The 72,089-nt window shown below is 38.9% G+C and overlaps 1 protein-coding gene and 1 long non-coding RNA gene across 2 annotated transcripts; one reads left to right on the top strand and one right to left on the bottom strand.

The window, feature by feature from the left end:
• The first annotated feature begins 22,835 nt into the window (after positions 1–22,835).
• On the top strand, positions 22,836–66,789 carry LOC111602830 (ras-related protein Rap-2b). Its single transcript, XM_023320140.2, has 6 exons — positions 22,836–23,153; positions 42,028–42,202; positions 45,256–45,487; positions 56,380–56,577; positions 65,991–66,083; positions 66,165–66,789. The coding sequence occupies exons 2-6, from the start codon at positions 42,114–42,116 to the stop codon at positions 66,489–66,491; spliced, it is 939 nt and encodes a 312-aa protein (XP_023175908.1). The 5' UTR covers positions 22,836–23,153; positions 42,028–42,113; the 3' UTR covers positions 66,492–66,789.
• LOC111602831 lies at positions 60,700–61,523 on the bottom strand. Its single transcript, XR_002751642.2, has 2 exons — positions 61,207–61,523; positions 60,700–61,081 (listed from the first exon to the last, which is right to left on the bottom strand). It is a non-coding gene; the product is annotated as an uncharacterized LOC111602831 (long non-coding RNA).
• Positions 66,790–72,089: the final 5,300 nt, after the last annotated feature.

Genomic DNA, 72,089 nt, shown 5'->3' with positions numbered 1-72,089 from the left:
AAATTTAAATTTGGCAATTTATTGAGTAGAGCTCATCTCCAATAAGTCTCAGGCACAGCTGACCCCATCCGCCAAGCAGGCTAAGACAGGGTATAACAACAGGAAAATGATTGGAAAGTTGGCATCGCTTTACGATTTCTTTGCGTGCAATTTACCAGTACGCAGTACCATCTACACGGCAGCCTGTCTCTGTCTGTGTGTTTTTGTTTGTGGTGTTATTTTAGGCGCAAATCCGCTGATGCGTAGAAATGCGCATAAGAAATATGCAAACATTTAGCTCACACACTCAAATAAACAAACATGGAGCCAAGCAAACCGAATGCGAACAGCGAGCCCCAAAACGCGAACAAACATGACGAAAGGGGCGCCAAGGCCAAGGCTGACGAGCGTAAACATATCAATGGTAATGCCGCTAAGGGACCCATATCACTAGCCCATCAGAATACCTAAGCAGGCGAGTTACTAGTCATCCCAGCGTCTCTCTAGCCCCGCCCCTATTCCAATACAGGTGTTGATGATAAAGCGATTTGCGAATTCGCCAAACTGCGTGTCTCAGCGCAAAGGCAAACGCTTCGCAATGACCCGAAATCCTCACGTGCAGTGCGTTAGCATCTTTTTTCTCTCCTTCCCCTTCTTTTTTTATTTCCTTTGCTGGCCAGAGCTGGCAGTGCTCACGGGTCGAGTGGGCGGCCAAAACAGAGCCAAAATAGTGCGGCCCGGCTGAACTGGGCAAAAAAATATATACAGAGGTAAGCAAAAATTGTTTGTACACGGCCCGGTGGCTATTCCAGCAGGTGGTGCAAAAAAGATAGCGGCGGGCGGTGCAGACGATGGCATAACTGAAGCCGGAGGCGGTAAGCGCACTGAATGACATGAGCGAAGCGCTCCTCAAACTGTGCGTGTGTGCGTGTGCTCCGGCCTGTGTGTGTGTGTACAAAGGAGACACGCCCACTTCTGGCTGCACGCCTGGCCTAGCAATAACTTTCCTCTTTGCAAAAAGCGAAACCAAAACCGAAACAGAAGAAGCAAACAGCGCCAAAAGGCGCACCATGGCACGCACAGTGGTGCAAGGTTGATGAAATCGAGTTGGGTATGCATTAAATATAAATATATTATATTAATAATAAAGTTAAGTCGAAGCAACAGAGCACAGTTGCGCCAAAGGGCTTGCCTAAAGCGCACAGTGCTGCAAAGTTGTTGTTTACTTAATATATTCATGGCCAACTGTTAATAGAGCTGAAATAACAGCGAACCTTTCGCGCACAGTGGTGCGAAATTTAGTTGAAATAGAACAGAGCTTAGCAATACTCGCTTAAAGTCTTCAGGCCGAAATCAATATGTGGCGCTAGGGCGCACACTGTACAAAACAAAAGCCCTAAAGCGCACTGTGGTACAATGCTTATGAAATGGGCTTAAAAACTCCAGTATTAACACGCAAATGCTATGTCATTTGTAAAGCAATACCGTGCAAATAGGTAAGTATACAAATTCGGGTCAGTTGCAGACGATTTGGCACCACTGTGCCACCTGGATTTGGCCCATTTCAAACGATGTGACATTGGCAACAGCTTCAATGTCATTTAGCATGGCAAACGTTTACTGCTAATGTGTAATTAGGCAGCCAGGCCAACAACCACTTGAGCCGGCTGTAATGATATCCTGTGCTGCTTCCTGATTCGTAACAATGCCAAGCTTCCGCCCACAGACGTCCCACCTCTGGCCACCCGCGCATCTCTACTAAACAGGTATGTCCCGAAATTTTGGCATTGTAACGCCCGCATAGCTGCCAACACTTAGCAGGCGGCCCAATTATTTATAACATGGTATTATTATCACGCATACGCCGGGTGGCCCACATACAGCTACAGCTACAGCTACAGCAATCGCGCCTGCTCCTGGCCGTGCGATCTGATTGATGCAGACCATTTGACAATGTCGCCACCCTTGGCTTCGCATTTTGCTGACACACTCACACACACACACAGAGAGAGAGAGAAAGGGAGACATAGAAAACTGGCTGACGCTTGGCTGCCGTGCCGTTGCACATTAATCATACGCCGCGTATGTCGCCAGACAGCTGATAAATGGAATGCAACTTAGCTAGCGCAAAATGCAACGTCTGCTAACGCAAGCGCCATTTCCGGTGATGGCAACACACTTTCCAAGCAATAAACTACAGCGCATTCTTAGAAAACAATTTGCCAAATGGCAAAGCAGAACGGAAACTGAAACCCTAAGCATCCCTGGCTATCCAGAAGCAATTCCTCAGCTACACGTTTATTACTATTATAAAACATACCTATGTGTATGTGTATGTACTTTTGTGGAATTCCATTGCCTTGTCCTGCTCGAATCTGTTTCTTTACTCAATGCTGTTTTTCATCTGCTTCGCATAGACTGAAAAATTGTCGTGATTCTAATATTTATTTGGGTTATATTTGTTTGGCAGTCAAGTCAAGTTGGTTGACTAGCAAATACCCTAAATGCTGAAGTGAATTTTAAGCTGTTTTTAAATCCTCTTCAGTGAGTATAGAATTTATATGGAAATGGGACTGAAGTACATAGAGGAGGAGACTGGCAGAGAGCTTATCTTAGCTCTGCTGCCAATTGGCTTCCAGCTACCTTTTAGCCAGGTTCAATTGACAACTGGGTACGACTGCAGGCTGCAGGCTCAATTTGTTAGTCTGTCTGAGCAGACATGAATATTATTTGACAAGCTTTATAAATTTTATGGGTAACTAAATGAAATTTCCGTTTTCTTCCACATTGAAAAATGTGGAGTCATAAATTGAATTCTAGAGTCAACCTTTGACGCATACCAGCACAAAAGTACTCACTTTGATAACATATGCTTTGCCATTGCATTCGTGATTTGCTATAACAATCGACAAACAGAAATGGAAAGATTTGTGCGTTGCCTTTGACAGCTGGCGGTCAGCCGGGTCAGGCGGTAGCACTGTGATTCAATTGCAATTGCAGCTGAGTGTGGCACGGCGACCTCGCTACTGTTCATCAGGTTACCAAATAGCTAAGCTGACAACTGGCAGCATTGGAAATGACACTGCCATTGCCAGGGCCATTGCCATTACCAATGTCAATGCCACGACAACTAATTAGAGCCGTGTGTGCTGCAGTGACTTTGGCAGCGTTGCACAAAGTCAAAGTAACTGGAAGCTCAACACTCGAGACTGCCAGGCAAGAGAATCTTATGAGAGTCACACACGTGTGTGTGTGGGTGTGTGTGTGTGTGCGGGGGTGTGACCGCGCGTGCAGTTGACAGAACAAGACCGCATATATGCATATCACATACCAGTCCAGAACTCACTCACCCACCCACCCACTCACTCACCCGCCCACTGGCTTTTCGCCACGCCCAATTGTACACGTGCCCACGTGTCTAACTACATGATGTTATTAGCATTAATTGCGCCTAAGTGGATTAGGTAGATTTTATGAGTTGAAGCCGCGCTCTCGCTTGCCAAGCCATCAAACCCAAGCCTCTACCAAGGACTCGCGCCAAGCAGCAGATGAACAGCAACAGCAACAGCAACAGCAATAACAACAACAGCAATAGGCAATGGGCAACATTGTTGCTTGACTGCCTGGCACGCTGTCTGCTGGTTATGACAAGCCCCAGCAACGACGACAGCCGTTTTCTGATGTCGTTGACAGCGCTCGCAGCGTTCATAGCCCGCAGGTGTTGCCTGTACAGGTGATGATGAATGCTGGGACACCAACAACGCGTCATTAATGTTGTTGTTGGTGTTGTTGTTGCTGTTGCTCGTGTTGCCTGTGGTACTTCCTCTGTGTTGTTAGCGCTGTTTAGCTTGTGACATTGACGACATGTCTACGATTTCCATGACGCTTCCGTTTCCGTAGGCTTCACACACACACTCACACACAGAAGCACACGCGTGAATCTAGGACACGTGCCCATTTAACTGCCTTCACAGAACGCGCGTTCACACTTACTTAGCAGGCGCGTCTCGGTCTGCTGCACGACATGTTTAATGAAATGATTCGAATGCATTACAAATAGCTTTTGATATTTTACGTTTAATTTGGCAATAATTAATTGAATGCCAGGCCAACAGTCACGAAATGTTGGCCAAAGCCTGTTACGTTTATTTCTATTTTGGGCCAAATTGTAGTCGGCCTTAAGCGGCGCAATAACTCTGCCAAATTCTCTGCTCGCGCGACACACAGCTGTCTGGCATTCCTTCGAATGTCTGCGCATACATACATATGTCTGTGCGTATGTGTGTGTGTGCGTGTGCGTGTGTGTGTGCTTGTAAGCTGCTGCGTGCTGCCATTAAATGCCGCTGTGATTTCCCATTTTTTCAAGCTGCGCCCGGAACACATCTCGAGCGCAATTGCTTTCAATTTGGATTTGAAATTTTGATTTCGCTGTCGCATTTAGCCCTAATACCCTGTAAACAGATGAGTGTTCAAGGTGTATGTGATGGTAGAGCTTAAGAAAATTCATCTGCCATGTGCTACATAAGTAGGCTTATTTTCTATATATGTATGTGCGCTCGACTAGGAGATACCCCTCAGCACTTTTGGGAGTACCCTCTAAGGGTTAAGCTTAGTGTATACGAAGCGTATCTTTGTTGATTATTATTTAAATGTAAGTCGGACTTAGCCGACTGGCCAATGCTCTACAGTAGCTTGACTAGCCGGGAGTTGGTCTTAGCCAGAATATTTATGATTTTGTCAGACAGCTCGGTAAGGCCTTAAATTGTTTAGTGAATATTGCTGTATCTTGAATCCGCAACAACTGCTGCTAGTATCTGAGTACCAAAAGCCATTTACGTGAGGCTCGCTGCAGCGCTGCCTCTCACTGGGCTTCGTCATGGAATCTCTCTATTACTGCGCTCTATCGAATCTCAGCAAAACACAACTAAGTAGCAGCTCTACGCGAAATACAAGTCGCGACTGCTCCCTACCCGAGGGAGCATTAGAAATACTCAGATTCACTGAGGCTATAATTCATACAGAAGTACGAAATATGTATGAATTGACAGCAATTCGACAGTTTTATTAAAGCGATTAGAGCTTACCCCATGCACACCTCACAGCTCTGATTGCCATTCATAAAAGTGTATAAGAGCTTCAAGATCTTGTCTCTCAATGTATAAAAATGGTTTAGCTTATGTAAATAGTCCTTCTTCAATATGATATTGGATACAGCCAAACTCAGCTTCTACAACACTTCAATTATATTTCGCAACATAAAACGACTTCTACCCAAGCTTAAAGTGCAACTACGCATATAGGGATACTATGACAGCTATGTAACACAAATTGCGAGATGAATTTACGCTTCCGGCAGGTAAAATGAGCTCAGCATTGCCGTGGCCCAGCTTGAAATTGGGCTAGGCGAGAGGCTTGTGTTACAAGCCATTGTATGTGTATATAAGGCCACGCAAATATCTTATTATTTTCGTTGCCGGATTGGCATTTATTGATCTCATATGATTTGCCCTTGTGCTGGAAATGTTGACCACAGTTTTCGGTAGTGCTGAGCCGCGATGGCTGCCAATAACTTGGAGCGGAGCCAAAAATATATGCGATATGGTGTACAGTGCCAAACTAGTGGCCCAGATCGATTGGCAACAAAATCAGTTGAGTAACAGCGCCCTGGCGCCGTTTCCTGTCGCTGCAAGCCGCACATTACGTATACGCAGCGTGGGCCGCACCCTTTATAAATAGCGCATGCAGCACGGGCCATGCACTCTCGTTCGATTGCGAGTTGGTCGCTGATGATTTTTCATACGCTCCCCACTGCTCAGCCCGTCCAGCCAAACGTCTGTGCGTCGTCGCCCATTGTTTGTGCGCTTATTATTAGCCATTAGCTTTTGTTGCCTGCAACATTGATAAACAACTCTTGATTGAAAACTAACAAAACGCATGGCTCACTGCAGATCCCGCACAGTCCAGAGACCCAGCCATCAGCCTTTGCAATCCCAACACACAGACGTCGTCCGTTTTAAAGCAGATTACGGAAAACAATGTAGGCGTCTAAATATTTTACAGCGTGGCCCAAGCGCCGAGCCAAACAGCCCGCATTCACTTGTTGTTGGCGGGGGAGAGACTGGCACAGCCAATTTGTGGCCCAGACCAACACTTGGAGATCGCCAGCCGTGCTCCTACAGGCCAATTCCCTAGGCAACTAATCGGCTTTGCTGCCTAACCATGCAGCGCACCATTTATGCAAGTATTTATATGTGTGTGTGTGTGTGTGTGAAAGAGGTTATGCATTCCATTGACAAATGCGAAAACAGCTGCATTTCTCCCCTAAGTAGCCGCAAATAAAATATGAACATGCTCTAGCAGCCTTCCCATGCTGCGAATGCCTCAACACATGTCCGCGTTTTTGATTTGCCTTTATGTGCGCTCACAGCTAATGCGACAGGGCATGCCAAAGGCGATAGCTGTATTCCTTAAAAAGCTATCTAGACCTGCGACTCCAGGTCAAGTGCAACGCTTTAAGATATGTATTTGAGCACACGACGCCTTACCTTACCTTTACCTTTAGTTTAGATCCCATTGAGTATAGTAAATCACTTCAATTCTCATATTCAAACTCGCTTTGAAGACACAGCTCCAAAATTTGATAGTTAACTTAACATTTCCTAATATTTTGTATAATAGATGATAGATAAATCAATCATATGATAGATAAATCAATCAAAAATACAAAATATTTGTCTCTAAAACATTATTCGATAGGCCTAGAAAATAACGCAGATTTGCTGAAAATTGAATTTGGAATGCTTTAAGATTCCTTTCAACAATGTAATTTATCTATTCAAACTCTTTGAAATAAATCACAATCAAAATCAAAAGATGCTTTTCCGTTCTGTTTGCCTGATAAGCATCTCAAGTGTTTGCTTTTGTAATAGGTTCAGCATCTGGCTGAGCTATATCCCTTGGGCTTAGAGCTTAAGTTTGAGAATCTAAACGCTTACGGCTAAGCAGCTCAGCATGATTTGTTTGCCATGCGATGGCCAATTAACAGCTTTGATTGTGCATAATTAAAATAATTTACTGCTTATTAAATATGCGCTCAGATTTGTAATTTAAGCCGACTATTCATGGACCTAACACTACCTACTGTCCTCCATTTGCCAGGCAACATATGAATTTGTCAGTGTGGGATTATGCAAATGCTATGCATATATATATATAAATAAATAAATTTATGCTACTCTATTGATGTGTATGGATTGTATGCACAAACAGAAATATGTATACACAAACAATATGCAATTTGCATTTAGTTGGACACGTCTCGTAGAGTTTTCCTGTTGCAGCTGCAGCTGCAGCTGCTCAGTGTTTATGCTCAGTTAAAGATGCTGTCAAATATTTTCATTGCCTCGACAGGGGACAGAAATGAAAACAGAAGCTAAAATTGAAATGTAGACTGCGTGTGCGTGTGTGTGTGTTTGTATTTGTATTTGTGCCTATGTGTATCTGGGATTTGTTGTATTGGGCGTGTGCTCTGAAATCCCCTGGCGAGTGCAAAAGCTTAAGATTATGCAAATCGAAGTACAGTATGCAAAATGCAACAAAAGCCAAACAAGCAAACAGACAGCCATGATGCGAATGAGAATGATGACGAGACTGGGAGCGAGCCGAGTGAATGAGGATGGACATGCGAATGGGGATAAGGATGAGGATGCGGATGAGGATGAGGATGAGGATGAGGATGAAGCATGTGCAAACACTTTGTGCCGGCTAACAGCACGAATATTGAGGCTGCCGGAGTCGCAACAAACCGCCAGGCAATGGACGTTCGACCCTTTCCAAAAACCCAGGCAGCGGCAGAGGCTTAAAGGTTGGGCCCTTAATGATGTCAGGGATTTAGGCGAGGAGACAAGCCGCTGCGCAGTTGAGTAATCAAAATGCAAAATATGCAATCATAAGGGTTGGGCTACAGATAGGGACTCAGGCGTAGGGGCTGCGGCTGGAGTTGCTGTTGCTGTTGGCATTGGCATCGGCGTCGGCGTCGGCGTCGGCGTCGGCTTTTGTCGCCATTGATGACTAATTTCGCAATGTGTGAAAATGCGGTGCGTATACTTAATACCAGGGCGATTGGCTTAGACGCAGTCGGCTTCGCTCTCGATTCTGTTTGCCATGGAGACGATGATGGGGTCATTAATCATGAGATTGGCATATTTATTGAATTTAAAGCTTAAATGCCGTCAGATGCCCCAAAGATGTCAAGACGCCAAAATGTGGCAGCAGCAATACTAACGGCAACAGCAACAAGCCTCATTAATGTTGGCCCAAAATGTCAAATAAGTGAAGGATATTGCTTTATTTTATGCGATTTTATTCGCACACGCACACAACAATCACTCTGCTAACTTTTGGTCACATGCGTCAAATGCTGCTGTCGACGCAACAGTCAAGAGCAGCAGCGGCAACACGCACAGGGACAAAGGCTGCGCGTAAATTGAAGCAAAAGCAAAAGGCAGCAATAAGAACAGAGATGGGATAGAGGAAGCAAAGCGAACACAGGGCGAAAGCAAAAGCAGCAAAAAGTACGTGCATGTGTGTGTGTGTGTGTTCGAGGCATGGAAGCAAGCAAAATACAAATAATAATAAAAGAAGTTAATGAGATTGGAATACAATAAAACTTAAGCGTATTTTTTTTAAGGCTGAGTTTTACTCGACTTAAGCCAGGAAAATCGATTGTTGCTTTGCTCTGGCTTTGGCTTTGGCTTTGGCTTTGCCTTAGCCGTGGACCTGAGCGCAAGATGTTTAGGGCGAGAAAAAAAAAACTCCTGCTGTGTTTCTGCGCCTCACTTGTTGATAGCCTGATAACATGTGTTGTGAGCATTTAATTTGAAGTACTAAAAATAGTTCGAGATCTCAAGTGATTCGGTCTTATCTTATAGGTAAAGATATATTCCTTATATATACATTTTTATCTTATTTTATTCTCTAACAAAGCATACTTATAAGCACTGTTCATTGAGCTCGCTTTAAGTTAGCTGAGACTCCTCATGTTTGTCATCTAACTTCTTAGGTGAAGAGCTTAGAAAGCTGCAAAAGATTTATGAATTAACTAAATGAAAATATAATATTATATATATGTTTTGAAATATACACAGATATATAGAAGAAACTCTTTGATATCTTGTGAGTGCGAGGGTATAATAAAAATGAGTAAAACTTTTTAAGTGCATAAAAATTGAATTAAACTGGTTCTATATTGTTGAAGCACCTCATGAGCAATATATATAATATATTTACTCATTGCCAGGGTATATATAGTATAGAAAATATATCTGTATATCAGTTCATTACTCTTAAAATTAGAATGAAAGCTTACATTGTGCCTTTTCAACTGCTGTGATCGCCTAGGCTTCGTCAAAAATTAAACTAAAATATTTGTTTTAGTCATAAATTAAATTATTATTCTTAATTTTAAAAGCTCCATTATAATAACTCAAAATACTCAACTATTTACTGTCACATCATTACGCATTTCATCGGTTATTCAGATGTTTCAATATTCTATATCAAATACAAACGAAGGACAGTTGCGAGTGGACTCAGCAGCGCGGCATAAGCCCTGCCCCCAACATACAGACCACAATCTTGCACTTGAGGCAAGTCTATGTGGCATGAGGAGGTGTAGAAAGCCGCTTTCGTCTTTGCCTCTGATTGCAGGCGAGTCAACAACAACACTAACAAAATGATGAATCATGGAGCTGAAATTTATTGGCAACGCTGCCAAGCTCAAAGCCTCGGCTCGAGCTGGAGCCCATGCGTGTGTGTCTGTGGAGGCTGGTCTGCTGTTCTGACACTGGCCTCATTACCGCATTCAAATCACATCGATTGTAACGACAAGCGGACGAGCAGTCCGGCGAGGCGTGCGTATAACGTGCCTCTGTGGTCTGCGCCCGGCCAGCTGTCAATCTTAAACAATTTGCTTACTCAGTCAAGTATGCCAAACAATAACAAGCGCAAATGAGAAAAGAAAGTAAATAAAAATAATAAGAATAAAAGAAAAAAGCTGACGACAAATGAACACACTTCAAACTAAACGAAAACTATGTGCTTAGCTTAAGCTTGTCTTGACTTGGTGAATTCCTATTACAAGCATCTCTCTCCTCTCTCTCTCTCTCTCTCTGTGTCTCTCGCTTGCGGCGCAAATGTTATGGCCGATGTGTAGTACCCTTGTTTAGGGTATATGCATGAAAGGGAATGGCAAAGCCAAAGAAATGCGTGCCAAGCTATAGGCGTGGCATGGGGCAAAACAAATTCATTGCAGATGTCGAAACGACAGATCCAGAGTCAAAGATGCTGCCAGTTCTCAATGCTGAGCTTTAGCTGAAGGGATGGATGTGCTTCTCCAATTGAATGATGCTGCTGCTGCTGCTGCTGCTGCTGTTACTGTGTCTGTTGCTCCTACTGCTCGAAGGCGTGGCTTTTGAAATGAAATGTCAAAGTATTGTTAGGAATTTCAGTAGCTTCCTTCCTGATTTGCTTCCGTCAGTGTTTCCGTCTGGCCAACGTTTCGATGACATGTTCAGCTAACAGACAGCCGATATCGGGCCGCCTTCTATAACCGGCCAATGTGAGTATTTGATAGACGCTTCGGTATGCGTTGATTGCCCATTGGCATTTAATCTCAGCTGCACAGCAGTTGAATAGCTGGCATTTCTGACTAACTTTGGCATCTCAAGGGTCATTTGACGCCATACCGTGTCCAACTATCTGGCAAAGTCGTTAAAAAAAGGCGTTCAATGCTTCAGCCGAGCAATGTACGCCGACACCAGGCAAAAAAAAAAATAAAGAAAAGCGCCCATTTAGGGCTTTGAGCAACGCCAGACATTTTTAGCTAATGTTACGTATACGCAATGTTAATCAAACTGTTGCGGAATACCTGAATCAAGAGTACTAGCAACAATACAGTAAGGTAGTTGAAGAAGATAGTAACGATAGTCGAGTGGATGTTACGTATACGCAATGTTGCTCAAGTGCAAATTGAATTGATATCTTTGTGCATTCCCGATATCACGTTCAACTTGTTTGAGGTTCCAATGCCCACTAAGCTCACTTATGAAACTCATTTTTCAATGACTGTAAGCCTTGGTATATGGCTCATATTGATTGTTAAGCTCCTGTGTGCATCACATGCACTCCAAATGCTTTTAATGCAAAAACATTTCAAGAATCTGCCATAAAATGTGGCTTTTACTGAAAATTGAATCAAAATAAAGCGAAAACAAGCAGACAAATGCAGGCAGCAGACCATGGATGTTTTTCAAATGAAAATTTCTTAAGCTTGTGCGGTCAGCAGGCGTCCTTTTGCAGACAAAGTGCTAGCACTCACAGTGCTTAGTGCAAATTTCAACGACACAGACGCCCAGAACAAAAGTCACACAAAAGGATAAAGATAGCCAGATCGACTGATTGACAGACGGACAGCCAGTCAGCTAGTCCGTTAGTCGGATGGCCAGCGAGACGAGCTGCCAAGAGCATGCCCTCAATGCTGACATTCCACAGATTTACATTGCCCACATGCTTTGCGATGTGCTAAAGCAACAAAGTTTTTAATTTCCAGCTCGTAATTGTGAGGCAGACCGTGAGTACGACAATTGAATTTAAGCACAGCACAAGACGTTTACTACCCAAAACTTGCAGCTACTTAACTTTGTTAATGTCAGCAGCTAGTGCTAATTACTGAGCAAACTGGCAATTTGCAGATTAACCGAGTTCATCGCTATGAGTAGATGAAATACTGTAAATTCGGTTGAAATTTGATATTAAAGTCTTGTAAGCGCTCAATACGCACAGCTAACAAAACTCTAGATCATTGAAACCCACTCAAGTAATTCCATTTGAACACAGACACCCACACACACGCTGGCCTGAGGAAAGACTGTAAATCGCATTTGAAAGAGAAATGCAAACTCGCAGCTGGCAGATGGCACATGCAACTGCTTTGCCAAATGAGATGCATAGTTGAGCTTATTTAAGGCATCTCTTTATCACTTTAAAGAGCGCAGCATCATTATCGAACCAGCTGCAAGTGCTGTCTGTCAGTTAGACGTTCGTAATTGTGCCCAGTTCACGTCAATTGATAATCCGCTTTGGCAGGACATAACAATTGCAGCTGCTGTAGTTACAATTAATGTTAACTGAAATCATGTACACCCAGAATGTGTGTGTGTGTGTGTGTGTGAGCTAAGGGTGCTTGCATGACATGCAACATTATTGCCGCTTGAACGCTTCGCACCCAGAACATTGAGTTGCACATTCAATAGTAATTAAACATGGCATTTTGGGTCGATGAATTGAATCACACGGAATCATTGAATCACTGAAGCGCTTAACAAAATGTCAAATAATATTTTAAAAATTATTTAAAGTTATTAAAAATTATTGCTTGCATTTATGGTAATTAAAGAGCATATTATAAGAGAATTTCAACTGAATTTCAACAATTAGAATAAAAATAATCAAAAGACTTTAAGTTTGAATTGTGGAAAATTCGCATCTGACAAGATTTGCTTAACAAATCAGGATAGCAGGATAAGTTTTAGGTCTTCCAATACAATATTCTTGGTTAACCAGACGTCTAAGGCAGCTGAGCAAAAGCGATTTACATTCACTTGCCGCCTGTCTGGCATTTCTCACTCACTCCTCCTCTCACACTCTCGTTTTCTCTATCTCCAATTTGTTTGCTTCGTCCTTTATTATGCCTTGCCCTGCCTCTGGCTCTGGCTCTGGCTCTGTGTGCAGCATGTAAATGAAGTCTGCCTTTGGCTGACTCCCAATCTAACCAACAATTCAGCCAGCTATCCATCCATCTATCCAGCCAAGCATCTATCTATGCATCTATGCCATATAAAAGTTAAAGCCGAATCCGACTGTCTGCTGTCGCTCCGCGTGTGGGGATTATATTAATGCCGTGTGGGTGCCACATGCCAAGTGGAAACAGTTCAATCATAATAAACTCTGAGTAAATTTTTAATGATACAAAAAACACATTTTTCACACGTTTGTTTGTGTGTGTGTATTATAAACTGTGTTCGAAGTGTAAATATATTTGTGACAGCATTTAAGGCGACGCGTGATTAATTTAAATGTGATTTAAATACTTTGCCTGAGCATTGAATTATTAACGTAAGCCCAATTTCTGCAAACACATCCTCAAACATGGTCTGTCGACCATGCCTCCACACACACACACACACACACACACACAGCCTCCAAGCAGCTGGACTGCTTTACAATTATTTTATGAAGCTCGCATAAAAATTTCATTGGCGCTCGTTAAATATTACGTATACGCTACGTACACTCGGTGCATAGCTACATAATTACATACACACATACATATATTTATTTATATGCACTCAAGCATATGTGAAAAAATGTAAAAATATATCCATTTGTACGTGGCGCACCTATAAAACTTAACGCGCAATTGATTTCGATTTCGTTTAATGAATTTTGCGGGCTCAGCGCAAATTGTTGGCACGCCCTCACAAACTGGGGCAATGAGCATAATATATTTTGTCATGCAGTTGGCTGCACGCTAACTGAAGCAGATATATTTCAAGGAATCTATTTCTTAAGCTATTTGCCCACCTATGTGCTTACATCAAGGAGGCTTAACAAATTCATGTTCAACTTCCAATGAATTCTTCTTAAATATACTTGACTACCGCTTGCAGTCGAAAGCTAATTTTCAGCTCTTCTAATTTATTTTCCATCTTCCATATACATATAAATTATATAAAAGACTTAATTATTGACACATCTAATTGAAGACTTATTCGATTGAGCGCACAAATTACGAATGCGTAGCTGAGTTCACTAAGCTAGTGCAAGCCGATTAACTAGAATTCGTAATCAAACTCTAGATTATATAGCGCGTATCGTGGATGTAGTCTATCAAATTTAAGGCCTGTCAAATATAAGTAGATAAATTAGAATATTCAAATATATATTCCCTGTCGCTGCTTCTTTTTTGATGAATATATCTTCTCTACGTCTTGCATTTTTCTCTCAAAGAGGAGCTCTTCTTCAGTTGCCGAAGTACTATAAATAAATTTGTACTTACTGCGTTGATAGCTACCGCAGCAGTTGATAAAAACATCAAGGGTATTCGGGGCATCGGTAGACGGAAAAGCATTTAAAATTCTTGTTTATTTATGCCATTGCCACGGCACAAACGTTCAATTAAAATTTCAATTATTAGCTGGCGCAGAGACAAACAGTCAAACAGACAGTGGCGGGACAGGTCACTTGGTCGCTTGACGGTTGGCTGCATTGCTGAATTGTTGGATTGACGGGACACTCGACCAGATACAATTGCCGCCCAAAATGTGTACACCATTCACCTAGAGTTAGGAACGATTCGATGCGGAATGTAAATATTATTGGTAGACGTAAAAGTGTGAGTGCGGTTGGAATGTGAATGCTTTGTGAATAGATTCTGAATGGGGTTTTCGGTAAACAGGCCCAGTCCCAGAGCACAAAGTCAGGCAACAGAAGGCAACGGCCGCCCAGCAGTCAGCTAACTGAAAATTAAATCTTACTCTCACAGACAACGGGCGCAGCACAAACCCAAAAACAAGGCAAAGTGAAAAAGATAGTTAATGCTGAAAGCATAAAAAATATTGGAAAACAAACTTCGTTGAAAATCCAGCCAAAAGTTTGCCACGCGCCTGAAATTTCAATGAAATAGATTTTTAATTACAAATTAAACCAATGCAAATTTATGCAGAATATGTATATATATAATACATGCCATTATATATATAAATATATATACGAGGTCTGCTTAAAGAGTATCGCGAAGTTTGTATTTTTTTTTCTAAATAAAGTCTCTATGGGCCAGCTCTGGTCTTGTTTGATACAGATTCCTTGCTCTGTTTTATGGAAGGCGACTCAAAACAGCTATCAAAAGTGAGGCACTTGGGCACATTCGAAATAGTCTTTGAACACACCTCGTATACAGATACTAAAAGCATTCAAGTTTATTAATTGAACTATATACCAAATAAATACGTGCAATCATTCTCACACACGCATGCGGCTCACACACGTGAATATGAATAATTAACTGATTTTCTATTAGCATTAGCATCGGCATTAAGAGGAGCATTAACAATGCCCTCGTCAATAAATTAGATAGAAATTATTTATGCACAACAAATCTAAGATAAGCAGCTAATATAAGGTGTAGGTCCATATATATATATATATGAAATATATATTTATAATACATATAATATAAATTTATATAAATATATATAAAACCTCAGAGGATTTCATAACTTATATTAACGGTTTTGTTGCCTCTCGAAGCCGCATTGATGGCTCGACTTGGGCGGCTTATCCAGTTCGCCGTTTTTTGTTTATTTCAATTATTTAAACGCATAAAATCTATACTACTTTGCATAGGCCTCTGCTTCGCTTTAAGCCCATAGACATTGGCATTCAGTTGGCATTGCAATCGTGCTGCAGCTCTGGCTGCTCTGCTTTATAATTACATTTTAATTTGCAACAAATCCAATTATGCCGCACAAATTTCGTTTGAGGCATGCAAAGTTGTTCATCCAATTGCAGCACATTTTCCCTTACGTTCTCTACCTGCCTATCTCTCTCTCTCTCTCTCTCATTTTTCTCCTTTCCTCATTCCATCAGTTAATGCAGTCGTAGTATTCGTACAACAGCTCTTAAAAAGCGCTTAAAGCATTTCATATAAATGCGATTTGTGAAAACACAAATTCTTAGAATTGTGAATATGGTTTGATTTTAATTCTGTTAAACAATGTTAAAGCTCTTAAATCTTATCTGCAATTTGAAAATACAAAAACAACAATTTTAAAACTTTATCAAATTATATAGCTCAATCGAAAAATTGGCTTTAAATTGAAAATTGAAAATTGAAAATTGATATTCAAAGTGCTGACTGCAGCTACAATTGGCTGTTAAATGTCAGAAGCTTATTTTCGTTTATAATTCAATTAAATATACATTGCACATTACACATGAAATACATATCTGTATATAGTATATAGCAGATGTTTACGAGCCGCACAGGCCGTGGCACTGCGCCTTGCCAGCACATAAATTCGCATCAATTACAATAACCAATGGCTTATAAATATGCACACACACCCAAGCACACTCACATGCACTGGCAGGCATGCAGGCACGTGTGTGTTTGTGTGTGTATGTAGGTGCATATACATTCGGTAAATCTAATTTGAAAGCGACCCGGCGACATTTTGAGTCATTGGTCACGTTGAGCTCGGCAAATCGTGATCTATGATGCTCCCAACTTGCTGCAACCTTCTATACAAATGTACATACATACACATATATATTTATATCCATTATATATATGTGTGGCCATGAACGCAATTTCATATGTAAAATTTCTTTTGGTAGATAAAAGCTGCTGTCAGTTTTGACAAGGATGTGCTGTTTTAAGCCTAGCATAAAAGTTGATCCGCCTGTCAATATATTCAAAGCGGCCAGCTTAGTAGAGTCCAGCTGAGCTGGACTGGCTGACTGGCCACCCTAATTATGCAGAGTTGTCAACTGATTATGAAATGCACGAATGGCAGCCAGCTCGTTAAGCCTGACAGTCTTGTAGGGAATATTATAGCAGAGTAGTCATCTACGTATATAATGTACATCTGGCAATACTCTTGCGCAAAACAGGGTTGCCTCTACATAGCTGACATCACTCGTCCATGCTGCCAGCTTAAAGAAATATTATAGCAGAGTTGCCATCTGTTTCAGTGACTCACATCTGACAACACTCTTGGAGTGCTACAGGGTTGCCAGCTGCTTGCGCATAACATATCAGTTCTTCAGTCCTGCAGAAAAGAGTACAGCAGTGCTGCCAACTTACGCAATGCACATCTGGCAGCACTGCAGCAGCGTGTCCACTTTATGTCTCAATCACATGCAGCTTAACAAGAAAAACGTAATCTACATTTGATCTATATTTGATTACTGGATGTCTATATGAGTCAGATATCTGGCTGGGCCCTAGTTACAGAGCCAAAATTAGTATTCACTTGACTGATTTACTAGCTGAAGTCATCGTAGAGCCCGTGTCGAGGTACAAAGCTCTTAGCCGAATGATTCCACTGCCTGCTGCTTAGCCACATCCTCCTTTGTGCTCGTTGTGCTGCTGCTTCTGTTGTTTGCTTATTATTGGATGGTAATGAAAATTTTATGATGGCTGCGCAAAGGCAGATGAAGAGGAGTCTGCGGCGAAGATGTTATGCCTGTCTGTGTATATTTCTGTGCGTGTGAGTGTCTGCCAGGCCCGGGCCAGAGCTCGGGCACGGTAATGATAATGAGACAATGACGATGATTGATTGATGAGTTCTTTTGGCGGTTATTGTTGTTATTGTTGCCACAGCTGGTTGCAGCAGCAAAGAACAGTTAATTAGTGCAAGATTCTTGACTTTGGCTTTTGCATATTTCACATCAAAATGCTTCAAATGAAACGCGCCATCAACTGAAGTCGTTTCATTCATTTTCTCGGCTCTGGCTGCTGCTTTAGATATTTATGAGCATATAATAACTCTTTCAACTTATAATACGGCCACGCCCAGGCACATGCATATTTAATTTTACACACACACACATACATTAATAGATATTCTCATATATAACTGCCTTTTATGGCTGCGTGTGGCTTTTGCTTTTGCTTTTGCTTTTGCCAGGCACCCACATCTCGCGCCGTTGGCTTAGGTGTTAGGGTTAACAGAATTTTATTTAGACACACACATACGCATACCGTAGCACCCACGCACACTCTTGTTGATGTATGCTGCGCCTGTGAACTGAGCGTTTAAGCAACGTGACCTTTGATCGCCTCTGCTCTCCCTCCTTAGCCTCTCTCCTTCGGCCGTTCATTTGACGCTTGGTGCTTGCGAAACCCAAATCAAAATTTTTGGCAACAGAGTTGAGCAATTTATTTTATTGTTGCTCAAATTAACTTAAACAACAACAGCTAACAACATTTGCTTGACCTTTTTTTGTTTTGTTTTCTGTTGTTTTTTTATTTGTTCTTTAGTTTCGTTTTTGTTTTTGGTTTTTTTATTATGTTGTCGTCGTGTATTTCACAATTTGCTGGCCGCCACTGCAAGAGCCCAGTTGGCTCTTATCTAAACCGCAGCTGCCGTTGCCTTTTTTGCTTTATATCCCAAATTAGAGATGTTCATGAGCTGAAATATTCTGTCACATTCAATGGCAAAGCTCATGAGGCAGAAGTTTTTCCAAAATCCTGTGCAAACAGCAATCTCTCTCAGAAAGTTAGGTCCTAATGAACTTGTAAAAGTCGAATTACACGATGAGAAATGCCATTTGGGCTAATCTTCATTAGTTCCTTAGGAACATTTCATACTTCTTAGAAAGTAATAGGTGGCTTACACACAGCAAGTAATTTTAGGTTGAGTATTATAACCGGCTGAGTATATAATGAGTATCATAATCGAAAATTCTTTCTATTTATAATTAGTCGATCCACAGTCTACAATTGGTCAGTTGGCCAGAAAAAGAGTTAAGTAATCGAGCAGTTAGCCGGTCAGAGTTACTCAATCAATCAATCAAGTCAGTAATTCCATTCGCTGAAGTTAATTTATATGCTGGAATCCTTCAGTCAGTCAATCATTCCATCAGTAATGGCTCAATCAATCAACCATGTCTGAATCACCATGCCAGTGATTGGTCAATCAACGAGAATGTCAGTCAATCAGGCAGTTACTCGCGCAATCAGTCAGAATCACTCAATCTGTCAATCAATTAATAAACTATACCATCAATCAGGCAGTAAGTCACACCATCATTCAATAAGTCAATCAGTCACTTATGCCGAAAATTGGTCAATTTGGCAGTCAAACAATCAATCATACAATCAGCAATTTTTTTGACAAGCAGTGAATCAGTCTGTCTCTCAGACATTAATTTAGTCAGTCGGTCATTTAGTCAATCATTCAGTCAGTCATGCAGTCAGTCATTCCGTCAATCATTCAGTCATTCATTCAGTCAGTCATTCAATCACTCATTCAGTCAATCAGTCATTCATTCAGTCAATCAGCCACTCAGTCAGTCATTAAGTCAGTCATTCAGTCAAGCTTTCAGTCAGTCATTCAGTCAGTGCCTTTTTGATAATCACTGATTAACTCAGTAAGCTAAGAAAGTCTGTCAGTCATCCAATCAATCATTTAATCAATCTGTAACTTATTCAGGCATTCATGGTCAATTAATTTGCGCCTTTCACGCGCTCATCTCGATTTAAAGCTCTCAATAGGCTGTGAACAACAGCAAAATTCTTTATTGTTGTCAAATGTCAACAATTTAAAGTGTTCAGACACAATTGTTGCTGTTGTTGCTGTTGCTGCTGGTGCTGGTGCTGGTGCTCGTGTTATTGTTGCTCTTTATGCTGCTGGTTGTCTGCTCCTTTATATGCACAGCACATTGAACATACATGAGTATTAATTGAAATTTTAGTGACACACCAATACGCATGCCCTCTCACACGTACATCACTGACTGCACCACTCGCACCCCTCGCACCGCCTCGTTGCGAGCCACTTTTGGTAGCAACTTGTTGTACATTTTGTTTGACTGGTGGCTTTTGGTTTGTCTTCATGTTGCATGTGACTGCAAAGTTTTTGACCTTGTTCGTCAGATACCCTGCAAAAGGGGGACTCAATTGAGCGCCGAGAGTATCAGCGATGCAGCTGTGATGCGTGCTATAAGTCAGCTATGAAATGACCCTGCTTTCACTTGTTTTCTGCAGTTATCATTCATAATTGAGCCTGGCCAATCATGTCGCTCATAAACATCAAATACTTGCTCAACCTAAGCAGACTGCATGAACTCTGAAAGCTTAGCTAGGGTATAGCGCTGGTTCAATCACAGCTATTGTGGCGGCGGCTGCTGCTGCTGGTGATGTTGATGTTGATGTTCAGGTCGTTGTGGATGATGTTGTGGTTATTATTGCTGTAGCAATTGTTGCCTCGAACTGTCCGGACCTAAAATCGATACTTTATTTACCTATTTACTCAATTTCCACCGCCAAGCGGCGCGTGCCGTTGCACGATTGTGTGGTGTCGCCGCCGCCAGTTGCAGACGTCGCGTCATGTCGGTTGCAACTCGCATTTGCCACCTGCCCAGCAGCAATTAATGCGCCTCATCGAGGCTTTAGTCAATTTTAATATTTGTCCTTGTCTCGCAACTGCCTGCCACCTGTCGAGGGCCCTGCTGCCTATTGTCGCAACATGCCATTTGATTTGGCTCAAATCAATACAAATAAACGTTTCGATTTGAGCTCCCCATTTGCAAATAGACTGATGCACTCTATCGCAATTATGCAATACAGTTTTTCCAATAGCTTTCAATCAACTTATATTCATATTTACCCAGCATGCTTTTGATGAAGCATAGCAAAAAAAACGATATTTGAATTCACTTCAGTTCCATAAAACGCCGGCGAATAAAGATTTATCAATTTGCTAAAAACTGTTTCACTGCAAACTGTGAATAGGTGTTTGCCTTCTTTTTTTTTTGGCCACAAACTGAATTGTTGGCTAGAAATTGTAATCGCCTTTTGTAGCTGGAGTACGAATTGACTAGAACTTGAACATGGATTGAGCGCATGAAAAAGAGCTGAGCTGCCACTATCCTGACTCCGATGTACTCAAAGATTCTTTATAAAAATATTATAAATATTATACTTTATAAAAATATTCATTTAAATATTAAGAACTTATCTTCACCTGAGCCTGTCGCCTGTTGACTTGGAGGCCTGTCAGGGCTTTACCGGCCCAGCTGCAAGGCATACATATATCCGAAGATATAACTCTATAGTGTTTATCTAGCTTACTATCCTGCAGAAAGATCGCTGCACACTTTAGTTCACAATGGACTAGCTGGATTGTGAGGCCAATCAATAAGGCTGTGTGTCAACTTGAGTTACCAAGCACACGAATTCCGACAAGACATCCATAGATGGGCAGCATTGAGTAGCCTCGACTGCATAATGCTGATCTGACAATGCTAGTGTTAAGAATAATGTATTGATCACATTAATAACAGTCCCATTGCGGATCCCAATAACAACAGCTATGATGCGTGTTCATTTGAAATATATTGCGCAAACGCACGATGGGCTCATGCAGGTGCTCATCAAATTGTGTATTTATAAATGCATGAGCACATACTTGCGTGTATGTACATAGGTCCATGCAGTTGGTAACGCAGCTGTTACCGTCGCCCTTTTAATATACTCGAAGCGTGTTAATTATTGTGGCAGTCCGCAAATGCCTGGCATGCGCTTTGGATGCCAATTTTATAGCCATGTCGTTGCGATAAGCACATTATGTCAGCGTGGTTCGCGATGTGAACAATGGCAATGGCGGCAGTGGCTGCGACAAGAGCACAAGGTGCTAGCATAGATGTTCAAACCAAGCTGCAGCTGCCCTAGCCGCAGACCAAGTGGTAAGAGAATATGCATTATGCAACCTAATCGCGTATACGACCTGTTTAGCTGCTAATTAAAAAGATTTATGACGCTGCAGTTGTAAACTAAATATGATGGCCGCATAACAAGTAACTAGCACATGAACCCCAACCCCAATCACAACCCCAATCACTTCCTCTCTCGACGCACACCTCCATTGACAGCTTCCCATATCACCGACCAGTTAAATTCATTTTGAACATGGTTTTCTAAACAGCTTTTACGTAAGCTAGCTAGCTCGAAATCAATTTCATTTGCTTCAGAATGTCAGAACATCATATGATAAAGAACTATAAACTTCTTGATTATTGAGCTATAACTTCAAAGCAATTGAATATGCAATGAAACTGTGAATCAAATATAGAAGTTAAAACAGAGGTTGGATTTCTTATGATAGCTTCCAGCTGTCCAGATGCTAATTTGATTGTGTCTGACTGTAAAACTATGTCAATAGAAACTGAACAACATTTACTAGCCAATAACTGCTTCGATTCCTCTTTGATTTGTGAGTCGTAGTAAATAAATTTCTATTAAAGCGACTTTCTACTCTATACTTGGCATTCGTAGAAGTTTTATGAGTCATTGCCTGAGCAGAATCTTAAGGAAAACATTTCAATTCATAGCTTAACGAATGAAATGTACTGCCTGCAAGCCAAAAGGCTCTAACTCTGAGACTATTGACAAGTTTGAATAATCATTTTAGCCTAATTAGATCGAGAAAAAAACTATAATTCAAAACTGTTCACAATGCATGGCCATGTTTTTCAATGCTGTACACATGCATGAGCTATCGCTGCTTGTTTATATGGGAGTAGCTGTTGCATTCGCACGCACAGTTGGGAGCTTTGCAGCAGAAAAAGCTTTGCCTACTTTCAGGCTATTCAGCAAGCTTTCGAAATGGCATTTCCCCAGCCTGGTCCACAGCTGGCAGCAGGCAGCTGGCATTTGAATTTCGGTTTTTGGGCTGGCCGTCCGACCGACTGCCTGACTAACTGACAGCCGGAGCAGCAGACGGGCATTGGCACACGAGCACGGCATGCACTTGTGGCGCTTGTGCCAAACAGCTTCACGTCCCATGCGCCCCGTACGGCCCTCAACCCCTGATACGCTGTGCGCACCTTCGGCTGGCGCTCGGGCAGCGTCTGTGCCTGCCGAGCGACGACTTTCGACTGTCGTATGGCAATCGCAATGGCGTTGACTGTGGCTGTGGCTGTGGCTGTGGCCGTGGCGCTGCTTGAACGCATGCATCAAGTGTAACAACAGTTTAGTTTTTCCCGGGAACCTGAAGCAGTGTGTTGTTAAGCGCTGCTGCTCCAAGTGCCAAGTGCCAAAGAAACGGACTCAGCAGCAACAGCAACAGCAGCAACAACAGCATCAGCAACAGCAACGACAGCAAGCGTAGCCAGAAACTGAATTTCAATCGGAGCCTAACTCAAATCGTATTTGAGTGTTATTTCCAAATTATTTTGTTTATTTTTTTTTGTACAAATTTCCAAATCATTGCGTGCATTTTTAATTATTTTTTTAAGTGTATCGGAGTTAGACGAAAACCAAAACTCTAAATAGATTAAGCTGTTTACGAAACTGAGTTGGAAACCAAAGGCAGCTGTGCTAAGTCCAGGTAAAATAAAAATTAAAAATAATTACTTTTGAGTGAAGCTTAAAACTCTTAATTGCATTTAGAGTTTGTGCATGCAAAACCTATTAAAAATATAAAAGCATTAAAACTATTTTGCATATGTTGAATTGGAGTTAAAAAGTTTTCGCAGCGTCCGAAACTTTTAATAGTAAAAGAATGCTTATGTTTATAAAATAAAAAATATATGACAACAAAACTATTTAGAAATTTATGAGGGGCTGTAAAAATAATATATTAAAGTTGTTAATTGTTTAATTCAGCATGTGTGGAACATGTCAAAAGAGAAAACATAGAAAACTTAATTCTTATACAAAATTTCAAGTTGCAAAAGTTGCATTTCGGTTCAGTTGCCCGAAAGTTTGGTAGAAAAGTGAAGCAAAGTAATTAAGACATGAGTAGAAACCAGACAGAGCTGTACGTAAATATGGTTAAAAATCAGTGTGTGCGTGTGTGCGTGTGTGCTGGCAGAAGTTTCTTATTTGCATAGCTATGTTATCGTGGTATTGGCATGCCGGAACTGTTAGATAGTGTAGCACTGGCTACCGCATAATCGAACTAATCACCCGGGCCAAAACGATAATGTATTTGTAATCTACATAGATCGTAAATAAACTCATCGCTTGTCATAATTAATTCAATGAATATTTTTTGCTATAAATAATAAAGCCATTCAAATTGGGTTAGCGTTTCGAGTCGCCTTGAGCTCACAATTTGTCTTAGCCTCGCGCTCGCTGCAAGTTGCAAACGATTCAATTAATGTGCACAACTTCTGTTTAGCTCACCTTTTTTTCTCTCTCTAATCCACCTGTGCCGTGTGCTGTGTGTGTGTTTGATGATTTATTGCTACTCGGTTATTGCTTTGGTTTATATCGCAACGCGAACGACCCCAATTCTATTCACTGCCCTCCATGTCGCTCGTCACCTCATTAATTTGAGAATTTCTGCAATGAATTTACTTCCGTTTTTTTTTATTTTCTAAGCCAATTCTCTGATCGGCTTCATGGCATTTAAACTAACTCATGAAGTTTTTAGTTAGGGTATAGCCGCTTCGCATATAAAATATTTTGCTTGTTCTTTGCATTTGGCTTTTATGATGCATTGCTCATCTTTTACTTTTAATTTATTTACTGATATGCCAAACGGTAATTGCAATCGATAACGTGATAAAAATATTTATACAATTTTTATTTGGTTTTCTATTGTTTTATGTTTCACTTTCTGTTCTTCTTTTTTTTTTTTTTTGTGTGTGTTTCCTTTTTTCTGTATTTTTGTTTGGCTCTCACCGGCACGATAAGGATAAGCGAAATGCGAAGCATTACCATGGCCATTGCCATTGCCATTGCCATTGCCATGGCCATTGGCATTGACGCTACGTTATATTACTCATCAAAAATAATCATCAGCACCCCATTGTCATGCCCATCATTATCATTGGCATTGGTGCATAAAAATTGGCCCAAATTAAAGTGTTGCTTCTTGCGTTGGCATGCTCGCGCCGCGTAGCTAAAGCGAGCATATTAGTGCCTGTTCCACTTTACGATTTCTTAACCTATGCACAAGTATTAGCCCGTTACATGTATTGACCTCGTATTTCAACAAAATTTCAACACAATTTCCTGCAAGTCGTTAAAAATTGTTGTATTTGGAGGCATTGGAGTCGAGTTCTTAGACTGTAAGCAAACAACAAAGATCTCTTAGGATCTCTTTCGAGTGTATCGAATCTTACCACTTGAGATGCAGGATGTGCCGTTGTTGCCTCCGTAGCTGCTGCTGCTGCGTCATGTTATTTGGCAGCCTATTAAAAGTGCCATTTAATGTGTGTGGCACGAAGGCAAATTCAATACAGGCCCAGAGCGACGCGTCGCTGGCTTTTATGGCCATTAGCTGGCAAAGTTTTTATCTCTCTCATGAGTAATCGCAAAGCCAATGGCTTGTGCACTTCTGATTAACGCGCAAGCATCTCATTTTGGTCAACACTAACGATTGCCAATCGGTAATCGCCCAAGTGAGTCGAGTGCTCTGGCTAAGAGACAATAGCAAAGCCATAGTCCTAGCAAGCAGGCGTGCCAGACTTCCTCTCATGCCACACTTGGCAGCTTAAGATCCTTACTTTATATAACAGTAGCCTAATCCACTTTGTGCTGAGTATTATGGTTGCCTGCTTAAATTTAAAGTTGCATTATATGAATGAAATAAAATACAGACACACAGGCGTAGTCTGGGCCACTTTTGGAGCTGAGCGCAGCGCTGACATCTGCATGATTTGGTCATGTATACACAAAGTTCTAATCTGCTGGTCCCTGGAGCAGACTTAACACTGAGCCAGCCACCCGCTAAAAGGGCGGTGGCACAACTTAAATAACTAACTCATATTTATTTAGGGCATTAAACGCAGGTTGGGCTATGCGAAGCAGATTGACGCTCATATATATTCATATTCATTGTTAAAGAGTTGCGCACTTAAATATTCAGTCCCTTATATGAATAGGCGATAGACAGACAGACAGACGGGATAGACAGGATAGAGGCAGGCTGGCAAACAGACACTTATTTAGTATGGTACTTGCCTTCAAGGGGCGTGACTGTTGGTTGGTTGGGGGCGTTTGTAGTTTGCCAAACACTAATTGAAACGCTTACAGCAACCGCATGCACACACACACACGCACACACAGAGGCAATAAAGGCGAGCTAATGTGACAGCTGAAGTAGAATTGAGTACTCGTATGCCCAGAGACCCATGGCAGACTCGTGGACTCGTGGGCTCATAGCTGGGCATGAGAAGTGCTTTTTGTCGCTGTGGGCAGCCGCAGAGCAACAAGTCAGAGCGACAGTTCATTAGGGATCAAATTTAAGTCAACACACGCACACCAAACTAGTGAAAATTGTCTCATTAGTACAAGTATGCACACACAAACACAAAAACAAACCCTCACTCTCACATACACACACATACACAAAAGAGGCCATAATTTTCAGGCAGTCGGCTGCTAATAAAACCGAGCACAAAGTTGTCAATGCTGTCGTCGTTGTCCTACAGACCCAAACCAACCCAACCCAACCCTACCTCCTCTGCAGCACGCCAATGGAAAACGTTTTCTCACCAAAAAACAATCCAAAGTAAAACAAGTGAAGAAAACTATAGAAATCTAGAAAGGAAAATGGCACAGTGGAGCAAAAAACGATGAGCGTCGGTGGAAAAATCAAGATTTTCATACGCATCAGTCTAGTTTTTGATGGAGAACTTGGATGATCCCTCATGTTTTAAAAAGTCACTTTCTATTGACCTTAAAAAACTGCTTACAAACAGCAGTAATTAACATTTTCATTAATAATATCATTATCATTATCATTATCATTATCATTATCATTATCATTATCATTATCATTATCATTATCATTATCATTATCATTATCATTATCATTATCATTATCATTATCATTATCATTATCATTATCATTATCATTATCATTATCATTATCATTATCATTATCATTATCATTATCATTATCATTATCATTATCATTATCATTATCATTATCATTATCATTATCATTATCATTATCATTATCATTATCATTATCATTATCATTATCATTATCATTATCATTATCATTATCATTATCATTATCATTATCATTATCATTATCATTATCATTATCATTATCATTATCATTATCATTATCATTATCATTATCATTATCATTATCATTATCATTATCATTATCATTATCATTATCATTATCATTATCATTATCATTATCATTATCATTATCATTATCATTATCATTATCATTATCATTATCATTATCATTATCATTATCATTATCATTATCATTATCATTATCATTATCATTATCATTATCATTATCATTATCATTATCATTATCATTATCATTATCATTATCATTATCATTATCATTATCATTATCATTATCATTATCATTATCATTATCATTATCATTATCATTATCATTATCATTATCATTATCATTATCATTATCATTATCATTATCATTATCATTATCATTATCATTATCATTATCATTATCATTATCATTATCATTATCATTATCATTATCATTATCATTATCATTATCATTATCATTATCATTATCATTATCATTATCATTATCATTATCATTATCATTATCATTATCACTGTAATGATCGGTAATATAATTATCATCATTATATTATTATTAAAATTTTTTTTAATATTTTCATTAATATGATTGTTATCATGTTCATCATTCATTATTATTATTATCATTCCCACTCCCACTAGCTCTTTCTCTCTCTCTCTGTCTCTCAAGCAACTTCAATTCATTTGCATTCCACTGTGCGCTGTGGTTTGACTAAGTAAGTGTAGCAACAGCCCATAAGTGATAACGGTCTACGAGTTCGTGTCTTTGTGTATGTGTGCATGTGTGCATGTGTGTGCATGTGTGTCATTTGGCTGCTCGGGTCGTTGTCTCCTGTTTCTGCTGCTCAACTGCTTTTTTGTGGCCCGCTCCAGTGGCTCTAGCTGAGTTCAACTTGTCTGCCTAGCTGCCTGCCTGATTGTTGTAGCCACTGATAAGCGCCTGGTTGATGGTTGTTGCTGTTGCTACTATTGCTTATGCCTACAGGGTGTGCGTGTGTGTGCAGCGGCTAGGGTGTGCCAGCTTATGTATATGTATGAAATTGTTGTAATGCCTGTGGCGGCAGCGGCGTACTGCTGTCGACTGTTCTAATGCGAAACGTCAATGTTTGTGGAGCAGCACTCGCATGCTTAAGTGTTGCTGTGTGTGTGTGCGTGAGAGAATGTGCGTAAGTGTGTGTGTGGGTGTGCAGTTTAAATTGCCTTTTTCATGTCATTCACAAGGCAGGCACAAATTTGTGCCAACACAAATGATAAATTTGCATGTGCCCATGTCTCCAATGCCGCCAACATCACACACACACACACACACTCGCACACACACACACACACACTCGCACACACACACACAGAAGCAAACCATACGTAATTGTATTCATGTGTTTTGCATGCGTATTTGTATTTGTTTTATGTGTCATTTGAATTGTCTTGCTGTCGTGCTGGTTGCGCTTATCGCTTATGCCATGCCAAAAAAAAATACACACTGACAAATATAAAAAAACAATAACAAAAGCACAACAAAAGAAAATAACAACAACAATAACAGCAGCAGCAGCAAATGGCATGCATAATTACTTAAGCCCTCGGTTTTTGTCTGTGTGGAGCTTTGAGATTAAGCCCCGAAAATACTCGGATATAGCGGTATACCGCCCTGATGGCTCTTAAGCCATCACATTAATTGCTTCAGCAAATAAGTCAGGCTACACACTCAACACACACACACACCCACACAACCACACACAAAGTATTTAGTTCGCATGGAGTTGCATTTTTTTTGACATGCAAATCGTTTAGTTTGTGGTAAATCCACAAAAGGATTGAATGTGCTGCATTAGGGTGGAATATACTAACTATACTCATATCACATATTATCGTTCAAGTGTAGGGTATGAATCAATTTGGCTAACTCGATTGCCCTTTTGTTGATAAATTCGAATTCAATCAACGCATTAAAATTTGGCATATTTATAGTAGGAAAGCAAACAAAATTAGTTTTAATTAAGCAGCTGTCAAATCTATTATATTCATTATAAATTTAAGAGCCCGACAGCCATTCGACACAGTTTTGTAGATGTTTGATTGAAAACAAAATATATTTATTACCAACATTAGAGTTGCATGGATTAAAACTAATTTTCGATTGGAAATCAAATCTCTTTGTACAATAATAATAACATTATTTTAGGCAAATATAACAATTTACCTATAGCTCCAAGCTGAACATTTTTAGAATATTTTCGCATATTTATAGAAAATAGATAAATTATGTATACGCTCAGCTACGGTTGGGGAGATAAAAGGGGCATCAAAGACGAAACTGAATAAGATCACAAAAAATTATTTTGTGAAGTGCATCGAGTATTGGAGAAAACGCTTTCATATGTATATACGAGAAATATCTAATGGGAATTGCTGTGAACGACACAAATTAGATGTTCGTAATTAAATAAAAAAAATTTTAAAAAATCACAAAACTTGCCATGTTCCTCAAACAGACCGCGTATATAAGCTTTATATTAAAAAATGTGTATACGATTTTAAGGAAATTTTTGGCACAGCTGCAGCTGCAGCTAATAGTGAGCTAAAAGCCATTTATTTATTATTCGCTTAATTTCCGCTGCTAATTCGGGACTTAAGCTAATTTTTAATATGAAGCCTGCAGCAAGTTTTTTAAGTGAAAGATGAGATTTATAGAAGCATACAGACAAAGCATTATTAATGCTTCTCAGCAACATATGTATGCATATATTGGTAGTATATATATTCCCGAGACACATAAACAATTGTTGCTGCCTGTAGCACTTGAGCTACAAGTGTTTGAGTTGACTTAAATTGAGTTTGGTTCTATAAAATGGCATTCAGCAGATTTAAAGGCAAGTTGAATGGCACGACACGCGCATCTCTAATCAAGTATGGCAGACGCATAAGCCATTCGGAATCATCGTTAGGCTGCGATGCGAATTCAAATTCGAATATCCATTAAGCTACTCCACGCAAGCAATTGAACGTCCATTTTGGGCTTTAGTCGGGCAATTCAATCTCCCGCTATCCCCCTCTCTCACTCTCTCTCTCTTTTGCTGTCCCTTTCTGATTGTCTGATTGTCTGTTTGTTTTTCATCAGATTCCTTTGCTTTCTGATTCATTAGCATTTTTGTCGCATTAAAAAATGTTTCGTCTGTGCCAGCTGCCCCAAAGGCATTTTGTTTATCTTTGTTTAGTTCATGTTGCCGTTGTTGTTGTTGTTGTTGTTGTTGTAGTCGCCCGCCAGCCTGTTGCTATTATTATTATCATGCTGCATTGTTGTTGCTGCTGCTCTGTGGCAGTGTTTTGTTATTTCTGTCAATAATTTTGAGACCATGTTTTGTTGGGCCTTTGTTCGTCTTAGATTTCTCATTTGGCAAGTTTCTCAGCACTTTTGTTTTTTGCTTTTGCTTTTTGTTTTTCTGTAGTTTTTGTTGTTCAATTTGGGCTTGTGCTTCTTCTACTACTACTACTACTACGTCAACTACTACTTCATCAGCCTTGACGGCTGCCAGCATTGGCCAGGGTCGTTTTTTCATTGTGGCTGCGCGCACCCGGCCGTCATCATAATTGCACGCAAATTCGGTGCTGAAGAGCAGCTCGCAGATATGGTTAGCATAAAAGGCAGACTGTCGAGCAAACACAAGCCTTGCCGCTTCATGGCAGATTCCTTCAAAACCCAGCCCTGACCTTCAGTTGCCACGATTTCAAAATGGACAAATGCATGCGATCTCACGCCAAGCAAAGCCAAATCCGTATCCAGTCCAATTCCAGCTACACCTTGGCGCCTTTTAAAAGCGCCATTAAATCCATATATGAACGTTAACTCAAACACACATGCATACATATATACACGTGTGTTTGGCAACTTATAATAGCCTTATGTTCGCGGTGCTGTGCCATACATATTTATGCTTTTCAATTTCGTCTCCCTGCACCTGACTCGAATATTTTCGACCGCCTGCCGTGACCGACCAATGGAAAACAGATGTGTCAATGCATTTGAGCATATAAATACATACACACACACCGACACCCACACACACACTTATGCACAGCTAATCTGGTATTTAGTAACGAAAGAAGAGAAAGAAAAAAATAGAAATAAGCAAGCATATTTGTGTGTAGATTGCTCGACACGGATGTGGCCTGCATCGTTAGGATTATTAAAATTGTGCATATATATTTGTTAGTAAGCACACATCTATAAGGGTGTATGTACACACTTACACACTTACAAGGTGTATGTGTATGAAAGCTGTTCGAAAAGCAAAGTCCCGCACAATAGATTCTTTTGATGCTGCACAGAATTTCTGGCCACGCTTTAAGCCCTTTCTAAATATGCTTTTAACTACATAAAAAAAATTAGCAAGATTCCCATGAGAGTTTATGCTGAAAACTCAACTGTATTTTGCTAGAGTTTAATTTGATCAAAATTAATCTGATAATTCTGATGTTTTAGTTGAGCAAACGAACAACACACGCAAAGCTTTCACAGAATTGAAGCTTTACCTTCAGGATAAATACAATAAACAAAAAACAACGCATGCTGCACAGATTTCGTTTAAGATTGAATACTTTTTACGCTTGTTCAACAGCCCCATTAATTTCTTATTACATTATTATCTATCTCCACTTATTGATGTCTCGCTATACCCTGCTCTCTCTTTCTAGCTCGCTTTCTCCTTGCTCACTTTCACGTTTTCACTTGCTAACTTTCTCTCTCTCTCACTCTCAGTCTCTATGTCTCCAGCCACTTCTCTCTCGTTTTTTCATTTTCTATCTCTCTCTTATCTCCCCCCTCTCTTTGTCTCGCTCGCTATTTAACTTTTCTCCATTATTCGCTCTACATTTCTGTATCTTTCTCTCTCTATCTCTAGTTGCCTCCCCCTCTCTCTCTCTCTCTCTGTCTTTTTCTCTGACTCTTTCTCTCTCATCTATCTCTGTCCCTCTCTCACAGCATTTCCCCCAACCCTCCCTCTCCCTTTTCCCTCGTCTCTTTTTACCAAGAAACATAAGTACTTTTTATGCGCTACTCATTTTTTATTATATGTACACACATACACACATATATGTAAATAATAAATATGTTTTTTTTTTTTCATTTTCTTCTTTTTTGGTTCTCACTTAACGAGTGTAAGACTACGCGTCCATCCACATTATGCTTATATTATTTATTATAGCCGGCACTTTTATGGCGCTTGGCTATTTATCAGAAAATTGCATTGAGGAAACGAGGCAGGCTAATAAATAATCTACAAATTGGCCAGCAGGAAATATAATCTGCGCGAAGGTTGGTCGATAAGCTTCGCAAATCAAATATTGCATGTCAGGCAAATTAGATAATGCTTTACCTGTTTCACGACAGGCAGAAATAGTAGTTCGCCTTTCTTTTCGATTCTCATTAATGAAAAAGCCATAAATGTAAGCCTATTTATTGCCCTTTGCTGTGCCATGCTCAATCCCTGTCTATCCCCAATGGCATTTACTATTGACCCAAGTATATTAACAGGCAAATAAATAAATAGCTTAAGCCCAATTTACAGATCAATTGTCATGCTAATTAAACACAATTCCACTAAAGTGATATATCGAGCTGTATATCTAACTAGCAATTAGGCCCCATTTCGTCTGCATTTAGCAATTGCAAAATTATTGAAATTTTAATTTGTAGGTCGAAACGAGATAGCAAGCTGCAATATAAATTTTGAAATTTGCAATTTGATTCTGAAGTTGATGCCAAATTTGACCTCAAATTCAGCTGGCAGAGAAACCGCAAAAACATTTGCTGCTCACTGGACATGCCATCAATTTTTGCTCTCATCTGGCAATATATCTCTGCTTCTGGCTAGCGCAGACCGCAGGCAATTCTCAATGCAACTACTCAAATAACAACAACAGCAGCTGCAGCTAGCACTCTATACTCAGGTCCTGCAACTGTAATCCATTTACTCAACTGGCTGCAGTCAATATTTCTCAACTAGTTTAACTTGAACAAATTTTTGTGTCTAAGCCGCAACGAAAGTTATCAAGAGCAGGTCCCAGGCAGCTGTGCACGCAAAAATGTCTTAAGACGCACACAAACATCATCTCTCCTCCCACCGTTCCCCGAATGGCAAACGCCAAGCGCCGAAACTTAGGCATGCCTAAGCGCATTTAAGCGCAGCCATACCAACCAGACTCAAGACTCAAGACTCAAGCCTCAAAATGCTTCCCTCGGCGACAAGACCACAGCAAACGAAAAGCACAAAAAAAAAATTAGAAGCCAGCCGAAGAAGAAAACCTGAAGAGTTTCAATATCCTTATGGAGCAATCCAATAACTGTTCCCACTGGCATTCCACACCGATTTCTTAAATACAATTATCAACATCTTGTCTGTGCAAAGAATATGCCCAAAAAAGTATGCTACATATTTGGCAACATTATTCTTTAGCTATGCACACGCTCAGACACAGTTTTATAGATGTTTGTTGACGAGGAGAAGAGAGAATATTGGTTTTGTGTAATGATCCGCTGTCTGTCTATCTGTCTAACTGTCTGTCTATCTGTCTGTCTGTTTGCCTGTCAATCTCTCTGCAAATTTGTGTGTATGAATGCATAGCAAGAGACTTACAGCTTGGAATTTAAGATCAAGTGGACTCTAAATTTATTGCTTGGATACTGCTTTGAAGCACAAGGTAAAGGCGCTTACAATATGAACTGAATATATATATTACATCATAGGCACTTTTCAAGGTTCTTGAAGTAAGAAACTTAAATTTGATTCCATAATTGAGTGTACAAAAATTCTTAAAATTTAAGCAAATTGAAAATTAAAATTTTCAATATTTTTATTTTAATTTGAAATATTTTTAAAAATTTTAATTTAGTTTTTCTATTTTTTAATTTTATTTGAATATATATTATTGAAAAAAAATATTATTGTTTATGTGTATATTACATGAGTAAAAAATTTATTTCCTACCTTAAAATAAGTTTTTATATATTTTTTTAACATAATTTATATTTTTTATATAATTAAGTTTTATAAAAATGTATAGGGAAACGAGTCAAAGTTATTCAGCTGCTTGAAAAAATCCATTTTATGCAAATAAATAATTTATTTATATGCAAATATATTTATTTAATATATTTTCAATATCTAAAAAATCATTTTACATAATAACTCTCTCTGCCTTGTGCTCAAAAACATTTTAAAAATATATATATATATATTTATCTATATACATATAACGAAAACGTTTAAAAAATTTGTTAAATTTTTACTAAAGCAATTGAAGTTGGTGGCAACTTTCGTTTAGGAGATTTCGGCGCTTTGGGACTGGCCGCAAACATGTGAAATGCCACACATAATTGAATCAGTTTCAAGTGCAACTTATTGGACCCGACCCTGAATGGAATTTTGGACCCAAAATGCAATTTAATGGCATTTAAATAATTTGATTTTTAGTTTTCAGCTAATGAGATCTGAATTCTCAGTAGTTGTTGTTGTTGCCAAGCAAAATTTTCATGCATGCATCTGTGTGTCTGTGTATGAGTAGCTGTGCGTGTGGGCTCGTTTCTCGTGGAATTTTGGCATCAAGCTACCCCTCTCAGCTAAAGGATGTTCTTTGGTAGTAATGCGTAATTCGTTCCGCAGTTGAATTTGATGAAATGAAACACAGCTTGTGCATAAATAATCTGTATGTATATATATGTGTCTGTATATATATGTGCATATCTGTTTGATAATCTGCAATATGAAATTTAACTAGCAACTCAATATGTGATGAATAAAGACTATTTCCTCGAATTGATATCGACTGTGAGCACACGATACTCTATATGTATGATATCAAATTTGATGTTGTTTAAATCATATTATTCTCAACTTCACTTGATGGCAAAAAATTTAATCATTTAAATTTAAATTTAAGTTTTAATGCTGGAATTCTTAGCTGGGTTCCTTTATACAACATTAGTACAACTTCTGAACTTTGCCAACTATTGGCCTTTGCCTTTGTGCCTTGTGCAAACTTTGCCTTTAAGTTGTTTTAATCGTTGCACCTCGCTCTGCACCGAACCCGAATGGGGTATATTAGACTACATCCTTTAAGTCTGTCACCTTCAACATGCCCCCATAGCAGCTGTTCAATTAACCTGAAAGTCACGTAATTGATAATTAAGTCTTGTTTGATTCAATGACAACTTAGTACAGGTGTACACAAGTCGAGCTGTTTAAAATTTAATTTGCAACACAAAGAACAAGGAAAAGGAAAACAAAAAGAAAATGATGTCTGCAAAGCTGGCAACTGAGTTTTCTTAACCATGTGCTACTCATTTCTGCTGGTTGCTCTGCCTACCTCCCCCTGCCCCCTCTCTCCCTCTATCTTTTTCTGTCTGTCTGGCAGTGTCTTTCCGTGCTGCGGGTGTCGGCTTTCAGCTACTTTCGCTCAGCTTGGCGGCCAACATAAACAAAATTAAGCAGCAGCTTTCAGTTGCACGCCCCACATAAATTTGTCTAATTACTTTGCGCACAACTTCAGTGCAGATGCCAACTGTTAAACTTTTTGCAAATGTTCTCGTTTTAAGTTTAATTATCAATCGCGATCAGTCGTTCGACCTGTAAAGACGTGAATTCGAACAGCCTTCGCTTAAGCTCTACTGCTGCAGAGTTCTAAAAATAGAACTTTGCGGTGCATTCTTCAACGCAACAGCAACAAAAACCGCACACGCAGCGTTTTCTTATCGCTTGCTTCCGCGTAACTCAATTGCTTTAATTGCAATTTACGAAATTTCGTCGCTTGGCGCGAGTGCGCCTGCACTCAAAAGCACAATCCGCGATGACATCTAATGTCAATAACCTCGCTACAGCTGTAAAGGTAAATGCAGAAATGCAAGCCCAGCTTAACGTTGTGATGGCAAATAGGCAAGCCTCCATCATGCCAATAAACTCAAAAATAGATATCGCCTCCGTGCAAGGCATCACTAACAACAAAAACACGAAACGTAAACAGCCAAATTCACCAAAAACCATCAAGAAAAGGCTCATCTTCGACGAACCAAGCACCAGCAATGCAGCATTAATATCAGAAAATCGATTTTCACTGCTCGTAGAAGAAGATGAAGACTACAGCGAATCACCTGTAGCTCCAGAAGCCCCAGTATTGACCGACCAGCAAACTACTCCGAAACCTCGTCCGCCCCCCATATGGTGTCCAAACATCAAGTCTGTGGCCCTACTTCAACAGATAATAGATAAAGTAATTGATGCTAAATCATACGTAATTAAGCCAAAGAAGAATAACATAGGTGTATTAACCCAATGCAGTGAGGACTATCGCAGAGTTATAGACCACTTTACTAAGCTGGAATTGGAGTTCCACTGCTACCAGCTTAAGGAGGACAAACCATATAGAGTCGTGTTCAAAGGGCTTCACTCCAGCACTGATACAACACTAATTAAAAAGGAATTGGAAACCAAAGGCCACACAATTACAAATGTGCACAACCCACTGAGCCGTATGGACAAAACACCGCTAAATATATTTTTTGTTGACGTGGCTCAGGCCCCCAACAACAAAGAAATTTTGGACATTCGAGTTGTCTGCAGGCAACGCTGCACAGTGGAACTGCCAAGAAGATACAACGACCTGACACAATGCCATCGCTGTCAAGAATTTGGACACACACAACGCTACTGCCACAAAGCTCCCAGATGTGTGCGTTGCGCCGGGAAACACGCATCCAAAGACTGCACCCGCGAAAAGGACCAGGCACCAACTTGTGTGCACTGTGAGTTACAGCACCCAGCCAACTATAAGGGCTGCCAAGTATACAAGCGGTTGCGCAAATTGCAATCCCCAGCACAAAAAAGGAGTCCCACACAAACACCGTCTACGGGTCCGAGTACTGCTTCCGAAATTACAAGGCCCCGGAGCATTACCCAAGCCACGAGCTTTGCAACGCCTATTAGTGGTGTTTCTTACGCACAGGCCGCTAGAGGTGGACCGTCAAATAAGAATACCACAAGTGACACTTTGTTCACTGAAATGCTTCAGCAACAACAACGTCAGTTTGACGCAATTAATGCCGAGCTCAAAGCGATGCGAGAAGTACAATCCCAACAAGCAACCATGCTAAACAGTTTAATGGCCATCATAACCAAGCTTGCCTACAAATAATGGCTTTACGTGTGGGTATCTGGAACGCCAATGGCCTGAGAAACAAGACTCAGGAACTGGCTGCGTTTCTCTCACAAGAAAACATAGATATAATGTTAATAACAGAAACTCATGAGTGCCCCACTACACAAATTTTCGGATACGAACACTATCAGGCTCATGGTGAAGGAGCAAACTGCTTTGGTGGATCCTCAATCCTCATACGAGCAACAATACCGCATACACCTTTACTGCCAATTTGCAACGCAACAATGCAGGTCTCAGCCATCACCCTGCCTACGTCTATTGGAGCGATCGAAGTTGCGTCAATTTATCTTCCGCCAAACACTGGTCTGTGTGATCATCACATGGAACAGGTTCTAGGCCAAAGGTTGAATAAGACCCTCATCGGCGGCGACTGGAATGGATGGCACCCATTTTGGGGAAGCAATAGTGCGAATCGTCGCGGAGAAGTCATATTTGAGGCGATTCAAAACTTACAATTCAGCATATTGGCGACTGGAGCCCCCACCCGTTACCCAATTAATGGACACAGGCCCTCGGCAATCGACTTCGCTGTCTACAAAGGCATCTGTGACCGGCAATTGACCATTGAAGAATCCTTGGACCTATCCTCTGACCACCTGCCACTAATAGTCACAATCCACGCGCAGCCACAGCCCTTGCCCATTAGGAAACAACTACTGCCAGCAGGATCAGATTTAGGAGTCTTTAGGCGCGAGCTCCATTACTCTTTGCACATAGAAATGGAACTTAACACTCCTGAAGACGTGGACTACGCAGCAAACAAACTGCAGGAAGAAATAGTCAAAGCTGCGCACCAAGCCGCCCCACCATCTTGCCAAACAAGACAACAGTCTCCGTACAACATCCCCCTCACCTTGGAGGCCCAACACCTACTAATACACAAAAGATGGGCCAGGAGACGCTGGTTAAGATTACGCACGCCTGATGCCAAATCCATGTACAACGAAGCCACGAGGCATCTTAAAGCTGCTCTCGCCCTGCTTCAAAAGAGGTGTATCAGCGATGCGCTGGTACGAGCTGAATCGCCCACTGACGCAGAGTTTCAATTATGGAAATTTACAAGAAAGCTCAAACGGCAGCCAATACGACGTCATCCCATTCGGAGCATTTCTGGTTCCTGGCACATTGGAGACGAAGCTCAAGCTGAGGCTTTTGCAAACCACCTTCAAGACCAATTCACGCCGGTGATTACCGCAGAGGCCTCAGAAATCGAAGCAACAGAAGACATCGTTCTCTCGCCCCTCCCAGCTGAAGACCAGATAACTGGATGTACAAAAGAAGAGGTTCTTGAACACATCAGAAGAGTGAAGGCAAAAAAATCCCCTGGATATGATCTAATAAACGGCAGAGTCCTTAGAGCACTGCCTGACTCCACCATAGACTACATAACTATGGTGTACAACGCCATGCTCCGCATCCGGCACTTTCCAGCCTGCTGGAAGCGCGCCGTGATTGTGATGATTCCTAAGCCTGGCAAACCCGTGGGAGAAATTGAGTCGTACAGACCAATTAGCCTGTTGCCAGTACTCTCCAAAATATTCGAAAGAATATTTCTGGAACGAGTACTGACACATCTGGGACGCCAGGAGGCCATTCCAAACCATCAGTTTGGCTTCAGGAGACAGCATGGAACACCGGAACAGGTTCACAGAGTTGTGCACCATATCCTTGGAGCCTTTGAAGAAAAGATGTACTGCTCTGCCGTCTTTTTAGACATCAAACAGGCGTTTGATCGAGTTTGGCACCTGGGACTGCTGCAGAAAGTGAGGACCACCCTTCCAGCCCCATTTTTCGCGTTGCTATCCTCATACCTTATTGGAAGAACCTTCCAAGTGTCAAGGGGGCAAACAGTATCCTTGACTAGACCAATTATGGCTGGAGTACCACAGGGTAGTGTTCTAGGCCCAACACTTTATACTTTATTCACAGGAGATATGCCAACTCCCGAGCCAAATATAGGAAGTACAGATGCAGTACTCATAGCGACCTATGCAGATGACACCGCCATCTTATCACGTCACGTATCTGCGCAAGAAGCTTCAGACTCACTACAAAAATATCTGGACTCTTTCGGACGCTGGGCAAAACGGTGGTGTATCACCATTAATGCACAAAAGTCTGTACATACTACCTTCGCCACTAGAAGAGGAGATTGCCCAAGCGTTGCATTGGGGCCCACTATTCCCAAAGCCTCAAAAGTAAAGTACCTTGGTATCACTCTTGACAGAAGGCTGACTTTTAAAGCGCACATAAGTCAAGTAACCTCAAAATGCAAAAGCAAGCTAAAAACCCTCGACTGGATGCTGAGAGCTTCAAGCAAGTTGTCTTACAGCAGCAAGGCCGCCATCTACAAGGCAATAGTTGTCCCAACCTTCGTATATGGTATCTCTCTATGGGGCTCCTCGGCGAAGACTACAAGGAACAAAATTCAGACCCTGCAGAATAAAGCACTACGCAGATGGACTGGAGCCAGCTGGTTTGTAAGAAACTCAGTCTTACATAGGGATTTAGCAATTCCCACAGTTGCTGAACTCATTGGGCGACACAGTTCAAGATACGCGGACAGACTTGCAGCGCATCCTAACCATCTCGCAAGCAACCTGGCTATAAACAACAATAGGCGAAGACTGAAGAGATTGCATCCTCTAGACAATATTAGAACTAATTAAGATAGTAGCTACAAGTGCAGAATAATTGGCATATCTGCCCTCCCATTAGTTAAGGTTTAGAGCTAAATGCGCTATAGAGTCTAAGACAATAAGCTGCAACAAAATAAAGAAATAAAAACGAAAAAAAAAAAAAAAAAAAAAAAAAAAAAAAAAAAAAAAAAAAGTTTAATTATCTGAGCGCGCAACGCACAACAATTCTTCACGCTTAACAGGGTATTTTCACATTCAAATAAAGAAAATAAAAAACAAAGAAAATAAAAACAAAGAACTTTTCCTTTTGCTTTTTCGCCTCACGATTCGAGTGACTGGGAAGTCTTACGCTTTAGTGTTTGCATTCTGAACTTTATATAAAAAAAATCAATTCAATGCTATTCAAACTGTACAAGTAAATTTTCAATTGTTGTATAGCTGAAAAAAAGTTAAATTAGTTTAAACGAACAAACATTTTTGATATTTCGCTTCGAGCCACTGTTCGAAAATCTAAAATTGGACAATTGCAATTTATTGAATTTGGCTTTTATTGAGACGAATGTTTAGCTATTTCAGGCTGTTCAAATTCAATTAAGCATTTCCGTTTTAATGTTTAAAATATATATTTTGAAATAGTTTATATTCTCCAACGATTTCTCTGGCCTGACCACTTTTGTTTGGGAACGCGAAAAATATGTTAACAATTAAGTTTCTTTCCACTTTAATTTAAATTCATTTAGTTCTTCATTGTTTTTATTCGGTTTCAATTTGATATCATTTTTGTTTTAATTAAATCTCATATCAATTTTGTCTTTATTGCGTTTCAATTTTCTATTTAATTTCTGTATCATTTTATTTTAATTGCAATCCTGTTTCCATTCCGTTTCGATTAAATTTTATATCAGTTTCAATTCTATTTCATTTCAGTTTCAATTCGATTTCAAGCCTGTTTCAAATGCGTCTTACTATTTGCAACTTGTCACTTATTTTTTTTATTTTTGTATTCGCATTTTAAAGTATTTTTAAAACAACAATGTATATGTAAACAATGTATTTAAATTCATGGAGCTCACTTTGAGTAGGGTAATTTTCGTAAGCTACAATCATTTACTAAAAGTTAGTTTTCATTTCGATTTTATGAAATGTTCTTCATTTGATGTGCAAACTTTGCCCTGGCTTGAGTTACTTAAAAAACAATTCGTGCAGCAGAATATGCATAGAAAAAGTGCTTAAAAAAGTCGAAAAATAAATATGCTATACAAATATATATATATATATATATATATATATATACATATATGCACAGATATGTGCATAAGTTTTTCTTAAGTTAAAGTTTTGAGAAGAAAAGAAATTTTGATGTCGCATCGAAACGTTTTTACATTTTGAATATAATTTGTATGCAAATTGTAAATCTTTTGCAGCTCTTTTAGTCCCGGCAAATGATGCGAACGAAAAACACGCTAAAAGCTCAAGAATTTTACGTGACAAAGGGCTATATAATTTTGGCCTTTAATCGAATTTGGTCGTAAAACACGCATTTTATGGGTGGCGAAAAATACAAATTCGGTGTAACATTTCGCAGCACTGCTGAGCGCACTTCTCATGGAATTTCACTTTGCTAGGGTATTTAATCTTTAACTGCTTTCGAGCTAGCTATAGATGCGTATATATATATATATATATATATATATATATATATATGTATACCTGGTAGATACAATTAAATAGAGCCTCAGCGCAACTATCTCGGTGGCTGTCAGCTCTAGTTGCTGCCGTCTCTGTCTGACGCTGTTCAACACTTAAACAGTGTGTAATTTATGAGCATTTTCTACTTCTCCCATTTCTTTTTTGTGTTCCTCGCACTCAACTTACGGAAATTTTCAATTTGCAGGTACATTTACATTTTTGTGGAGCTGGTCGGGCCACATAATTAAAACGAAACGAGAGCGCGCTACAAATATTTGCATAAAACGCTGTCGGGCTAATAAGTAATGAACTAAGCCAACTTTAAAAGGCAAACAGCGCGCTGAACAAAAAACCATTACAAATACAGATAAATACCCCTACCGCCCTCCCAGTACAAAGAGTATAGAAATATATAGAGCAACGATTGCAGCAAAAGGCAACAGCTCAAAATATATTGAATAATCAAGTGCATTGCGCGATTTCTTTGAAATTTATGCAACACTGAAAAAAGCGTCACAAAGCCAAAAAGAATAAACACAATCAACAGGGAAAGAGAGCGAGAAAGGGGGGAGAGAGAGAAAGAGAAGGGTAGCGAGGGAGAGAGGGACAGCAAGAGTGGCAACATTGCCATATAACGGGATTTTTCGCCTGATTTACTGTTTGCTGTGCTTGCAGCCAACAGCGGAACATCAATCCCTTGCCAAGCCAGCACCTTTCACAACAACAAAAACAGCAACAACAACAACAGCAACAGCAACAAAATGCGTGGCCGTCACTTGCGCCGACGTTTCAGCCTGCAGCCCTCGTTCATGAAGGATGACAGTGCCGAGGATAAGCCCAAGCGTGACAAGTAAGTTATGGCCTCAAATACATATGGTAACAACTACAGCAACAACAGTACACACATACACACACAAGCTCACACATGCATAAGCTAAATTACATAGCCACATGTCAGGCAGATCGACAAGCCACCCGCAGAGCGAGCTTAAAACGCGTGAGAATTATAAGCAACGTTTGCTTATAATTATTATACTTTTTCATATATTTTCAGCAACGCATACTGCATAGGTTTAGCCATACCTTACACATTAATATATTGCTTTGCTCAATAATATTTGATATTTTAAATAAATATTTATTTAAACATGTTATATGTAAAATATAAATAGAAAAAATATATTTTCAAAATTAATATATATATATATAATTATATATTTGTCAAAATTGCATCAAATACATTTTTACTAATATTTTACTATACATAAAAAATAATCTTAACTTAAAAATAATTTAATTTCTAATTTTTAGCGTCTTTAATACCATTTTATATTTTTTATTTTTTTTAATTAAACTTTCTTGCGAAATTTAATTTATTATATATTAATTTTTTCCGGAAATAGATTTAAATTTTTTAATGTATTTTTTATTAAGTCCATTTAAAATCAATAAAAACCAATTTTTAGCTTTGTATTTGTTTCAGTTTATTGCCTTTTTTAATACAAATTTGGCTAGCCACTTTTTGTTTTATAATTTTCTTCCACATTGATTATAAAAGTGTAATTTCTGATTTGTTGTATATATAAATTAATTATTTATTTAAAATTATTTATTTATTAATTAAATTATATTTTATTTCATTTTCTTAAATATATTTTATATTTCATTGTAAACTTTTAAACATACCTTAGGCAGGAAATATATTTTTACAATTTTCCGCTAGTCCCTGAACTGTAAGTGTATTTAAAGTCCGTAGTGCAGCATCGCTCAATGACATCTATTATGTTAATTAAAATGTGATTTCTTCACTTTTTTTATTATTAAAAATAGTTTGTTAAATTGCTGATGCACAATGTAGGTATGTCCGTGGGGCAATGAATGAAACGCAAATTGTTTTTTAATTATAACCAGATTCCATGGCATGTGTTCCGCCTGTTGTGTACCGAGAGAGTAGAGCAGATGTCGCAACAAGCGCGAAATGTTATTAAATTCAATAAGAAAAAAACAACTACAATAACGGGTAAAAGGAATCCGACAGTGAAATTGTTAAAGTTCTTGCAGATATTGAATTCCTTAGAGTAGAAAGAATTTTATATTGCTTTTTTTCTTTTTTTTCTTACATTTATTTTGTTTCAAGTGGGAATATTACCAGTTGATGCCCAGGTGGATGTCACCTGCATGTCCGCTAACTGTCTAGGCTACAGGGAATGGCGAGGGGCAGCCCGACGGCATTTGCCAGATTAATTTTTCCCCCTACAACAATTACCTTTTTGCAACGTTTCAAGTTTTGTCTCACTTTGTTGTTGTTGGCCGTTCTTATTTGCTCGGTAAGACGAGCGTCAGTGGCCACCCTCACCCGCCACGTCCGCCAAGCAATGATAAGGCATTCTACGGCTGATTTGCCAAGTCCCAGTCTCAGGGCAGGGACAGAGATTCGTCGGATGGTCGAATGGTCGCAGCATTGAACTAAGGGACCATCTTTTGCATACTTTTCTTTTGTTTTCCCAGCCAACCTAAGAATTTTAGCTTTTGCAGCTTTTCGTTTTTCTCCAGCTTCCTTTTTGCTTCTTTTGGGCCGCATATTTGCGCTGATTATTTGCTCTTCTTTGTTGTTGTTATTTTTTCACTCTTGGTTTTCGGTCCGTCCGATGTTGAAAATATATATATATATATATATTATAAGTCGCTTAGATCAAACTGTCACTGCAAACTGTTTTCGCGCAATTGAGATTCCATTGTTCTTCGTGCTGCAAACTGCTGCTGAGCCTGAGCTGGGTCTTAAAATTAAATATTTTGCATAAAAAACTAGAGCTTAATGGCTAGTGCGAATGAATTGCATTAAAAAGTTCAAGCACTGATTATTATACCATCAGTCAGTCTATCCATAATATACAAAAATTATTATTAATCATATGTAATCATAATATGTTGACAATTCTGTTTGATATGTGTTTCAATTCAGTTTCAATTCTTTTTCAACTTGCTTCTAATTTTATTAATTCTCGTTTTCAATTTTGTTTCAATTTTGCTTAAATTCAAATTTGTATACTAATATATATATATACTAGATAGTATATTCAAATTAAATTTAGATCCAATTCTGCTGCAATTTTAATTTTGTTCTTTTTTTTAATTTTGTTTCAATTCAGTTTCGATTCAGTCTCGATTCAGTTTCAATTCAGGTTCAGCTCGATACCAATTTCGATTCAAATTCAATTCAGTTTCAAAATCAATTCAAATCAGCTTAAATTCAGCTTCAATTCAGTTTCAATCCACTTTCAGTTCAATTTTACACTTGTTGCCGCCTGTGAAACGTTGACGAAGACAACACAAAGCAAAGCTAAAAACTGCAATGCAATGAAAAATGAAATTGTTAAATTGCGTGCAACTGAGCTGCGGCAGCTGCAACGACAGTTGTTCAAAATATAATTCATTATAAAACGCTGCTGTTAAAGGCAGACAATATATACCTTTTCGCACACACACACGCGCGTTAGTTTGTCTTTATCTGTTGTCTTTGGTCGCGTCGTCGTTGTCCTGGCGGCAAACTGATTAATTTTAAATGTAGCGCACAGTTTTAATGAGTCGCTGAGGAGATTGAAGCGTTGCAGCAGTTGCTGTATACATCCAAAATGAACCTCCGCAGCCCCCTCTCCACTCACCCTTCTGCCCCCTGGGCGTATTGTTATATGTCAGTAGCTGAAGTAGTATGTGCCAGAATATACGTACATACGATTAAATTAATAAACATGGAAAAACGAACGCAAAATAATTCAATTTAAGTTAACTCAACTTGCAAGTCAATTTTTCTGTGGCGCTCACTTACTGTCTTCCTTGCTCTATCTATCACTGACTCTATCTCTTTTTCTCTTTCTCTCTCTCTCCTTCGCCCGCTGTCAATAGAGTGGGCCGAAATAATGCTGTGGACGATGCCATTGGACCGGCAAATGCACGTCATAAAATTGTGGTCATGGGCGCGGCCAAAGTGGGAAAAACTTCGATAATCACACAATTTCTGTATAACACATTCACCACGAAATATAAAAGGACCATCGAGGAAATGCATCAGGGAAACTTTTCAATTGCGGGCGTCAGCCTAACGCTGGACATACTCGATACGGCCGGCTCCTATGAGGTAAGTCCTCTTCACATTATATGTTTTATGTGTTAGCTCACCTTTGCTTAGTTACCTAAGTGAGTTCATTAAGTAAATCAAATTGCGTGTAAAGGGCTGCACGCCAGCTGCGTGGACTGCTCTTCCAGTGTATATACACTCTCTGTATGTATGTGTGTGTATGGGCATGCGTGTGTATACCTGTGTGTGCGCTGCTTTTAATTTTTAAATACCCGACTCTAATGGCTTTCAACACCCGCACACCCATTGGCATTCAGTTAGTGCTTCTTTTTTTTCTTTTTTTTTTTAATAATTCAGAACGATGCTTGGGCGGCGTCGCCGTTGTCGTCGCTGCTCATTGTATCCCATGTACTTGCCCCTTCCACACGAGCTGTGCTCCAGCTTCTTCTGCTTTTGTGTGCAGCGGAAATTACAGCCTGCGATTCAATTTCGCTGCCACTTCCGCTAAACGCGAATTGAAATGCTTGTTCATAAAACTGAATGGCAAGTAACAAACGGCGTCAGCAGGTGCCAAATGAAAAGAAATATGAATGGGCACACACACACTCACTCACACACGCACACTCATGTCAGACATCCATCGAGTGCAAAGCAAGTCAAGTGTGACTGCAGCAAAAGGATGCTCAACTCAGCTCAGCTCAGCTCTCTGCTCACAGCTCACAGCTCACAGCTCTCAGCTCTCAGCTGGCTATGTCCTTGATGCATTTGCCCTGGCTACAGCAACTGCTCTAATATGTTTTATCATCAGCTTAAGTTATTTTACAGCCTTCGTCGTAACATCAATAAATTATATGTATCTGCATATCCAGTAGAATGCTATTGCCTTTCCAGCTTTTGATCAAACATCATTTGTTCAAATACAAAGCTGCCGATGGCATTAGAGAGTGCTTAGTGATAAGAAGAGGAAGAATAAATCATAACTGAAAAAACATTTGGAGCTCACTCTATTGGAATAGACTTCCATCATGTCAGGTTTTTAAAATGAATTTCATATTCGTTTCATTCTAGAATCAAGATTACCTCCATAATGACAGGCTCTTGACATATTCAAACTTAAAAGTAAAAAAACCTCAAGCCTTTTGAGGTTCTGTCACATCAAGATGTTATCTAAAAATACAACTTTCTTTGAAAATTCATTTTCATCTATTGACTTTATTATTGTTGCCCTCTCACTCTGACTCGCTCTCGACCTCTCTTTTCTTGCTCTGGCAATATTTCGAGCTAATGGTTTAAGGTTGCAAGAAGCTATTTCACTTTCAGTTTCCTTTGGAAAACTATAAGCTCTTGATTACTAAATGTCACGTAGTCTAGTCAGACTAGACGAAGAGAAATGTTCTAAGCGCTGATTCCTATAAAATTCCGTCAAAATATTTTACACAGATCCTGAAAGAGTTTTTTAATGCAATACAAATAAAACTTGAAGCCTTAAAAATTCTATAAATAATACGAAAATAACAAAACGAAACGAATGCATTTTACATTTACAACCTCAGAACAAGAGAGAGAGAGGCAGACTTAATGTGTATGGATGCTGCTAGCATGTAATATATAATATATGTATAAAGCATATGTTAGTGAATATATATATATATATATATATATATATATGTAATATCGAGTTGTTGCTTGCCCTTATGCACATATATTTGACTGTGGCAACTGTTGCCTCACGAGTGCCGTCGCAATTTCCGTGGCTCGACAGGCAAACAGCAGGCGGTGGACGCCAAAGAATGTTACAAGTAACAAGTAGCAAGTACATATATGCAACATGTACTCGCTCTCTCTCTCTCTCTCTCTTTGTCTGCCTCACTCTCTGCCGCTATTTGAGCAGCAAATAGTTGTGCGCGCTTGTCGCCACCCACGAAGCCATTTGACAAGTTGCTTTTACATCGAAATGAAGCTTGTCGCAAATCAAGCTTAATTCCCACCATTTATCGTGTATGGCAGGCACATCAATTATGCATTTGTTCGAGCGTTGAAAGCCGAGCCTAATAGCCGCAGTTGGAATCACAATTGACAAGCAGCTACAGCCAACTGTCATATATGGCCATTAAGCTGGCCTCATGCAGTTGTCACCTGATCTGAGCGTTCACCTGAAATTAAATGTCATTTGCCATTGTGTTCAATTTGTGCTTAGACACAATGACAATAACACGAATTGTCCAATTTAATATTTGTCAAGCGAGCTGAGGTTCAAATTTGTATTTAATATCGTGTCTAAGCGTTTGTCAAGTTTAACAGCCACATAATTGGCGCTTAGCTTAATTTATGTCTGCTTGAAATTAATTTGCGAGTTTTCTTTATGACAACAACTAAAACACGAAATTCTTGTAATAATAGTAAAATCGGCTTTGGATTGCAAATATTTGGTAAATTCCATGCATATTTTATAGGAAGAAACGTCTAGACCACATGCCCGTATAGAAATTTTTTAATTCAGCTTGAACTGAAAACGAGACGAACCTAATATACCCTTGGCCCAATTACAAGCGATTGTTCCTGCAGGCGCTATAAATTATAAAAAGGAAAGAACTTCCGAAGAAAACTTGGTTTTTCATCTAGCTATGCTGTAGAGCTAGAGATATTTATGGAGACAGGATGATAACTAATAGATCCTTTTTGGATTGCAAAAGATTTTGTGCTAAATCAGTATAAAAACTTTATCAGAAAGATGAAAGATAAAGAACCGTTTTCTCTATGATATGTGCTGAAATAAATAAAAACATAAATGGAATTTAAATGCTTAAGCTAATACTAAGCCTAATGCAAATACTAATACTAATGCTAATGCTAATGCTAATGCTAATGCTAATGCTAATGCTAATGCTAATGCTAATGATAATGATAATGCAAATACTAATACTAATGCTAATGCTAATGCTAATGCTAATGCTAATGCAAATGCTAATGCTAATGCTAATGCTAATGCTAATGCTAATGCTAATGCTAATGCTAATGCTAATGCTAATGCTAATGCTAATGCTATTCAATGCAAAAGAAATACCATTTCTGGAGTTCAGTTCCTTGGTAGGGTATCATGACGTTGAGCATTCTCGCCGTATGCAACATTTTTGCCTTGGACTGTAACTCGACTAAAAACAACAACAACAACAAAAGCAACGAAAACTCGCATAAAATTTTAACACATTTACGCAGCGCTCATAAATTTTATGATGTGTTGAATATTCCCGAGGGCTCAGACACTCGACGACGAGCGCCACATAAATCGCATAGTGCCAACTACCCCATATGTGAGTGTGTGTGTGTGTGTTGCCGCATATTTATACACACACACACATGATGTGTGCGTCGGGTTAGACCTCTGCGAGTGGCTAATAATTTACAAACTGCCCTGGGACTGGGCTAAGGGCAAACGGATTTCAGATGGCATCAGGCACTAGTAAAATAAAAATTGGCCTTTGTTCGGCTCGAATGATGAGATTGAAGTGCCCATAACTAGAGCACCATCAAATAAATCATATCACATCATGTCGTGTGTATGCATTCTCGTAAAAATTTATACTTCTTATCACAGCGATAAATTTTTTACATGCAGCCCAATATCTATAATTAATTTGTTTATTAATTAAACATGAATATCGAACTGAGCTTGATGAATGGCCAAATATTATATGTAGATGCATATATTATTAATGAAATATAAATTGCGAATAGATATCTAGATCGAAATGCCATTTCAAAGATATTTACATAAGTCAAGCTAGAAGCTTGCTATGGTAACAGGCAGAAGAAGGAGGAATTTAAAATCTATTATGTAGGTCTAGGTGAATAGACAGACTTTGACTGCAAATATATTAGAGAATACTTTACTTTATTTAGGAAAATGAAAAACAAAAAAAGAGCAAATAAAACAATCCTTTTTGACAGGCAATTAAAATAGATAAATGCCAAAAGAACGTCCTGCAGAATAGCAATTCAATTTAATTGAACAAATTGTCAACGGAAAATAATTCTTTTAGCTATTAGTTCCATTGTGTTTTGTGACAGTTGGTGACAGAAATTAATTGAAATGCAACCGCTTCGTTTGTAGACTAATATTGTATATTCACATATATGTATAGAAGTTATCGCATTTGTGGTTAACAATCCCACGATCAGCCATTTGAACAAAGCTTAGTTCGCTTTCCTAGTGAATTCGAGTATTTGATGTTTGTGTATTGCGTGTACGTGCGGGCGTACAGCGCGTATACGCAATCATTTTCAGCCAAGTAGCCGCAATAAACTGCATTCTGCGGTGACATCTAGCAAACAAAACCGCAACAGCATGCACACAAACACACACACATACACACACACACACGGACAGGTTATCAGCTGCTGGCGCTGGTTGCACGCTTATCGCAACGGCAGCCATTGCATCTGTTGGGGCAGGCGCACAAGTGCGGAATGATGAGCGGCATGTGGGTGGGGCGAGTGAGCAGGTTAGTGGCAATAGTTTCCACTGGCTTAGCACAAATGCTGGCGGCCATTGTGCAAAAAATGTTTCACGGCCCGAGAGCTGTGGCAACGTGGCACACGGTGCGTATGAAATATTTCCTTTGCTAGCCGAGGCAGACACGGATAACAAACGCAGGATATTTTATGAAAAGCGCTCTATAAGTGCCCACGCAACAAAATTCAATTAATAGACTGCCAACTACTGCCTCCACATGCACTATATATTATTGTTTCAAACAAAGTAAATGAAAAAATACAAATAAAATGTAAAAAAGAACAGAAGAAAAACAAGGCAACCGACTGTACAATGCTATGGGTAACTAAGCTAATCTGTTTATACTACTGATAGTTTACGAATTGCTATCGATAGTGCCAAGTTGTATAACAACAAAGGGCTTTTAGCCATATGTGGGTTAAGCGCTTAACAATTTAATTCCATGATGAAATGCATTTCACTAAAAGCGACGGAAGCTTTTTATAAGCAGATTAATATGTGGCTCTGCGCCGAGGTGTGTTCGTGAACTTAGCACTGATTATCGATATTTAATTTACAGCTCAAGTTAATGCCATTCATCAATCACACCTCGTTGACATTCACATTTGCAATTTCTTTATGAGCGTCCGCAATGCAAATATTAATTTTGTAGCACAAATAGAAAATGCCAAATGAATTGTATCAGTTTTTTTTTATTAATTTTTACACCGACTGTAAGCGTACTTATCTGCCGCACTGTTGGCCCACATTTGCGCTGTTGCTATTTATTTGCTTTTCATTCATATGGATTTCCCATCCTTTTATATTGAATGGTATTTTTTTCAGTTGGCTTATATATTTCATTGGCTATGAAAATGTATTTTAAAAAATGTGGGGTAGCTAAAATAAAAATAAAAATAAAAATAAAAATATATTTGATGTATTTTGGTTTTATATATTATAAAATTTATTTTAATATATTTGCTTGCAAACAAAATTCGTTGTAGTTATTAATTTCAATACTATGCTGCCAAATACAGGGTAGCTCATGGTCTATAGCTCGTGAACTTGGAATTTTTAATTAAAATTCAACTGTAAATTACGCATGCAACAGCTATTAACAAACGCTTGCATTTTTCCAATAATACACGCTCATTGAGCTATACAAATATTAAAAAAATATTAATAATAAAACAAAATAGGAGAACTCTAGTCGGTAGTGTCTGACTAGCAGATACCCTGAACCCTTGGCAGAGCTCCTTTGCCAATCATACACATACAGTTGTAGTTGCTGATTAAGTTTTCTTCTCATTGGACTTTGTTAATCAATCATTTTCACAGCTTGCTAATGACATCTGTATGTGTCTATTTGCCAAAGCACAAGTCTCTAGTATGTGAAATACGTTTTAAATTAGTTTGCAATGTGATGAGGCATTCAGCATTCGCAGTGCTCAAAAGCTGTGTATTCATCACTAGCTTTTGTAGTGTGGAAATTGCAGTTACGTGATAGACTGGCAGGCTGACTGACAGATAGACAGAGTAACATGTCTAGATCCACAGCTCCTTCCACCTGTCACATGCATGTTCACACAACCATTATACCCTGCAGACCTACTTGCAAATGATTAACACATAATCAGTGATTAGAATGCATGTTAAATGTTTCATGAACATAAATAGATAATGATATGTTCAGCATTTCGTTCGGCTTTTGTCATTTACATATAATTGAATGTCACTAATATGCAGAACTTTCAATTAATTCATTGTTATTTATTATACGCAAATTGTTGCAAATTGTCAGGCATTTAAATATTCATAAAAAAATCGGAATTCGAGCGAGATAAAAGAAGCAAAAGAAATACAAATGAAAATGAAATAAATTAGGTAAAATTAATTATAAATTTATATAAACTGCATTTAAGTACAATCTAATCCAAGCATAATAAACAGCTAACAGTAATTAGTCAATGCTGAGCTGTAAAACAGTTTTGGCTGTAAATCAAATGTTCACAAATTCAGATATCAAACAGAAACTCACTTTATATGAGCAGCGCTTGACAGCTGGGCTATGCAATTATCGTTCACTTTTTAGCACGTGAATCCATATAGAAATATAATAAACTTATTTAAGCAACGAATACTTTTATTTCGAATGCATTAAGCAAAGGCTAAAGACTAAGCTGCTTGACTAAGAGACAGAAGACTTGCGATTCTTTTCTTGAATATCCCTGGGACGTAGTCGAGGCAAAAGGTGATCAGATCAAGACAAAGTTAATTAATTCAATATTTTTGGTGATTGGCATACTTTATATACTTTAAAGTACTACGAAAACATTTGTCAAGGCACATCCAATGGCGTAATATAACAGAAATAGCAATAACAAATAGTAAATAGACATTTACAGGGACGCCAAGTGATGCAGAGTCGACCACATCTCACTCCAACCTGTTCTACCCCTTAGGGCACACACACTATAACTATATGACACACTTTCAATAGGTTTCAGGTAACTAGAAAAAAGTCGCTCACACAGTTGGCTGGCAGCTGTTGCTTGGTGTTTAATGAAATTAAAAACTGTTCTCCATGTCGTTTCTAACTTGATTTTGAAAGTTCGCCAGTTTTTCTGTAACGTGCTGTCGTCGTAGTTGTTATTAAATTTGTTAGCTGACTCTAATCAAATTCTATAGCAAAAGCTCAACTTTTCAGAGCCAATAAGCGAATGAAGCCGAGGGCTCACCCAAAGACAATTGCAGCCAGCAGCCGAAAAAAACTTGCGATTGCAACCGCCATTGTTGCCATTGGTTGGCTGTCACCAAAAAAAAAAAACAAAAATGAGAAGAGCGAAGGGAAATGTTGCACACATAGACAATCAGCACGACAAGTGGCAACAATTTCGAGTCCATTGAGAAATCAGAGAGCAAAACACATGCACTGTGCGAAGCCAAGCTCATCCTGGCAGTTGTCGTCCTTGGCTTGCCAAGCTGTCTGTGAAATGTGTAACGAGCGGAAACCGCAGCGTGGAGCGGGAGAGGGAGAGAGAGAGGGGGAGGGGGAGAAAGTGAGATGTAGAGTGATAACATTGAGCAGGATAGCTTTTGGCAGCCGTCTGCCACCTGCCACCTGCCAGCTGCCAGTCTGCCAAACGTCCCGCTTGAGTGTGCATAAAAAAGGGTCACTCATAGCCAGCTCCTGCTGAGCGCTTGGCTAAGCTATCGCTGTGTCACATGCTGTGCTGCCACCGCTGCTGCTGCTATGACTGTTCTTCTGGCATATGCACTCATTTCCAATGCAATAATATGCAATCATAGCAATGCCAGCTGCAGCAACCAAAAAAACAGCTGAAGTCGTTAGCACTCGACGTGGAGATGCTCTGTTCACAGCTCAGTAAAATGACGAGCAAAATGGAAATATTTTAAAAATTTCAAAAATTTACATATTAAATTTGTTCTGTTTTGGAAACAATTTAAGCCAGGCTATCATAATAAGAGTGAACAGAGTTTACCTGAAGTATATTAGCCTCATGAAGTATATTAGCCTTAGAGATACCTATTGCTTATGTCTTAAAAGAGGCCAAGTCTCCTTTACTTTAAGCCTTAACGATTATCTAATCTTTTCATTGCAAAGCAAACTAATTCATCAAATTTAATAGCACAAATATATATATTCATATTCATATTCACAAATATATATATATTTATTTATTCACATTCACATTCATTTTGTGCCCTTCCCCTTTAGATATTACTTATATATACTTTTGCCTACATTTTTCCAATCCGCAATTTTTTGTGATCTTCAGCTGCTGTTTCGTCGTCCTCTCATGGGCTTCTTTTAGGTCAGATATTTGCAGCCAAAAAGGTCGAAGCTGTAGGCACAAGTGAGGGAAATAAAGCAGCTCTCAAGCAACTCGCCCGAGCGTGTTTATTGAAAATATATATAGAGTATAGCTAGGATTATTCACTATGCACTATATTTAAAATGCATGTTTCATATCTGAACAATGAGTTCTAACATTGCAAATGTTGCGCATTCGCATTAGTTGCTGAAAAATGGAATTAAATTTTTTTGAATTATGAACTTTGGAAACCATATATCGGCTGCAAGCTGCACTCTATAAGCTGGACAGAGGGCAAAGTTTGCTGATGACGCAGCAGCAGCAGCAGCAGCAGCAGCATGTGCACCTGTGCCTGGTGCTGCCTCTGGCCTGATGTGAGCACTGCCATTGTTAGCATTTTCATTCTTTTCATTTGTATTTATATATACATTTTTTTGTTGTTCGATGCCAGCCTTTCTATTAGCCAGCAACTGCAGCGGCTGCTGCAGCGGCTGCTGCCATGCTGACGCACAACTGTACATAAAATTTAACTTAAGGCAGGGCATGTTGTTGCCGGACTGCGACTCTCAACGTGACTCCCATAATGACTCTGACTGTGACTGGCTGTGGCCGGGCCGCATGGCTTTGGAAGCCATTAATGTTAGATGGAACGGCAAACAGCAACAGACACCAGATCGTAGCCGAAATGCTGCGGTTGCGGGTAGCCGACAGCCAAACATGTTCCCTGTCACACAATCAGATAAGCAGATAGAAAGAGACGCAGTCAGGAGAGATAGAGCGGACCAGGCAGCCAGACTTAACAAAATCCATTTCAGGCATTAAGGCGAGCTCCTTCTCAAAAGTGTGCGTCTCTAATTCATTTCATTTGCGGTTCTGTTTTCCTCTCTGCTTGCCAAAGCTATTTTATTTATTTAATCAATTTGTAACGCTGTGAAATAACTGTATATACATTTATATACATATATTCATATAAAGTGATGTATATGTCTACCTATCTATGCCAACTGAATATATTATTATAGGCATCAGAAAAGAGTGTTGAATAACTTATCAAAACTTTTTTATAGTATTGCAAAACACAAAATCCTAATGTGCGCAAAGACTTGACTCTTTTCTAGCACCTATAACACTATTTTATTTAGTGTTGCGAGACCAAACAAGGTTTCGATAAGTTATACAACACTCTTATGATATATATATATATATATATATATATATCCCCTCTAAAGGAACAGTTTACTTAATATAATTTCCTTTTTTGTACTGCCCCCACAACACTACATATGCTGCCGTTTTGCAACACTGCAACTTTAGCTCTTTTGCCTCAGCATTTTTTCTGCAAAGAGTATTTCTATGAGAGCCGTAGATTTTACTCAGCATTTTATACCCGTTCAAAATGTGAAGCGAGTCTATTGGTGCTGTAAAATATGGAATCTTTAATCGCATAGACGCTCAGCCTTTCCACAGTTAGAATGCCAAGACTGACTTCATATATCTACTGTCTAAATGTTATATAAGGCATATCAAATATAGATGCTTATCATACCTATCATATTCCTAGATCTATTCACATAATAAATTTTAATGATATTTACAAGCTGTTTTTTTAAATTCTGAACGAGTATTAGGCAGTCGGTTATGCAGTTTATTTTCATTTCTATTTTCCACACACACATACATACACATATATTTTTTTGCTGGTTAAAATTTGCTTAATTGAGTCCTGCACGGTACATGCGTTCCAGCTCCCAGCGGACACATTGGGTCGGCATTGTTTCAGCTCGTGCCGTTGGCTGCTGCTGCTGCTGCTGCTAAAAGATTTAAAGCATAATTCACAATTTGTGTGGCCTACGACGCACGCGGCTTGACCATTTGGCATACTGAAATTCAGTTATGGGTCAGCTGACTGTGTGGTGACATTTTAAAATGCCACAAATGTTGCATGATGCTCTGCTCTGCTGTTTTAATGAAATAAACAAAGAGAAAGGCAATCAGCTCTGAGCAAAGATAGATGCAACAAAAGTCTAAAATAAAGCAGTGAGCCAAATTAACTGAATATGAATATATATGTATGTATTTATTCAAAGTAAACATTTGACTCTGTATTTTATATGCTAAAAAATCGTTTTAGAAAAGTGCTTTTGTTCCTTTTGTGCATGACATTATAACATACACACGCACAACAAAAAGTCAATGGGCAAATGTTCAAGTTTACTTTGCAACTTGACAAACATTTAATGAGAAAAAGCGGGGGCAAAGGGGAGGTTAGGTCTCCAGTTGCTTGCCTCGAAACGCTTAACAAAATTTACATTATTATCTGTCATTATTAAAATATGTGCATAAATGTATGCACAGACCTGTCAAAGTGTGTATGTGTGTGTGTGTGCGTGCAAGTGTGTATGCAAATACAATAATAATATGCAAATTTTTAACAGCATTTTATGTGTAATTTAAGCCGCTTGTTCAACACTTTTTCCACTCACTCTGTCGCCCTCTCTCTCTCCCAGTCTCTCTCGCTCTCTTTCTGCCTTTCTCCTTCTGTCCTTCTTTGTGCCTTTTATCTATCAAATGTCACTGGGCTTTTGGTAAAAATTGTAATGCCCGCATATTCGCTTTTGCAGTTCCCAGCAATGCGCGCTCTATCCATATCATCGGCAGACGCTTTCATCCTGGTCTACGATGTCACCGATGCGTCCACGTTCGAGGAGGTGCGGGCCATACGAGATCAAATACATGAGACAAAGGCAACCACAGCGGTGCCAATTGTGGTTGTTGGCAATAAGGTGGACCTGCTGGCCGAGGATGGAGAACTGCGCGAGGTGAGTCGACGCGCACGGGTCAATACTAATAATAATGATCATTGTCATTAATATTAACATTGTTATTGTCATTATTATGATCATCTACAATTATGTTAAATATCATTGCTAATATAATTATTATTTGCATTAATATTATCATTGTTAGTGTCATTATTATGATCATCTATAATTATGTTAAATATCATTGCTAATATAATTATTATTTGCATTAATATTATCATTGTTGTCAGCATTACTATTATTCTCACAGCAATTAACATTAGTCTTATCATTACTATTAACATTTCTATTAGTATTAATATTATTTCCTTAGCAATTATCATTATAGTAATGATTCATTATTATTACTCAATGCTCAATCTCATTACTAATACAATTATTATTATCATTGCTATTAGTATTAGCATCATCATTAGTATCAATATTATTACTTTTCATCACTCGTTTCATTATAATCATTACTTCATTATTATAATTATCATTATTATCGTATTTATTAGTGGCGACAATGAGACGCGATGGTTTTGCGAAGCCGCGGCTACTTCCATTATTATAATTGTTATTATTTTCATTATTATTCTCATTGTTATTATCATTATTTTGGCGTATATGCTTAACAATTAATTTCAAGCGCGCCTTGTGGCCCAAATGACAACAGCAACGGCATTTCTAACTGATTTAATTTTTGTTGGCAAAAGCACTCAAAGGAGTGTTTATAAAACACACACCAGTACACACAAAAACACACACACACACACACCAGTAGGCACAGACAGGCCGCAGTAATTCGTAACCCGTTTATAAGCTATGCAAATTGCTTTTGTTTCGGCCCAAGCAATTATGTAAAGTTTGTCAAGCGTGACCAGCTACGTGACGACGGTGTAGGGTGTAGGGTGTAGGGCTTGGGGCGTAGGGCGTGGCCTGGGTGACTACTTCAATTGGGCACAACAAACTCCTACTGAGCCTAGTCCACAACTTGCATTGAAAGTAAAATAAAAGCCAAAAGTAAAATTTATTTTGTCTTTTTCAGTTTTGTTTTCAACTTTTGCCAAACTTAGCTAAACAATTCGCTGGATTTAATGACATCTATATATTTTGCAATCTGTTGTCAAGCTCACATACATTTAATTATCAATGACAGATGAAGATTAGAATAATTCAACTGACTATTTTCATACCAACATCTGAAATGTGATATTCTGCTTTTAATTTTCTCAAATATGTATGTAAAGAGTAATGTCAGTTTCGATAACTATAATTCAACTAGCTGTTTAAATACTCAGTCAGATCTGCCACCTTGACATGAATCGTTTGACTTAAACTTAGCTGTTTAGATGCCACTTGAGTTACGTCTTTATGGCTGCATTCAAGATGCAGGCAACATGCTGCACAGCTAAGAAGCTTAAGCAACATGAGTGAAGAAAAGATAGCCACATAGAGTTGAGTATTGAATAAAGCGCAGTAAATCGATTCAGTGCCTACATTCTAGACTTTATTGGTTAAATTACAGAGTAAATTGGGCTCTACGCTTACAGCCAGCTTAGTCGAGGCAGCCACAGCAATGATTTACCACTCTCTGAAAATATAGCTTTAAAAGATAGTAAAACACAATGACATTGCTCAAACCATTGGAATTTTCATTCCTTTTGCTCTGTTTTGGTCAGCCTTGACAACAACTTTGAACGGTGTATGTGCACCTGGAACACATATATATTTTGTGATACAAAATGCTAAACAAAAGAAGTTGCAATAAAAGTTCATTAAGTCGTAAACCCTTCAACTATTCTAATGAAGTGTAAGCTCAAAGGAGCAAAAGTCACGCGAAATAAGATCCCAGCAAAAGTTGCTGCAAAGCCCTTTGTGCATAATTAGTGCCAGACGTGGCAACATTCGAGTGAGCCACAAAATTAGCACAAAATGGCAATGGCAATGGCAATGGAATGCACAGCAAGAACCACTGTGCACAGTGAGCAAGACGCAGCAGAAGTGAACGATGAAAAGATTCAGAAAGTCAGATTTCTCTTAACTTTTATAAAAATAAAAAAGTGAACTAAATAATAAAAAAATAAAATAAATAATATGCATAGCTTAGCTCGATTATCACTTAAATAATCGAAGTGAAATCCGCTAAAGTTACACTATAGAAAATAAAATAAAACACAAAATGCTAAACATTTGCTGGAATTGTAAAACTTTTGCATTCAACTTGAGTGGAACAAAAAAAATCACTTTCCAGTGGCTAAGCGCACGAATTTTGTTGTTGCCTTGAAGTTTGTGTCGAAAGCGCCAGTAGATATGCAATGGCTATTGGTGCATTGTATACATATCTATATATATATATATATATTACGTATACGTATTCGCATTACCCAAACCTCCCCGCGGCCACTTACAGAACTTTTCCGCACAGTTTTTATCATCCGACGCCAACTTTTGTCGCTGTCGCAGTGGCAGTCGCAGTTTATTGCCGTTTCTTGCATATCGTTTCATTTGACAGCAAGCACAATACATATATTTATATATGTTTGTATGCATGGGCTACATAAATACCCTGTAATAACGTCAAGCATATCTTTAATGATCGTCGTTTGGCCAAATGGAATTTTGTATTAGTTTATGCAAATTGAGGGCCAAGAGCCAGCTGCGCTGTCTCTTTTTTACCCCGTGGCCAGTTTAGATCTTAAACTCAATTTAAAGTACCCAGACACAAACACACACACAGAGAAAGGTACACACAGTCAAATTATCTGCTGTAGAATTTGCCTTAAATGGATTTAACCAACGTTTGCTTTAAATTCAATTTCATTTCTTTCAAAATAATTTATTAAAATTAAAATACCAAACTTCTTTAAGTTTTGCTCTCAGTGGGCCACTCCATGACTTCGTATATTTATTATTTATAATTTATATTATGTATTATTTTTATTATTTATAATTTATATTATATGTTTTATTTATATTATGTATTCTTATTATTATTTGATACAGACAATAATCGACTTAGGCTTTTCTTAGACGCTATAAAAGCTACCCTTGATTACCTTGGATTGAACTGAAGCTGACACAAATTTGGTTATTTTGTATTCAGGAAAAAAAGCAAATTAAAAAATAATATAAAATGAACATTTGTATATTGGATTATTTATATATATAAAGAATATTTTGCCGTTCTCTCCCTGTCTCTGGCCAACAATTGTCTGCAAGCGCGCAGCAGCTTTGTAATCGGTTCTCCCATCGAATTCATTTTTTCTAAACTCACAGCACTTAAAACACCAGTTCAATAAATAATAATCTGACTATGCTAAGTAACCTAAAGCATTTAATATAAACTTTGTAAATAAATGAAGTCAGAGTTGCAGAATAAATAGACAACTTCCAACGTATTATTTTTTAAATTACTAACATATTGCCCTACACTCAAATGTAAATTTTATTTAGACTAATAAAATGGGATACACATGTCTGGCTACATCTATGTCTCTATATATATACATATATAAATATACTTATGTATATTTGTTTTTTTCCAAACATGAAATTGCTAACTTCGAAATTTGCCTAAGCCTCCTGTGAGGCTGTTGCTGTTAAGCAGCAAAAATAAATCACTCTCAGCTGTCAAATTAAATACAAAATAATTTAAAATTACTTTTCAAATCGTGCGACAATTCGAACCCTTTTTTGGCTTTGGTTTTTGTTGCCGCTGCTGCTGCTGGTGCTGCTGGTGCTGCTGCCGCAGCTGCTGCTGTTGTTGTTGTTTCCTTTCTTTGGACAGCTCTTTGAAAATTTCAATTTTAATTTATTTGCAGTTTTGTGTTGCGTGTTGTTTGGCACCAGCAGCGTTTGGTCCACTCGGCGTATACTTGATATTTCATTATGTGCTCCATTTTCTACTTCTTTTTCTGCTGCGTGCCTTTTTTACCACACACACACTTCTGTGTGTGTGTTCAGTCAGTTTATTGTCAATTTCAATAGTCCAGACAATGAGAGTGTCTTCTTCCTCTTCTTCTGCTTCTTCTTCTTTTGGGTGTATTGACTTTAACCGAGTTCTAATATAATAAAAATGCAAATTGCTCAACGCCAGCAGCGGAAAACTGTCGCGTTTTTTTTTATTTTATTTCATTTTTTTTTGTATTCATTATTATTTTTTGGGGGTTTTGGGTTTGGGCTTTTGGCTATCCTTCTCTGGCTAGCGTCTTTGTTTAACGAAGTGAACTTTAGTCTTTTACTATGTATTTAGGCTAAGTTGGGATGCACAGTTTCTGTTGGCCATTTTAAAGCCGACTGCCACGACGCGTCGGCTGGCCCAAATGTAAAGCCGCCAGCTGGACCAAGAAGCGTTTTTGCCTTTTTATGTTTCAGCTGCTCGCTCTTTGGGGTTTGCTCATTTGGAAGAATTGGGCTTTTTTGTTTTTGGTTTTGTTAGGACTCTGGCTTAGTTTTTCAGCTTCAATTCGGTTTAGTTAGATTCGATATTTCGTTGTTTCGGCTTTTCACTGTCAACCTAAAAAAAAATGAAAAATAAGTCCGCAGCTTGCCTTTTTCTCTCTCCATTTTGTTTTCCTTTTCTTTTGTTGCTGTCTGCATCTCTATTATTTATTTTCACTTCATTTTTTTTTCATCACTTACCGCCACCGCAATTCAGACGTCTATGTGCGTTTCCATGACCGATAAGAACTAGACCCGAATCGCAAAATGGACTCTCCATCTAAATGCCTCAAATCACTTTTGCTCGTCTGCCATTGTGTACACGTCTTGCTTCTTTTCTCTTCATTTTGCCTGTCTACCATTGAAATTGAATTTCATTCTTACTTTTTACTTAAACATCACCGGTTTCCGCACACTTGGCGGCTTTTAGATTGCGCATGCTAAGCAATGATTTCATATGCTTTAATTTTCTGACGTCTGACATCTGCTTAACAGAACGATTTGAGTATATAAAGTGATTTGATATGGGACAACATTATTTACATCTCAATACAAAATGTTATTCTTATAAATGAGTAACTAACAGACTGAATTCAACTATTTTATTTATTTTTTAATAATTTTTTTATTTCTAAATATATCAGACATTTTCTTTATTTTCTCTTTATTGTCACACAACAATTACAAATGGAAAAATTTTGCAGCCACCTCTTGCTATACATATATAATAAAAAATGTAAGCTATCTTCGTCTCTCTCTGGGTTAGCATTCTCAGCTGGTTACTTACTTACTTTACTGTAGCTTAGCAGCCAGCTTAGTCAAGGCAGTTAGGGGAATCAGTTGGTATTTCATATATAATGGCATGAGTGTAGCTTTAAAGAAAAATAATAAGCAATGAAGTCTATTCAGCCAGTTTTGGTATATTACAATTTGTTTTCCTATAGCTTCTACTTGGTCGCCTAAGATGAAGACGCAACTGCAGTCGAAATTAAGGTCTGCTGATGGCAATCGAACTGACAGATGCTCGAAATGTTATTATTGCTCAAACAAAGATTCCAATATTTTTATTTTTTTATTTATTTTATTTTGTTTTTATTTCAGGTCAAAGCATTACACCCCTTTAGACTATTGTGTTATTGTGTGTTCTGCAAGTTCAATTGTTGTGCGTTGTGTTTTACTCTGTTCACGGTATGATATAAGTTGCATATATAGGTACATAGATACATATATACATAAATAGGGCTTTCACGTACTTTGATATAGATACATATATATACACACATATATATATATATTTGTATATATAAATACGTATTTACGTATATGTATATATGCTTTCTCATATTCATTTGTAGAATAAATATATATTCATATAAATATATATTAATATATATATATATATATATATACACATATATATATATATATATATATATTGGCATTGGTTTTCAAACACCCTGGCTCCATAACGACGTTACTTATTCTGGAAATTTTGGGTGTTCGAATTCAAGTTTAATTTTGGTTTTCGAATTTCGTTTGGATTTGCCTAATTCATATTGATGGGCCAGACGGGTATGTGTCGATTGTTATTATTAGGATGATTGTTGTTGTTGTTGTTGCTATTGTTGTTGTTAGGGTTGTTGCTATTGTTAGGGTTGTTGTTGTTGTTAGGGTTGTTGCTATTGTTAGCATTGTTGTTAGAGCTAAGGTTGATGTTGTTGTTGTTGTTATTATTGATGTTGTGATTGTTAAAGTTATTCTGATTGATGTTGCTGTTGTTGTTGTTGCTGCTAGTGTTCAGGTTGTTGCTAGCTTGAATGTTGCAGATGATGTTCTCATTGTTATTGTTATTGCTGCTGATGTTGCTGTTACTGCTGCTGTCGTTGTTGTGGCTGATGCTGCCCTCATTAATGTTACCATTGCTAATAAGATTATTATTATTAGTGCTGAAATAGCTGTTATTCTCCATTTGCGGTAAATTCCAATGATTGGCAGACAGCTCATGTGGCAGAGCATTATGCGACATATACCAAATGCGAAACTTGCCGGCCTGTGGCGCCCCCACCTGCGGCACGAGTCCATTGTTAATAAAGACGGGCGCCTTAAAATTGAGGCCGGGGCACGGTTGAAACTGCGGCATTTGTTGCATTTTGGTCAACTGTTGCTGCTGCTGCTGCTGCTGCTGCTGTTGCTGTTGCTGTTGCTGCTGTAGTTGTTGCTCCTGTTGCTGTTGATGTTGCTGCTGCTGTTGATGGTGCTGCTGCTGCTGCTGTTGGTGCTGTTGTTGGTGTTGCTGCTGCTGCTGCTGCTGCTGCTGTTGTTGCTGTTGCTGCATGATTTGCTGTTGCAGCTGCTGCTGCAGTTGTTGCTGCTGCAGCTGCTGCTGCTGTTGCAGCTGCTGTTGCTGCTGCTGTTGCAGCTGCTGCTGCTGTTGCTGCTGCAGCTGCTGTTGCTGTTGTTGTTGCAGCTGCTGTTGCTGTTGTTGCTGCTGGTGTTGCTGTTGCAGCTGCTGTTGTTGCTGTTGCTGCTGATGTTGCTGTTGCAGTTGATGTTGCTGTTGCAGTTGCAGTTGCTGCTGTTGCTGTTGATGTGGCTGTGGCTGTTGCTGCTGTTGCTGTAGCTGCTGCTGCTGTTGCTGCTGCTGTTGCTGCTGCTGCTGTTGCTGCTGCTGTTGCTGCTGCAGCTGTTGTTGCTGCTGCTGTTGCTGTTGCTGCTGCTGCTTTTGCTGCAATTGCAGCTGCTGTTGCTGCTGTTGCTGTTGCTGCTGCTGCTGTGCCTGTTGCTGCGCCTGCTGCTGCGCCTGCTGATGGTGCTGCTGCGCCTGTAGCTGCTGATGTTGCTGCGCCTGCTGCTGCGCGTGCTGCTGCGCCTGCTGCTGCGCGTGTTGCTGCGCCTGCTGCTGCGCCTGCTGCTGCTGGTGTTGCTGCTGCTGTTGCTGTGTCCACTGCTGCCCAGGATGTTGCCACGCTTGGGGTGCATACAAAAATTGCGGGGCTGCTGGGGTAGGCGCCAGTGTTGATGGCGGCGGTGGAGGCGGTGGCGGCGGTGGTGTTGGCGAAAGCACCAATGCAGCTGCTGCTGCAGCAATTCCAGCTGTTGGTGTGGCTGTTGCTGCTGTGGCGGCTGCTGCTTGCTCCTGCGGCTGCTCCTGTTGCAGCTGCCATTGCAGATGGCGCTTGAGCAGCAAGTGCAGCTGGCGCAGCTGAAGCAGCGTCTGCTGGAAGAGCTGGCGATTGGGCACCGAGGGCAGCAACTGATCAATGCTCTGCACGAGGCGCCGCGTCTGCTGCTGCGCGTTCATCAGCTGCTCGGTCAGCTTCTGCTTCTGATCAATTTGTGTCTTCTCCTTGGGCAGCGGCGACGACTTCTTGTCCATCGATGGTTTCTCGGCTTTTGGGTCGGCGACCTTCTTCTGCTCATTGCCCAGCGAAGACGCCTTCTGCTCGTCGTCGGTGAAGCGCCAGGGCTCAAAGCGCTGGCGACGCTCGCGCTCAAATTGACGCTCGCGCTGCCAGCGCAGCCAGGCATCCAGCTCCGCATTCACCGGACTCTCCATGCGCTGTGACTGTTATGGGGAGAGCGTGTGAGCTATGTGGCCCATTGAGGAAATGCAAGAAATACTTACAAACTGTGAATCGCCGTGCCACAACGTGGTCGGATCCTTGTGCTCCTTGGTCGAGCTCACATTTATATTCAGACTATTCATGGCTGCCATACGCTCGGCGCGCTCTGCGCCGATCGGCGGCAATTTTTGGCTATTTTCCATGATGATTCGTTGATTAATTGTGCTAGTTTCAGAGTATTGCAAAACTATTGCTGTCAGAAGTGGTTCTAATTGTAGTTAAATTTCCAGTGCCATGCCCAAAATGAATTCTAACCCAAGGCCACCTTATCTCATAATTTTTCGCTTTACTCTCAAATCGTTTCTAGAAAAAACACTTTCAGTTGGCCTTTACTTTTGCTTGCCTGGGCGCACTTCATTAATTTGAAATGTGAATCGATTATTCTCAAAGTGCCTTGCCATATGAGCAATAAATCTAACTAGGGACTATAGAGCGAATCTTCTTAGTCGATATATTTCTCTATCGCATCAACTGCCTTTACTGCTAGTAGGGCGAGTCCATTTAAAATGGCTCTGAAATATACTAACGGTATCAAGTGTGCCTAAAAATTATTCATATACCAGATTTTTGTACAACGGTCTCTTTTTACCTCTATTTCTATCGCTTTCCTCCCTCCCTCTGCTCCTTTGCGCGTGTCTCATTCTCTCTTTAACTAGCTCTCAATATTTTTTTTAAACGTTTTTTCTCTCTCGATGTCTACACAATTCTTCTCTTTATCTCTATATATATGTATTTCCTATGTCTCTTCTATCTCTCTCTCTCTGTCTAGCTTTGTCTTCGTGACTCTCTCTCAATGTATACCCCTCTCTCTCTCTCTTTGTTTCCTCTATCTGACCTTCAATCGCTTTCTATATGTCTCTCACTAACTCTCTCTTCTCTATTTCACGCTCTCCCTATATATCGCTAGCTCTCTCTCACTCTCTCTCTCTCTCTCTCTCTCTCTCTCTCTCTCTCTCTCTCTCTCTCTCTCTCTCTCTCTCTCTCTCTCTCTCTCTCTCTAGCTCTAATTTTGTTTTTCTCTCTCTGACTTTCTCACTCTCTATAAGTCTCCTTCTCCTTCTCTCTCTCTGACCTCTCTAACTATCTGATCTGATAATCATTCCCCCACCTTCGCTCTGTGCTTCTTTCATTGTCATTCGCTTTAAGAACCACCTTTCTATGCAATTCTCATTGAAATAGCAGACACTCTCAACATTTGTGCCCGAGTTAGAATATTTTATTTTAGTTCTTTGCTTCGAACATAAGTAAGTTGAGCATATTTATTTTTATTGCAGCTTTTGAAGACATAATCATACAATTTTATTTTATTTTAAAGTATTTTGAAACGTATTTTTCTCATTTGAGAACATTGTGCTCTTGCAGGTGGAGTATGCGACTACCGAGTCGGTGGTGACTGTCGATTGGGAGAATGGCTTTGTGGAGGCGTCGGCAGCCAACAATGACAACATCACACAGGCAAGTGCTGGCCTCTAGCAGCTGCGTTGGCAGCTGTGTGGGGAGTGGAGTTAGTAATTCGAGATGCTTTGTTATTGGCAGGTATTCAAGGAGCTGTTGGCCCAGGCCAAGATTACGTACAACCTGAGTCCGGCGCTGCGTCGCCGCCGGCAGTCGCTACCGCAACAAATTGGCAACAATGGGCCTGGTACACCGCTGCACCACCAGCACCACCATCATCACCATCAGCAGCAGCAACCGCATCAAGCGTCATCGCACGGTTCCGGCTCCGGTTCGGCCTCCACATCGTCGGGCGCCGCCGGTGGGGCACACGGCTCGCATACGCCAACGCCCGCTCAGCTACAGCATCTGCAGCGCATACAGGAGCGGAGCCTGGGCGCCAAGCGCAACTCCTGCACCATTTCCTAAGCCAATTTGGCATTTAACTATGTAACTGAAACTGAACAAACGGTCTCCTACAAATGGTTTTCAATGTTTCACAAATAATAAACGTTTTACAATTTATGTATTTACGATCTTATGTATTCACAACTCAAGTGTACCTCTTGCTACTAACTTTAGTACCTATCTCGAGCAAGTTTTTTCGCTCAAACTAATACACACACGCCAGCCCTGTCTCGCCCTCTCTCTCCCTCTCTCTCTCTCTCTGTCTCTATCTCTCTCTTGCTCATTTCTAGCAGAAGCTCTAACTTACTACAAGATTCACATGCCAATATTAATGTTAGATATTTCTATATATATATATATATATTTAACACTCACAGATATGTAGCATCTATAAAGAGCTGTTCCACTAAACTATGCACAAGAATCTGTAAATACTTGACAATATCTGAAACATAAAACTTGACCAAAACCAAAAAAAAACCCACTTCTAATTCCTCTTTCAATTCTCAGTCGATGAATTTCCATGTTTAGTTAACTATAATACTTTAAGAAGAAGCAGAACAAGAAGAAAACACAATTTTACTCAAGCAAAACTTATTCAAATCTTAATACATGTTTACACAGTTGCTATTTCTAACAATATTACCAAAAAACTAAATAAACTAGAAACTAAATGTCGTATATGTGGCGCCCAAAGCAAAGGCGGCCGTTGAACCGCTCCTGTGGCTAAGCATAGAAAGGGTTTTAGGTGTGTGAATGTGTATCTGTGTGTGTGAGTGTGTTTACCTAAGCGAAATGTGAAGAAAACGTAAATAAATTATAATAGTTTATATAGGCAAACCATCTAAAATTTCTGTTGAACTTCTGTTAAATCTTGACTCGACTATGATATACCCTGTCTAAAATATAAATAACCAAATGCATAATTCTTAAGAATTCCGACTACCAAAAATCCCAAGTTAAAGAAAAATATATATAGAAAAATTCCGATTCTTGCCTTATAAAGGTCCAGCTCTGATTTACAGTTATATGATTTATATAGTACACTTAAAAATACCCGATCCTCTATTAAAAGGCGTGCATCAGTGTATGTGTATGAGTGTATGATCTTAGATCAGCCCAGTTATATAGAGTAGCACAGATAAATATATATATAAATGCAAAATATATATATATATATATATATATATATATATATATATATATATATATATATATATATTCTTAAACAATATTCGTGATCGTATATCGTCTGTGGAAGATTTAAGCAAATGCATAGTATAATTAATATATTAAATTGTTTTTTTTTTATTTTTTACTACCATATATATATATATATTGATGTTAGACTTTGTGGTATTGTCGTTGGTTAGGTATGTGAGCTAGGCAAGCATAGTAAGTAAGCGACGGGTTAAGATTGAAAATGCAATGAAAACACCAAACAAAACGAAACTAAGGCCAAACATAGTAACAAAAAGCAACTGAAAGAGAAGAGGAAAACGAAAAAGAAAATGAAAAAGATAAAGATAAATAATAAATATTATATATACATATATACATATAGTACGGGTACAACAGATGATATGATATATTGGACATGCGATATGGCAGCTGCTATAGCGAATCAACATTATTTAGCAAATATACAAAAACTATTCGATGTGTGTCTGTGTGTGTAACGTAATCCAAAAGAAATCTATATAACCATATATATAGACTTATAGTCCTTGGGGTATATATATACGCAATTTTTGTTGTTACCCTGTTATCGAACCAATTTAAAAGAAAAATAAATGGCAAAAACTCGCCCAAAAATATTCTAATGTATTATAAATTGCGAATCTAAAGAACTTTCAGTATTTTGATTCCAATTTCTGGGCTACTTCATGCTATATATGTATATCAACAAATAGATCTATATATATATGTTATCTGATTTGAGTGCAGATTGTTGAATATATATGGGTATTTAATGAATAAGCATGAATATCGAATATGTTACAATGACAAAATGAACGAAACCAAAAACACACACAAAAACCAAAATGAATTTATGTAATTTTAAAAGTAAAATACCAGTTCGTATAATACCTATGCAAAAGTAGTGCGTATTCATGTGACGAAAAGCGAATTACAACTATTATATGCATACATATATTTAAAAATTACTCTTAAATCTATTTAAACAACTTGTCATAGCTGATGTTCCGCGTATTTGATGTAATTAGTGAAATTATCAATGTATTATCAATGTATTATAAGACCAAAATTTCCTAAGAATTGCAATCATTTTGTCTCATCATTATATTTTTTTGTGACTGTGTTCTATCTCTATCTCGCTCTCTCTCTCTTTTCTATGCCAACTCGCAGCCAACTTAATAAGTTGCAGGCATTTCATTTGGCGTTGCCAGATCAATCAACTCCTTAGCTTCTTTTGTAAATATATGTCATATTTTTATTTGATTATAATATTATGTATAATTTATAAAAAAAATTTTGGATATCAAAGCAAGGCCACACAGAATTGACTAGAGCGCCAAGATGTTGGCGCTAATTTAAGGCAAATACCAAATACAATTCGTTATGGGTTCTTTAAAAACTTGCTACATACTCGTTGAAACATACACTAATATCTCTACATACAAACATACATATATATTTATATATGTATCTATCTATATATATGTATCTTTATTGATGTGTATTACTAGATTTATATTTTAGTCTGGAGCTTAAGGTTGTGTCCGCTGTATACGCCGCTGCAAAATTACATTTTATTGATGTGAGCTAAAAAAAAAGCATAAAAATATATTTATCTTAATAAATATATATATATATATATATATATATATATATATATATATATATATATATATATTTATATATAATTTAAATAGTTGCAAATCGGTGTTCGAACTTATATATTCCGCGGCTTAGTTTACGTTTTCGAATTTTCCTAAGTTTTAAAGTTAACAATTCGTACATAGGAAGCAAGTATGTGGGAGTTAAAGCAAAAAACCCAATGAATGTTGTCGAGATACAAATAAATACAAAACTTAATCCATGGGTATGCAAAACAATTATTAACATAAATACATATGTATACATATGCAGACGTACATACATACATCAATATATATATGTGCATATATGCATATACATATGTATATCTATAAATATACTTAACATACGTGTCTATGTATTATGTATAGAAAATATATATTTAAAAAATGTAATGAATAAAATGCAAACCGAAAACCAAAAAAAAAAACACAAATAAAAGAAAACTTCTTTAAAACGAATAAACGCAAAGACAACACATACATTTTGTGTGCTTAAGTAGAATGTGAATGCGGAAATGAGTTTTTTCTTTCCTCATCTTTTATAACTCAAGTTTATGATGCTACGGAATTGCTAAGCTAACGGAAATCAAAAAGAATAATAACAAAATGACTGCGCATGCTCTCAAAAGCCAATTGCAACAATTATCCATCGATAAGTGTGCTCAAATGAAAGCTGCCTGCTACAAGAATGCGCGCATAGCTCGCTACTAACAGCTGTCGGATACGACACGCCAGCTAGTTGCAAATGCAGCTTTTTATTGTTAAAACACAAACTATGCGCAGGTAAATTTATTCAAATATGAACTGCATATTGAACGTTTAGATATGTATGTGTATATAAACTGGATAATATGATACATGAGCGCACAAACTGATAACAAAAAGAGGTGTGGCAACAAAAAAATCAATATGAACTTCCATATAGCGGTAAATATCATAGTAAAGGGAGTATGTAACTGTATGTGTGTGTGTGTGTGTGTGTGCACATTTGAGCAGCAACAATAACAAACCGTAGCACAAGGCCAAACAAATAAGCGTACAATGTGCAAAAGTAGCAAGCTCAAGGTTATGATGATACTTGCCGTCGGACATAGACGAAAGGCAATACCCTGCAAAAAAGAATATGGATATAATTGAAAATAGACGAAACAATTTCCGTTTCATACATATCTTTATTATATATACATATATGTACACATATTTATAATGGAGTATAAAGTATCATATTTTCAAATGGCTTATGCTAACGCATATGCCCGCCTGATATGCATAGCGAACGCAGCCCAAGCAGGCCAGGCCAGCCAATTTCAAAACAGACGCAGGCGCAGACATGACCACGCTGCGTATTAGTAATATAATCTATGTTGTAACTGTGTGCGTGTGGTTGTAGTAGTAGTAGTAGTAATAGTACTCACGTTTGTAGTTCTACGCAAGCCAAGTCAATGAATGCCAGCTGCTTCTTCTCTCCGCTCGGTCACTATAAGAAAAATGTGTTCTGAAATAAGTTTGACTTTTTTATACAACTTTTCTGAAATATTAAGCAAGTAGATAATCTGGCTAAAATATATTTTTTGTTTATTTTAAATTTAAATAAAAAACTGAATTATAGTTAAACTCAGCACACTTATAAAAGAAACATATATATGAAGAATTTCGTTTAATCTAGCTGATATTCTCTAGTTGAGCATGTATCGATTCTTATCGATAACGATTGACTATGCTAAACATTCAAAAACATTCCTTCAGCTCTACTTTGTCTATGGTAAGAAGCCTTCGTTCTTCACGTTACATTGGAAGGCACGATAACGATATACCCGGCAACTGGCATGTAACTAGAGCATTTGAATTGCAAACTTTAACTGCTGCTGCCACTGCACGTACAAGTTCTGCAAGTGTTTGAAATGGAAAGTGTTTGTTACTAATATTTGGATTTAAAAATATCTAAATTAAATTGTAAAAGTGAAATGTAAATTGCAAAAGGATTTCCTGAGTTCTCATAGCTGGTGAGCATGTAGAGTGGAGCATATATAGAGCGTTTGGTGTTTTGGTTATTAGGTCGCTGGGTCGCTACATGAGTATGTGTATATATATACATATATATAGATGTGTGTGTGTGTGTATGTGTGTGTGTGGCTACGGCCAACAGCCAGAAGGAGCCGAAAATCGTAACCGATATATGGCCAAAGTTGTAAGCGGATTCGCGGCGCCCGGCTGTGCCCGGTCATTGTAATTTGGCCAGCGAGCGATTCGCAGCTCTCAGCTGGCAGCTGCAAAGTTTGTTTGTTTTCTTTTTCATTTTTTGCTATTGTTACACGCGCCACAAGAAACTGTTATTGTTTTCGTTTTCACTTGCCTCGGCTCGTCTTCGTTTACGTTCGCGCTCGGGTTCCGCCGCCTCGTTCCCGCTATCGTTGGCGTTTTGCTCTTCGCCCGAAAGTATGCAGCAAAATAAATTGCGCGTCATTTGTTAACTTAAGACGAAGTGTGCTAGTCCTTAGCGAACCGGCCGGTAAATGCTGTTGTGATTGTAACTGTAACTGTAATTGTGATTATGGCTCTATTACTACCCGAAAGCGCCAAAGCCACTGAAACTACCCGACCCGCCCCTTCGCTCAATCAGGTTTGAATAGTTTCCTCACGCGATTTGATTTTACAAAGCTCTGAGCTAGTTTATATCTAAGATATATCGAAAATGTCTATGTGTGGGTGAGTGATAGGAGCAAGAAGAAGAGAACAAAACAAATGAGAAGAGAAGAGAAGAGAAGAAGGGAAGGGA

Source organism: Drosophila hydei, unplaced genomic scaffold (genome assembly GCF_003285905.1).
Source record: "Drosophila hydei strain 15085-1641.00,03,60 unplaced genomic scaffold, DhydRS2 tig00000232-arrow-arrow-pilon, whole genome shotgun sequence".
Classification (NCBI taxonomy): domain Eukaryota; kingdom Metazoa; phylum Arthropoda; class Insecta; order Diptera; family Drosophilidae; genus Drosophila; species Drosophila hydei.
This window is presented reverse-complemented; position numbering and strand designations above follow the sequence as displayed.

Excerpts from the sequence above, each read along its gene's own strand:
- LOC111602830 (XM_023320140.2), top strand. The coding sequence starts at position 42,114 with ATGCGTGGCCGTCACTTGCGCCGACGTTTCAGCCTGCAGCCCTCGTTC. Across the intron at positions 56,578-65,990 it reads AGGATGGAGAACTGCGCGAG|GTGGAGTATGCGACTACCGA; the intron begins GTGAGTCGACGC and ends GTGCTCTTGCAG. Across the intron at positions 66,084-66,164 it reads ACAATGACAACATCACACAG|GTATTCAAGGAGCTGTTGGC; the intron begins GCAAGTGCTGGC and ends TGTTATTGGCAG.